Source organism: Cricetulus griseus, chromosome 3 (genome assembly GCF_003668045.3).
Source record: "Cricetulus griseus strain 17A/GY chromosome 3, alternate assembly CriGri-PICRH-1.0, whole genome shotgun sequence".
Lineage (NCBI taxonomy): Eukaryota > Metazoa > Chordata > Mammalia > Rodentia > Cricetidae > Cricetulus > Cricetulus griseus.
Window position 1 is genome coordinate 50,545,977 of NC_048596.1, and position 70,979 is coordinate 50,616,955.

The 70,979-nt window shown below is 45.7% G+C and overlaps 2 protein-coding genes and 2 pseudogenes across 9 annotated transcripts; 2 read left to right on the plus strand and 2 right to left on the minus strand.

Annotated features, from left to right (window-relative positions):
* Window positions 1-18,374: 18,374 nt before the first annotated feature.
* On the plus strand, window positions 18,375-46,310 carry Incenp (inner centromere protein). Of its 8 annotated transcripts, XM_027406748.2 has the most exons (20): window positions 18,375-18,535; window positions 22,030-22,164; window positions 22,783-22,933; window positions 23,314-23,427; window positions 24,250-24,968; window positions 30,563-30,614; window positions 31,688-31,745; window positions 31,865-31,982; window positions 32,940-32,991; window positions 33,399-33,513; window positions 33,585-33,719; window positions 34,144-34,155; window positions 38,264-38,373; window positions 38,446-38,566; window positions 38,951-39,082; window positions 39,880-40,046; window positions 41,062-41,140; window positions 41,310-41,417; window positions 42,444-42,594; window positions 43,835-46,310. In XM_027406748.2, exons 3-20 carry the CDS (start codon window positions 22,794-22,796, stop codon window positions 44,047-44,049), a joined length of 2,598 nt encoding a protein of 865 aa, XP_027262549.1. In that variant the 5' UTR covers window positions 18,375-18,535; window positions 22,030-22,164; window positions 22,783-22,793; the 3' UTR covers window positions 44,050-46,310. The 8 variants fall into 8 exon arrangements, with proteins under 8 accessions (XP_027262549.1, XP_027262548.1, XP_027262550.1 ...); XM_027406747.2 differs by lacking the exon at window positions 22,030-22,164; XM_027406749.2 differs by lacking the exon at window positions 22,030-22,164 and having other exon boundaries at window positions 33,402-33,513.
* Window positions 27,575-29,420, minus strand: LOC103160415 (annotated as a pseudogene).
* Window positions 46,311-48,796: 2,486 nt separating the features above from the next.
* Window positions 48,797-48,914, plus strand: LOC113831951 (annotated as a pseudogene).
* A 13,969-nt stretch (window positions 48,915-62,883) lies between these two features.
* LOC118238540 lies at window positions 62,884-67,909 on the minus strand. The gene is given in 7 exon segments (XM_035441985.1): window positions 62,884-63,040; window positions 63,400-63,438; window positions 63,441-66,170; window positions 66,173-66,586; window positions 66,589-67,018; window positions 67,020-67,697; window positions 67,700-67,909. Coding segments are annotated over 7 exon segments (4,635 nt in total). The 3' UTR covers window positions 62,884-62,906.
* Between the last annotated feature and the right edge of the window lie 3,070 nt (window positions 67,910-70,979).

Consider the following 70,979-nt stretch of genomic DNA (forward strand, 5'->3'; position numbering starts at 1 on the left):
TAGTGCTGAGATTACAGGTGTCTACTACCATGCACAGCTTTGTAACTTATGTTCAGAATCCTGGAGTCAGCCACTCCCTTAGGTCTGGATTCCTAAAACACATGGAAACATCAGAATCCAGTTACGGAGAAGCTCCAGTGTCCCACAGAGTGGCAGGATGACTAAAGTTAATAAGAAATAACTGCAGATATTCAAAATATTGAGAAGAGAACATTTGAATATCTCTCTCTCTCTCTATCTCTCTATCTATCTATCTCTCGTGGGGTGGTGAAGGTGGGGATTATCCTAATCTGGTCGTTACACATTGCATACAAATATGTAGATACCACATTGTAAAATTATCAGAATGGGGGAAGGGATGCTGAAGAGATGACTCAGAGGTTAAGAGTACTGGCTGCTCTTCCAGAGGTCCTGGGTTGGATTCCCAGCACCACAATTTTGTAACCTTCTTATGGCCTCTATGCACATATGTAGTGCACAGATAGACATGAAGGCAAAATACCCATGCACAGTTTTTTAAAAAAAATCAAAATGTGGAGTTGCATGTAGCAAGTGGTTTATGCCTGTAATCCTAACACTCAGGAGCAGAAGGAGCAGAAGTTTAACGCTATACAGTGAACCCTGTCTAAAAACAAAACCAAACCCCAAATTATCAAAATGTAGATACAGCATTTTTAGAAAATTTCCTGCTCTACAAAATTGTAAGGGGTTTGCCTTAGATTCCATTGAGATAATGAATTTCATGAAATTTAATGTACTCCTATTCCGATGAGGGTTTTGAATGATACTACAGGGTTACTAGCCAGCTCATTTGCATGTTAGAACCAACACAGGGCAGCAGAAGACTCCCTTGTGAACATCAAGAGCAGACGTTCAGATTCTCAAGCCTGAAGGAACCACAGAAACCTCCTCTTACTACATTGCTAAGATAATGTCCATTTCTGGGCACTTACTGAATTTTCATGTGACTTGAAGCTAGCTACTTAGTTCTCTGAACTGCTTGCTCAGTTACAAAGTGTTGGTTTCAATTCTGCAGCTGTGGAAACCTGTAGGGAACAAGTCAGTGATTATCAAATTGACCTTATTAGGGTAACCAGGGGAATCCAAGAATGAGTCTGGGAACATTCTGTCGGAGGTAACAACCAGGACACTCACTTTTCCTTATTGCTTCAGACCAATGGTTCTCAACCTAGAGGTTGTGACCCTTCGAGGTCCAACGACCTGTTCACAGGGGTCGCATAGTGACCTGTCCCGAGGGTCAGTCATTCAGGGTTCCGAAGGGGGGCTGCCTGAAAGAGTCATGGGCGAGAGAAGGAAGGAGACCAAACGCGCAAAAGAGGGGACCAGAGTCCATCTGTGCAATTGTCAAGGTCTCGATTTATTGGGGCTCAGAGTGGGCTTATATAGCCCTGCAACAAGGAAATTAGGCAAGGGGGGGGCGGAGGAGGGGATAGAAGGAAGGAACATCTGGTATTTGCTGGGACTGGGACATTCTTGCGGTATCTTCGAAACAGCAGGCAGAAAGGCCCACGCCTTTTCTCGGAACACAGTCGTTAGCAGTCCCGCTTGGCCAAACTTATCTAATTATGGGTCACATGAGGCTCACAGGGTTGTCTTTAAGCCACAAACTTTAAAGGTCATAAAAAGCTTACAAAAAGTGGGCTTTAAACACCATAGTTTAGGGCCCATGGCCCTTAACATCATAGCAGCTATCCTGCATAGCAGATATTAACATTATGATTCATAACATAATAGTAACAAAATTACAGCTATGAAATAGCAACAAAAATAACACAACATGAACTGTTTTAAAGGGTGGAAGCATTAGGAAGGCTGAGAACCACTGCTCTACTTAGGAGGCTTTATTGTAAAGCAGCTTTGTTGCAGTCGGGCAAGCCAAGTGTGGTTCTCTATCCCTCCCTGCTAAAGGGCTTCGGGTCCGAAGGCAGAGAGTTACTGCCCCCTAGTGGACGCAGAGCAAGGAGGTCGACTCTCAATTCAGAAATTAAAATTTGATTTCCCTGGAGTTGAATTTGTCTTGTGAGGATCTTCTGAAGCCATCTGCCATACATTCCAGCTCTATCATTTGGAGATGGAGACACTGACACCCTCCCTGCCCCCAGCCACACACGGCAGCGTCCATTCCACTACCTCACGCTGCACTCCATAGACAGCACTTGACATGCTCCAGCCAAACCACAGACGTCTGCACTGTCTCTTGTCAGGTCAAGAAAGTGCAGACATTCAGGAAATATCTTTTTTCCATGGTGAATATTTCAAACTAAGAGCACCAGGGTTGAGGGGCTTCATATTCAGGGAAAGACGTTTTCTGACATTTCCTTATCTGGCCAAACAGATCCTCCATATGTCCCAGGGGAGGAAACTGAAGTCTATTACTGAATTTCCGATCTAACTTAATTCCTGACAGCCTGGCTCTCTCTATTTCTTGCTGTCCCCTCTCCTTCCTTCCACCTCAGTGTGTGTGGCTGTGTCTATGTGTGCACGCCACGTGGTTGTCTATGTGTTTGCATGCCACATGTATGTGAGTGCCCTCAGAGGCCAGATCCCCTGGAGCTGCGGTGGCTGGTGTTTGTGAGCCACCTAATGTGGGTGCTGGGAACTGAATTCCATGTTCTTAACTGCTAACCCACGGTCTCTAGCTCTATCCCTCTTTAGTTTTTTGGGACAGGACCTCTCACTGATCCTACATTGTCTGGCTGGCCAGGGAGCCCAGGAGAACCCCCATCCTACCCCACCCCCAGCTTCTGTCACAGATGCACACTGATGGGAATGACATTTACATAGTTGCTGAGGTCTTCGTGAATGTACAACAAGCACTTTAGCCACTGAGCCATCTCACCAGCTCCCTATTTATTTATACTTAAGACAGAGTCTCACATACCATAGGCTGGCTTCGAACTTTCTATGTAGCCAGGGAGGACCTTAAACTCCTTCCTCCACCTCCTGAGCATTGGGATCTCAGATGTGCACCATCATGGCTGGTTCAATATGATGCTGGAGGCAGAAGCCAGGGTGTGGTGCATTCTAGACAAACATTCTATCAGCTGAGCAAACACACCCTGAAATCATACTCATATAATTCATTTACTGGGGCTGGAAAGATGGCTCAGGAGACAAGAGCGTGTACAGCTATATGCAGAGGAACTGAATTTGGTTCCTAGTACCCACGCTGGAGCTCACAACCACCTTAATTAACCCCAGAGTTAGGGGAGCCAATGCCCTCTTCTGGACTCCAGGGCATCTCCACTCAAGTGAACATACCTTTACATGTTATACAAAATTAAAATAATGAAAACAAATCTTTAAATTTTATTTATTACCTGTAGAATCGTATAGGTGTTGGGATGCACCATGTAAAACTACCGGCATTTAACTTTTGGTCTTGTGTCAAAAAAGAAGATACCAAAGGGAGATTTCACCAGAGTTAATCAGACCATTCAAGGCTACCCTGACAATAGGAGAGAGACTAAAATGAGTCTGATCTCAACCCTGAAATCTGGAAGGCAGGCAGGGTTTTAAGTGCCTGGGCGAGCTAGTGGAGAGGTTCTGGGGGTGTTAGGTGGGAGACCGGTGTGTGGGAAGCATGAATCACAGTAAGTTATTCCTGAGTCTGAAGAGCTTTTCTCCAGGGTGAGGCCATCTGGGTTTGCAAACTGGTACTTACCAAAGTTAGTGCCTGTGCTTCTCAAAGCCTGGGAGAGATTTAGTTTTTTAAATGATTTGTGTGTGTGTGTGTGTGTGTGTGTGTGTGTGTGTGTGTGTTGCACAAAACTGCTTCCACAGTGGAATATGCCATTCGGGGTAAACTAAATCTAAGAATATACTCATATTCCCTCAAAATTACTTTTTGATTTTGATTGACACATAGTAGTTGTACATATTGTGGATTGCAGGGTAGTGTTTGAACACAAATATACTACATATAGTGATCAAATCAGGGACACAGAATTCCTATAATTCAGACAATTACTTCATGCTGGTGATGTTCAAAATCCTCTATTTAGATTTTGTTTTTGGCACAGAGTTTCACTGTATAGTCAAGAGTGGTATAAACTTGCCATGTGGACCAGGCTGGCCTTGAACTTATGCCTATCTTCCTACCTCTGGTACTAAAGGCATGTGCTACCACATCAGAGTTTTTATCATGAAGGAATGCTGAATCATATCAAATTATTTTTCTGTGTCTATTGAGGAAGTCACATGAATTTGGTTCTTCACTCTGCTTGCTGTTTATGATGGTTGGAATAGGAATGCCCCCCCATAGACTCATGTGTTTGAATGCTTGGCCCATAAGGAGTAGCACTTAGGAGATGTGGCCTTGTTAGGGTAGGTGTGGCCTTGTTGGAGGAGGGCTGTGAGGTCTCATACACCCAGTGAGACACACACAGTCTCCTCCTGTTGTCTGTCTGTGGATCCAGATGTAGAACTCCCCTCCATTTCTATGTCTACTACATGTTGCCATGATTCTCATCATGAAGACAGTGGGGTAAACCTCTGAAACTGTAAGTCAGCTCCAACTAAATGTTTTTCTTTACAAGAGTTGTCATGGTCAAGGTGTCTCTTCTCAGCAACAAAACCCTAACTATGACACTACATTAATGCATGTATGTATGTTGAGCCATCTTGCATCCTTGTGCCAAATTCCAGCCATAGAGTGCAGTCTGTTTGATTTGTTGTTGGATTCAGTTTGTTAGTAGTGATTGAGGATTTTTGCATCTGTGCTCATGAGGGATATTGGTTTGTAGGTGTGTGTGTGTGTGTGTGTGTGTGTGTGTGTGTGTGTGTGTGAGTGTGTGTGTATGTGTGAGTGTGTGTGTGAGTGTGTGTGTGTGTGTGTGTGTGTGTGTGTGTGTGTGTGTGTGAGTGTGTGTGTGTGTGTGAGTGTGTGAGTGTGTGTGTGTGAGAGTGTGTGTGTGTGGTGTGTGTGTGTATGTGTGGTATGTGTGTGTGTGTGTGAGTGTGTATGTGTGTGTGTGTGAGTGTGTGAGAGTGTGTGTGTGTGTGTGAGAGGGTGTGTGTGTGTGGTGTGTGTGTGTGTGTGTGGTGTGTGTGTATGTGTGGTGTGTGTGTGAGTGTGTGTGGTGTGTGTGTGTGTGTGTGAGTGTGTGTGTGTGAGTGTGTGTGTGTGTGTGTGTATGTGTGTGTGTGTGTGTGAGTGTGTGTGTGTGTGTGTGTGAGTGTGTGTGTGTGTGTGTGTGTGTGTGTGTGTGTGTGTGTGTGTGTGAGTGTGAGTGTGTGTGTTATTGACCTATCATGCCCAGAAGATACTGTTTCACAGCAGTCTCACCACACCACAACCTCTGGCTCTTTTTTTTGAGGGGGGTGGTTTGAGACAGGGTTTCTCTGTGGCTTTGGAGTCTGTTTTGGAACTAGCTCTTGTAGACCAGGCTGCTCTTGAACTCACAGAAATCTGCCTGCCTCTGCTTCCCGAGTGCTGGGATTGAAGGCATGGGCCTCCACGGCCTGACCCAACCTCTGGCTCTTACTACCCCTCTTCCACATGTTCCTGAGCCCTATTGGTAAGGTCTGTGATACAGATGTCCTGCTTATGGCCACATATCACTCTGACACCTATCTTTTGCATTCTGGACAGTTGTGAATTTCTATATTAACTGCTGTCCACTGAAAAAATAAGCTTCTCTGATAAGGGCTGAAAGCTAAACTAATCTGTGACTATGAAAATAAATAGGGACAGTTTAACACTATGCTCATGGGGTCTTAGCTAGATTTATAGTTCTAGGTGCAGGTTCCGTCCTGTGAAGCAGCTCTCCAGCCCAATCAGAAAGCATTTGGTTACCTAGATCATCCATGGTACTATTGTACCAATGGGCCAGTCTGGTCACTACTGCAGCCTGCAGACTTGACAGCTGGGTAAGACTATTCACTTCTCCCCAGCAGTCTGCACAGCACCCCTGGAGCTATGGAAGCTGCCACCAGGGAGGAAGAAGCCTCCAGCTCAGTGCCAGCTTCATTTCTCTTTGTCCTGTGACCAAAGTATGTGATATTTTTTTAGCAGGAGGTCTTTAGAAAAAGATAGATTTAATTTTTTAATTGCATGTATATGAGGGTCTGTATGTGGAAATGTACATTGTAAGTGCAGGTGCCTATGGCATCCAGAAGGGGACGTTGGATCCCCTGAAACTGTGTTTACAAATGATTGTGAGTTGTCAACATGGTCTCTGGGAAGCAAACCTGGGTTCTTTGTAAGAGCAGTAATTGCTCTTAACCCCTGAGCCATCTCTCTGGCCCCATCAGGAGGGTCTTAGCATCAAGTTCTGGTGGGCAACTCTGATGGCTGGCTCTTATCGTCAACTTACCACAATCTAGAATCATCTGGGAACCGAGTCTCACTGTGGAATCCTCTAGATTGGGTTGGATTGTGGGATACTTGTCAGAGAATGTTTTGATGGTGTTAACTGATGTGGAAAGGAAGACTCAGTCTATAATTGGGAAGTGCTATTCTCTAGGTTTGGGTTCCAGTTTGTATAAAGGCCAGAAAATGAGCTGAGCAAATGTAAACATGAATATTCTGTCTCTCTCCCTCCTCTCCCCCTCTCTTCACTCTCCCCTCCTTTCTCCTCTCCCCTCCACCCCCTTCTTGGTTGTGGGTGTGACTAACTGCTTCCCATTCCTGCTGCTTTTGACTTTGCTATTCTGATGGACTGTACCTTGAAATTGTGTGCTAAAACAAACCTTTTCTCCAATAGGTTATTTTGCTGGGGTATTTTACCACAGCAACACAAAACTGGGACAACTAAGAGCAATGGCAGAAGCCTGTACTATTCTGAGGATCCCTGGGCCCAGGGACCAACAAAGGGAAGAAGGGTACCCACACCTGGCAGTGGGACTTTTGTTCAATAACCCACAGTTTCTAGAAGGAGTATGCCCTTCAAACTCTTGTTTTCTTCTTTAGCCTTATATTATTTTTATACATATGAGTGGGTTGTCTGCATATATGCATGTACACCATATGTGTGCCTGTTGCCTGTGGCCAGAAGAGATCTGATCCTCCAGAACTGAAGTTACAGGTGGTTGTGAGCCACCATGTGGGTGCTGGGATTCAAACTTGGGTTCTCTGCAAGAGCAGGCAGTGGTCTTAACAGCTAAGCCATCTCTCCAGCCCCGAAAAGTCTCTTTTTTTTTTTTTTTAAAAATTATATTTCTAGTAACCTTATAAAAGTTTCTTAGGACTCTTTCAAACAGACTTCATGTTAGTTATCCCTCCCCTTGCATTTGCCTCTGTCTTACCCTCTCTCTCTCTTCCCACTTTTTCTTTCTTGCCCCTCAAATTATTCTCCTTTTCCTCTTCATACTACATGTGTTTTACTATCCACCTTCCTTTAGACCTTTCTTCCCCCAAACCGCCAACTCCTTTCTAGTTTCTTAGATATAGGTAGTTTAAGTTAAATGTAATTCTCTCTTTCCTCTCCCTCCTTCTCCCTCCCTCCCTTCCTCCCTCCCCCTTCTCTCTCCCTTCCTCCCCTCTGTGTATACATGTGTCTATGTACATGCTCATGCGTCTGAGCTGGAAATTGAACTAGAGCCTCATGGGTGTTAGGAAAGCATTCTACCACTAAGCTGTATTTCCAGCCCTTCTGTGGTTGTTTTGTTTGTTTTTGAGACAGGGATGGCCTCAAACTCACTACATAGTAGAGGCTGCCTGTGAATCCCTGATCCTCCTGCCTCCACATCCTGAGAACTAGCATTCCATGTGTGCACCTCCACTCCCATTTCCCACTTCACGTGGTGCTGGAGATCTAAATGTCAGAAATGCTCCTCTAATCTCTAATGTGGGAGTAAAGGGACCTTCCCTTTCCTGCCCTTTCTACTGTTATTGTTATTATCATCTTATTATTGCAAGAGGGCATCACACGAGAGAAACTGAATATCCCCAAATCAATTGTGACTTAAAGATTTATGCATTCCTTTGATAAGAGAGAGGAAAGGGAAGGAGAGAGAGTTCAGTGGTCAGGAGCGCTTGCTGTTCTCCCAGAGGACTTGAGTTTAGTTCCCTGCACCCATGTCAGGTGGCTCACAACTACCTATAACTCCAGCTCCAGGGGATCTGATGTCATCTTTTGGCTTCTGTGAGCACCTACACACACACACACACACACACACACACACACACACACACACACTGAAAAAAGATAAAAGGGGGGAGCATATATACACACATATACGTATGTATTTGTGTATGTAACTTAGGAAGTACAAATTATGGAAATATGACCCAGCTCTCACATGAATTGCTAATAGCTAGTCTGGAAAACTCTTGTCTCTTCCTATGGCATGTTAATGAAGAGATGGGGAGGGGGGCAGAGAGCTTGTCTATGGAGGGTTTCATGATACCTGGGTTGGATTTGGAGCCTGGTTGTGTTGTGTTGTGTTGTGTTCTTTGTTTGTTTGGGGGTCTTTTGTTTTTGAGACAGGGTTCTGGAACTCACTGTGTAGACCAGGCTGGCCTGGAACTCACAGAGATCTTCCTGCCTCTGCCTTCTAAGTACTGGGATTAAACACTTGAAGGCTGTTTTTGATCAGAAGATATTTTTCAGAGAAGGCCTCTTTTATGCATCCATGGTTCCCTTAAGTTTGAAGTAATCATCAGACTAATATAGCATACTTGGGGGCTTCCCAAGTTAAAAATAGAGTTGATTTTACTGTGGTACCCTGATTCATATCTATCCTCTCTTCTCATCAGATGAAACAGAGATACAGCTTAATGGCTTGCTGTGAGGACACAGCACATAGGAAGGAGCCCAGAGCCTGGACAGAATCATCACTCTACTTTGTGAATTAGTTACTTTCGAGACCTCATATAAGAATCATACAGATATTGTCTGTTTGTGACTTAGTTATATTAGCAAAATGTCCTCAAGGTTGTCAATGTTATAGAATGATAGAATTTACTTGTCTAAATGTTGCATACTATTCCATTATTAAGAAATTTTGAACTTAGATGTATTTCATTTCAGAACACAGGCTACAACATGAAGTTGTCTAGTTCCAGGGCAACCTACACTATACAGACTCTTCAAAAATATAAATACCTTACTCCAGTGAGGGAAGCAAGTAAGCTAACGGCAGATTTCATCTTTCACTCTGTGTCTACCAGTCCAGCCAGTCCCCCAGTCTCATCCCCAGCTCTGCAGCAGATCACTACTCCTGCCCATTCTGGGGGGACTAAGCAGATCCTGGCAGAACACCCTGCCTTCCTCCCTCCTGTGGACCCCTTAGCACTCCCTCTCCTAGTCCATTCCTAAGTGTCAGCTTCCAATACCTAGAAACACAGTTTACCCAGAACCCCAGTGGCTACAACTGTCAGGATCCCAGAAGAATTTCCTACCATGTAACACACAGCCAACAGACTCTCCTAAGAACCAGACAGGTCAACAGAAACTAAGGAATAAAACATCCACTCAACAAAGACAAGACCAGATGTCAGCATCTAGAATTATTGTCTTCCCAAACCCAGATGCCTAGACACCAGCATAAAGACACAGTCAACATCACCCAGGACATTATGTCTCCACTAGAGTCCAACAACCCTACCACAGTGGGACCTAAGCATTGCAATACAACTAAAGCACAAGAAAAAGACTTTAAAATAGACTTTATAAATATGGTAGAGGAAATTAATATATACTTTAAAGAAAACTATGGGCCGGGCATTGGTGGCACACGCCTTTAGTCCCAGCACTTGGGAGGCAGAGGAAGAGGCAGAGGCAGAGGCAGGCGGATCTCTGTGAGTTTGAGACCAGCCTGGTCTACAAGAGCTAGTTCCAGGACAGTCTCCAAAGTCACAGAGAAACTCTGTCTTGAAAAACCAAAACCAAAAAAAAAAAAAAAACCAAAAAGAAACAAAAACAAAAACAAACCAACAACAAAAAAGAAAACTTTGAAAACACAAACAAATAGTGGAAGGAAATGAATAAAACAGTTCAAAACCTGAAAGTGAAAATAGAATCAATAAACAAAACTCAAACTGAGCCTAAACGCCTTTAATCCCAGCACTCAGGAGGCAGAGGCAGGAGGATCTCTGTGAGTTCAAGGCCAGCCTGGTCTACAGAGTGAGTTCCAGGACAGCCTCCAAAGCAATACAGAGAAACCCTGTTCAAAAAACAAAAACAAACAAAGAATGGCCCTCATAGGCTCATAGCTTTGAATGCCTGTTCACCTGAGAGTGGAACTATTTTAAAGGATTAGGAGGTGTGGCCTTGTTGGAGGAAGTCTGTCACTGGGGGTGGGCTTTGTGATTTCAAGGGCCCAAGTTAGACCCAGTGATTCTCTCTCTCTTCCTGCTACTTGCAGATCCAGATAAAGATCTCTCAGCTCCTCCAGCACCACATCTGCTGTCATGTTGCTACGCTCCCCACCATGATGACAAGGGACTAAACCTCTGAAACTGTAAGCATGCCCTAAAGGCACAGAAAATATTCTCAACAAGATGCCTACCAAAGTTCAGGACGCATACAGAATACCAAATAGATTGGACCAGAAAAGAAAGTCCTCTTGACACATAATAATCAAAACACTAAGTGTATAGAACAAAGAAAAATATTAACATCTGCAATGGGAAAATATCAAGTACCATATAGGCAGACCTATTGCAACTGACTTCTCAATGGAGACTCTAAAAGCCAGGAGGGCATGGAGAGATGCTCTACAGACTCTAAGAGACTAAAAATGCCAACCCAGACTTGTATACCCAGCAAAACTTCCAATCACAATAGATGGAGAAAATAAGACATTCCATGATAAAAATCAAATTGAAGCAATATCTATCTACAAATCCAGCCTAACAGAAGGCACTAGAAGGAAAACTCTAAACTAAAGAGGTTAACCACACCCAATAAAACATAAGGAATAAATAACCCCAGACCAGCAAATCAAACGAGGAAACACACACACACACACACACACACACACACACACACACACACACACGCACAACAAAATAAAAGGAATCAACATATACTGCTCATTGATAGCTCTCAGTATCAGTGGTCTCAATTCCCCAATAAAAAGACACAGATTAACAGAATGGATGCAAAAACAGCATCCACCCTTCTGCTGCATCTAAGAAATATATCTTCACTTCATGGATGATATTACATCGGGATAAATTGATAGAAAAAGATATTCTAAACAAATGGACCTAACAAACAAGCTAGTATAGCCATTTTAATATCTGATAAAATAGACTTCAAACCAAAACTAATCAGAAGAGATAGAAAAGGACACCACATACTCATCAAAGGCAAAATTCACCAAGAGGACATTGCAATTCTTAACATCTATGCACCAAACACAAGGGCACCCAAGTCTGTAAAAAGAAAAAAAAAAAAAGACTTCTACAGCTTAAATCACATAATGGCCTTCACACACTGATAGTGGGAGACTTCAAAACCCCACTCTCACTAATGGACAGATCATCCAGACAAAACTAAACAGAGAATTGCTGGGGCTAACTTATGTTTATGAACCAAATGAAACAAACAGATATTTACAGAACATTTCACCCAAACGAAAAGAATATACTGTCTTCTCAGCTTCTCATAGAACTTTCTCCAAAACTGATCACAAATTCAGACACAAAGCAAGTCTCAATAGATACAAGAAAATTGAAACAACTCCCTGTATCCTAGCTGACCATCACAGATTGAAGCCAAATATAAACAACAACAGAAAACAGAAAGCTTATCAACTCATGGAAACTCAACAACTCTCTACTGAATGAAAAATGGGTCAAGAGAGAAATTAAGAAAGACTCTCTAGAACTGAATGAAAATGAATACAGAGGATACCCAGTTTTGTGGAACACAATGAAAGCTGTTCTAAGGCAAGTTCAAAGCACTAAGTTACCTACACAAAACATTTGGAGAGATCTCATATTAGTAATTTAATAGCACACCTGAAAGCGCTAGAACAAAAAGAAGAGATCATACCCAAGAGGAGTAGGCATCAAGAAATAATCAAACTCAGGGCTGAAATCAATAAAATAGAAACAAACAAACAGACAAAAGAATCAGTGAAACAAGGAGTTGATTCTTTGAGAAAAATCCGTAAGATTGACAAACCCTTTCCCAAATTAACTAAAAGGCAGAGAGAGAGAGAGTATATAATTAACAAAATCAGAAATTAAAAAGGGGACATAACAACAGACACCAAGGAAATACAGAAAATCATAAGCACATTTAAAAACCCGTCTCAACAAACAAACAACAAACAAAAAACCAACCCGTACTCCACCAAATTGGAAAATCTAAAAGAAATGAATAATTTTCTTGATATGTACCACTTACCACAGTTATATCAAGATCAGGCAAGTATTTAAACAGACCTATAACACCTAAAACAAACAAACAAACAAAAAACTAAAAAAAAATCCCAGGACCAGAATTCTACCAGACTTTTTGTTTTGTTTTGTTTTGTTTTAGAGACAGGGTTTCTCTGTATAGCCCTGGCTGTCCTGGAACTAGCTCTGTAGACAAGTCTGGCCTAGAACTCAGACTCTATCAGACTTTCAACGAAGAGTTAATGCCAATGCTCTTCAAATTACTCCAGAAAATAGAAACAGAAAGACTACTGCCCCATTTGTTTTATGAAGCTACAGTTACTCCGATACCTACAGCACATAAAGACCCAACAAAGAAAGAAAATTACAGACAGATTTCCCTTATAAACATAGATTAAAAAATTTAATAAAATACTTGCAAACCAAACCCAAGAACACATCAAAAAGACCATTCACCATATAAAACAGAGAGACAAAAGCCACACGATCCTCTCATTAGATACAGAAAAGACCTTTGACAAAATCCAACACACTTCATGATAAAAGTTCTGAAGAGATCAGGGACACAAGGGACACACCTCAGTATAATAAAGGCAGTTTACAGCAAGCCCATAGTCAACATAGTCAACAACTACTTAAATGGAAAAAAAATAAAGCAATTTAGGATAAGGTTGTCCATTGTCTCCATACCTATTCAATATAGTACTTGAAGTCTTAACTAGAGCAATAAGACAACTTATGTTGTAAATAGATCCATAATTATTACCATGCACAAAACTCAAGTCCAAATCGGTTAAAGATGTCAGCATAAACCCAGATAAAGTGGGGAATATCCTTAAGCTCATGGCATAGGGAAAGACCTTCTGAACAGAACACGGATAGCACAGGTACTAAGATCAACAATTAATAAATGGGACCTCATGAAACTGAGAAGCTTCTGCATGGTGAAGGACACCATCATTTGGACAAAATGGCAGCCTACAGAATACGAAAAGATTTATACCAACTATACATTTCATAGAGGGCTATATCCAAAATACATAAAGAACTAAAAACAAACAAAAACCCACTGGATATCAAGAAAACAAATAACCAATTTTTTTTCAGTTTATTTTTCAAACAACCTTATTTTACATACCAATCCTAGTTGCCTCTCCCTCCTATCCTCCTACTCCCTGCCACCATCTCCCCATCCCAACCCCCCCATCCACTCCTCAGAGAGGGTGAGGCCTCCCATAGGGAATCATCAAAGTCTGTCACATCATTTAGGGCAGGACCAAGGCCCTCCCCACTGTATCTAGGCTGAGCAAGGTATCCCTCCATAGTGAATGGATTCCAAAAAGCCAGTTCATGCACTAGGCATAAATACTGGTTCCACTGCCAGAGGCCCCATAGACTGCCCAAGCCCCACAATTGACACCCACATTCAGGGGGCCTAGTTTGGTCTTATACAGGTTCCCCAGCTGTCTGAATGGAGTTCATGAGCTCCCACTTGCTCAGGTCACTGTTTCTGTGGGTTTCCCCAGCATGGTCTTGACCCCTTTGCTCATCACTCCTCCCTCTCTACAACTGGATTCCAGGAGTTTGGCCCAGTGCTTAGCTGTGAATCTTTGCTTCTGCTTCATTCAGCTACTTACCTGGCAGGGGAGACTACATGATCACATAACCAAATTTTAAAAAATAGGGTACAGCTCTGAAAAGAGAATTCTTAAAAGGGGAAACTCAAATGGCTGAAAAACACTTAAAGAAATTTCAACGTCCTTACCCATCAGGGAAATGAAAATCAAAACTACTTTGAAATTCAATTTTACACCTGTCAGAATGGCTAAGATCAATAAAAACAAGTGACAGCTCTTGCTAGAGAGGATGAGAAGCAAGGAGAAGACTCATTCATTGCTGATGGGAGTGCAAACTTGTACAGCTACTGTGGAAATCAGTGTGGTGTTTCCTAAGGAAGATGGGAATAGATCTACCTCAAGATCTAGCTATACTATTCTTGGATATAAACCCAAAGGTCACTAGTCCCCCCCCCCCCTCCGAGATAGAATTTCTCTGTGGCTTTGGTGGCTTTCCTGGAATTCGCTCTGTAGACCAGGATGGCCTTGAACTCAAAGAGATCCGCCTGCCTCTGCCTCCCCAGTGCTGGGACTAAAGGTTTGTGCCACCAACGCCTGGTCCCTAAGGTCACTTTATCCTACCAGAAAGACACATACGTGCTCAACCATGTTTACTGCTGCTCTATTCATAATAGCCACAAATTGGAAACAACCAAATATCTCTCAACAGAAGAATAAAGAAAAAGATTTGTAGCTGGGCGATAGTGGCACATGCCTTTAATCCCAGCACTTTCAAGGCAGAGACAGACAGATCTCTCTGAGTTTGAGGCCAGCCTGGTCTACGAGCGAGTGCCAGGATAGGCTCCAAAGATGCACAGAGAAACCCTGTCTTGAAAAACCAAAACCAAAAAAAAAAAAAAAAAGTATGACTAAGCTGTTAAAAAATGACATCATGAAATTTGCAGGCAAATGGATGGAACTAGAAAAAAATTCATCCTCAGTGAGGAATCCCAGACCCAGAAAGAAAATATGGTATGTATTTGCTTATATACGGACATTGGCTGTTAAGTCAAAAATAACCAAGCTACAAACCATTGAACCAGAGAGATGAGGTATTGAGTAAGGTGTCAGGTCCTAAAGAAACTCAGAACAAATGGCTAATTGTAGTGCCTATTTAATATGCCAAAGCACATGCTGTCTGCCAGGCTCCTTTAGCATAGCAAGCACCTGTTACCAGAGTCCTGGCTCCTCTCAGCACTTCTTACTCCTCTCTCCCCCCACCCCCCAAAACTCTCCAGCCACTGAGTGTTGCTTCCCTTGGCCTAGATTACTAGAAGGGATTTTTTTCTTTTAGATTTTATTTATTTATTATGTATACAACATTCTGCTTCCATGTATATCTGCACACCAGAGGAAGGCACCAGATCTCATTATGGATGGTTGTGAGCCACAATGTGGTTGCTGGGAATTGAACTCAGGATCTCTGGAAGAACAGCCAGTGCTCTTAACCTCTGAGCCATCTCTCCAGCCGGCCTAGATTACTAGAAAAACCCTGTCATTTTGGCCACATGTTCTCTTTATCCTCTTCATCCTCTATTCTTGGCTCCTGGTCCTTCCCCTTGCCTCTGTCTCTTTTCTTGCTACCCCCTCAGCCCTCCTCTCTTGGTCTGGTCTATTCTGCTGGCCATGTTCAATCCATTACTTTCTCTCTCTGCTCTGGATTATTCTCCCTCATATCTATAATAAAACTTCTCCTCAACCATACCCAGGAACAGTCATTGTTGTGGGGTATTCACCAGAGAAGACCACCAGCCCACAAATAATGACACAGAGACTTATTATTAATTATGAAAGCTTGGCCTTTAGCCTAGGCTTGTTTTCAACTAGCTCTTATAACTTAATTAACCCATATTTTTTAATCTACAATTCTGCCTCATGACTTTTTACCTCATCTCTGTGCTGCATGTCCTGTTCTCCCTGCCTAAGTATTGGCCATTCAGTTCCTTATTAAACCAATCACAGTAAAACATCTTCACAAAGTGTACAAATATCCCTCAACAACCCCTTCTCCTCCCAAAGATTAGAAGCCATATTGTTACAAGGTCCAAATAAGTTCATTCCTGTTTTCTGTAAAACTTGGGTTTGATACCATTTTTTGGAACTTGACATGTTCCACATCCTATACCTTGACCTCTGATAAGACCCTCTGGAAATCCCCCAACCTTTGAAAACCTCCTAGTCTTACAGTTCTTGAGCTATATACATTCCATGTCCTCTTGTGTTTGATGCTTGTGGTGATATATTATTTATGATTTATTTATCATAGCTTCTGGCTGCTGGGATTAAAGGTGTGTATCACCACTACCTGATCTCTATAGCTTGAAGCTGACTTTGCTTTCTGAATCCTCAGGCATGCTTTAATAAATCATAAATAATATATCACCACAGATGCTACTCTTTCAAACCCTGCTTTAAGGAAATAGCCCTGTCTGACAGAAAATAAAGCTTATTTAAATTGACTAAAAGAATCTGGGTAATGATCTTTACTCTTGTTCAGTGGGATTAACAAAACCCTTTGATCTACAGTGGTGTCCTGCCTGCAAGATATTCTGGGACAATGGTGGCACAAAGCTTGTGAGAGTCACCCAACCAATATCTGATTTGACTTATGGCCTACTCCACAAGATGGAACCCATACCTGACACTGCCTGGGTGACCAGGGACCTAGGGTTAAGTCAAATACTACTGTTCTAGTAAAGGAACATAGCAATGGTTCCTAATGGCATTATGCTCTACTCATAGAGCAGTGTCTTGCATAGCCATCATCAGAGAAACTTCCTCCTGCAGCAGATGGGAACAAATACCTTGACCCCACAACCAGACATTATGCAGAGTGAGAGACCTTGTAATACTCAGCTGTAAATGGGATGTCTCCACCAAGTCCCTCCCCTCAGGGCGCAGGGAACCCTGTGGAAGAGGAGGCAGAAAGAGTGTAAGAGCCAGAGGCAACGGAGGACACCAAGAAAACACAGCTCACTAAATCAACATGATCAGGCAGCATGCACAGGTCTTGCGCAAATCTGTGTCAGGTCCTTTGCACACAGGTCCTATGTCTTCCAGTATAGTGTCTTTATGGGATTTCTGAGTGTGTAAACAAGTGGGTCCCTAATTCTTGTGCCTGCTCTTAGGCTTTTATTAGTTTTGTCCAATATTGATGTGTTAGGTTTTGCGTTCTTATTATATCTTATTATGTCTTAATTTATTATTATCCCTTAGAAGCCTGTTTGTTTTCCTTTTAAAGATTTATTTATTATATATACAGTGTTCTGCATGTATGCATGCAGGCCAGAAGAGGGCACCGACTCTCATTACAGATAGTTGAGAGCCCCCATGTGATTGCTGGGAATTGAACTCAGGACCTTTGGAAGAGCAGCCTGCGCTCTCTCTCTCTCTCTCTCTCTCTCTCTCTCTCTCTCTCTCTCTCTCTCCTCTCTTTCTCTTCTCTCTCTCTCTCTTTCGAGACAGGGTTTCTCTGTGTAGCTTTGGAGCCTATCCTGGCACTCACTCTGTAGACCAGGCTGGCCTAGAACTCTCAGAGATCCCCCTGCCTCTGCCTCCCGAGTGCTGGGATTAAAGGCCTGCGCCACCAACGCCCAGGAGTAGAGACAGAGGAAAATGTAAATCAGGATATATTATGTGAGAAAAACATATATTTTCAATAAAAGGAAAAACAATTTTCAAAAAACAAAACCTTTCATCTGTTCATGGACAACCATAGTTTCTCCCACCTTTTGGCTACTGAGAATGATTCTGTAAAGAAGGTGGAGGTGTACGTATCTGGTAGCGACCCTCCTTATTGATGTGTGTGGCCAGAGAATTCTCCGTTGCGTGTGGCTGTCCAAACTGGAGGGTACTTAGCAAATAATTCCGGGTGACAATCTAAGGAAACACTCCGTGAGAATTGCAATGTGTTTCTTTTCACCCTTCTTTTTACTTTTCAAAACTAGGCGAGGTCGCCGGGCGGTGGTGTCACACGCCTTTAATCCCAGCACTCCAGAGGCAGGCAGATCTGTCAGTCCAAAACCTACAGAGAAACCTGTCTCGAAGCCCCCGCACCCCCGCAAAAAAAAAAAAAAAATAGCAGAGGTCACAAAGCTATCATTCCGAAAGCAGAAGAATTCTGGACTTGAGACCAGCGAAGATAGTCTGCGTCCTCCCACAACCAAGCCTGTCTTCGTAGTGCACGCAGCGCCGGGACTTGTAGTTCCGAGCTTCACACTGGTTCCAGGCCGAGCAACCACTTCCTCGTCGCTCTGAGTGCGGCGGCTTCCGGAAGTTGGGGCGTGTTAAAAGCGTCTACGTTCTTTCCCCCGCCTCTTAGCCCCACAGATTGACAGCACTAATAGCCAACAGATAACCGGAGTCGTGTGTCCTGTTACATGATTGGTTTGGAGTTTTGTAACCGCCCAGACAAACTTGGGGGGAATTGGCTGAACCACAGTTTTGAAAATCGTAGATTCGCCCGCGCTCACCGCCCCGTTGGTCCTCGGCCGCAGCGAGCCCTGAAGACCGAGTCCAGAGGGTCGGGCTTGGCCGAGAGCTTCATCTGCGGAGGCCGCGGACTGGAATCGGAGTAGTCCGGGAAGACACGGCCCCGCCGGTGAGTGAGTGCAGGCGGCCGGCGTGGCGGGGTCGTGGTGCTCGGTATCTGGTCCGGTCCGCTTCTCGGCCCGAGCCGGGCCCGGGGCTTGACCTCTCACCCTTGCCTCTTGTTGCCTGTGGGGGCCACTTTTCAATGGTGAATGGCTTGGAGGTGACCTCCTTTCCCGTGCACTTGGGCCCTGGGATCTGAGAATGGCCAGATGTCCCCTCCCCCACGCGGGGCCTAACACCTAGTGCACAGCCTGGGCTGCTGTGTGGACCCGGACCTGAGTCTCTGTACGGTAACGGCTGCTCAGCTTCCCGCACCCCAGCTGAGCAGCATTTTTGAACAGTCCCAGGTCCGGAGGCCGATCCTGCCTCTCTTATTTTGTCATTCCCGCAAGTGCAGTCTCGTCAGCAGCGCAGTTGCATCCAGCCTCCGGCTGCTCAGGGCCAGGATTGTGCCGTTCTGAGCTTGTAGGTAGTGAGTGTCCAGGAGGCCTGCAGCTTGTGGTCAAGAGCAGTTTAAATCCAGGTTCCGCCTCCCAATTTACTTTGACTTAGACTTCTTGTCACCTTATATGTGCATGGGTACCCTAGAATATGTGGCAAGAAGGAAATGAGAGGGTCCCTGGCCCGGAGTAGGACTCAGAATGAGAGAGCAACTATAGTGATGGATCTTCGTGCTTGGAAGTGTGTGGGGAGAGGTGCTTGGTTCACTTCTTGCACCCTTTGTAGAGATGGCAGTGGCGGTGCTAATCTGATGAACGGCACAGAAGTATGTATGGAAAGGAACTGACCTCTCTTCTCCCCGTGGGATTTGGGTGCTCAGTTCTTTAATGGGCTAAAGGTGAAGTTTCCCAGGAGTCTTCTTGTTACACCCCTGGCTTCTCAGGGTCACCTCTTCTAACTTTCATTCAGCGAGGGCCTGCTAGAAAGCACATTTCCCTATGGAAGAAGTGTGTTTTGGACTTGGTGAAAGAAGCTTGCACACAAGTTGGCAAGTTTGAACAGATGCTTTGTTAAATTACCCACTTGTTGCTTTCTGTAGTTCCTCTGCAAACCTTTGGTGTCCTTGAACAGTTTTCACTTTGCTGACCTTGAACTGAAGTCTTGGGCTTTGCCAGGGCCTAGTGCAGAGGGATGGGAGGACTCAGGGGTGGCAGTGGAAAGGCCGAACTGGGGATTAGCTGACTGTACAGTTAATGCATTTTCCTATATCTCCCGTGCTCCTATCTGTTTGTTTTTGCCTCAGTTAGTGCTCCCTTGGTAGTTAGCTCAGGGGCTTTGGGTATGTATTGGCCTGTCCTAACCTGTGCCTAGTGAGTCACTCACTGAGTGTCCCTGTGTGTGATGGTGGTGATAAGGGAAGCTTTAGGATTAGTTGATGGATGTATGAATTCATTCCACAAGTGCCAGACTTCTGGAGGGCTATTCACTTTCTTGTTGATAAATAAGACTAAGGGCTTGCCCTCAGGAAGCAATGTTTAGTAGGTAGAGAGTAGCAGTAAGCAAACATAAACAATCACTCATTTGCTGAGCACATAACTGGAATCTGTGTGCGAGATCTTGGCTTGGATTGGAGGGCTGGCCCTCCCTAAGGAGCTGAGAGCTAAGTGAAGAAGCCATATAAAACAGGAGACAGTTCCTAGAAGGCAGGACTTGTTTGTAGGACAAAGGGATAATGTGCCCTGCAAATCAAACCGAAGAACTTTAAAGGAAAACCCTAGAGACTACATCATATAATGGCATTAAGTTACAGAAGGATTAGGGGGATCAGTAATCTAGCTCTTCCTTCTGTAGCCTTTGTAGGTGAGAGGCTGAGGTGTACATGCGTGGCTCTTGCTTTTGAAAGTGTTAAGTCGGGTAGTCTGACTACAGTAGATGGCCAGTTCAGGCACCCTCTCCACTGTTGCTAGGAGTCTTAGCTGGGGTCATCCTGTGGATTCCTGGGAGTTTCCCTGGATCAGGTTTCTCCCTAACCCCATCAAGATGTCTTTTTCATTACTGTTCCTAATAGTTATCAGAGAGCCTTTATCCAGTAACTGATGGATGCAGATATGGAGATCCACAGCCAAGCACTGGGCCTTGTCCCTGGAGTGCTGAAGAAAGGGAGGAGAAATTGTATGAGCCAGGGAAGTCTAGGTCATGATGGAGGAACCCACAGAGACAGCTGACCTGAGCTTGCAGGAGCACATGGACTCTGGACCAACTAGGAACCTAACTAGGGAGCCTGCATGGCACTGATCTAGGCCCCCAGCATGTGTCTGACAGTTGTGTAGTTTGGTCTGTTTGCAAGGCTTCTAGCAGTGAGATCAGGACCTGTCCCTGGCACTTAGATAGCTTTTGGGAACCTGTTACCTTTGCTGGATTACCTTGTCCAGTTTTTTATGTAGGTAGGGGGAAGAGCTTGGTCCTACCTTTCCATTCTTTGTTCAAACCCATGGGGGTCTCCTTTCTGAATGGAGACTGAGGAGGAGTAGATGGGGAGGAGAGGGAAGGGGGAGTGAACAGGAGGAGAGGAGGGAGGGGAAACTGGTCATATGCAAAATAAATGAAAAAATGTTAATTAAATAAAATTAAAAAAGAAAAAAGTTATATATTATCCAAAAAAAAAGAAAGTGTAAGTCAAGTGGTGGCTCACTGTCCCTATGTAAGGTGGAGTCTGATGTATTGTAGCTATCACCCACTCTCTTGTTTATTCCTTGTGTGTTTATTGGGGCCCCACTCTGACAGTAACAGAAGATCATAAGGCAGATATCCAAGCACCAGATTTTTAAGAAAGTAAGAAAACTGGCATTGCATCATCTCTTGCCTGGTATTTATAGACAGGTTTTCCCGAAAGCAACACATTTCTCATTCACTCACCTCACTGTCCCTTATCCATTTATCAGGCAGTAACTCTAGGGAGGGCGTATGAGGTTTCTTTGGAGAGCCTGTCTGTGGACCCCTCATTCCTTAGCATGCACCACCATTCTCAGCACTGCTGTCCATTTACTTGTTTATTTGTGTGTATGTATGTGTGCATGTTGTGTGATAAAACTCTACCTGGGGACATGCAACACTCCAGGGTCAACTCACCCTAGATGGGGAACCCACGGTATACCAAAGTATGGATACCACCAAAGTCTAACTTGGTGAACCAGTGAGTTTTATTAGGGTTACTTACAGGAGCAGAAATGACTCAAAGACAGCATCATCACCAAGGCCCACACCAGCAAATTGGTGACAACTCACAAAAACTGGGAAACCTGCAGTTCATTGCATAGATTACAGCCAGCTCAACAGATTAGACAGTGTCCTTTCCAAGTGACTCAGTCTAAGCCTCATCTAGGAAGCTTGGCTGCTTTCTGCTTCTTGCAGCTCATTCTGTCTGAGAATCTTGTTGGCAGCTGGGCTCTTCTGAGAGTCTTCTTTGCAGCTCAGCTGTCCTTGTGTGAGAGGGACTCACTCTCAGCTTTTATTTTTACTCTGGCAGAGAAGGAGGGGGCTAGTGAATTTGGTCCTTTTCAGGTACTTCCTGGAGCTGTTTTGAGTTGTTGACCTTCTTGTTTAAGGAGCTTCCCTGAAGATGGAAATGGTTCAACCTGGGAGGAAACTATGAGCACAATGGTGCAGGTGTGGCTTAGCTCACTCATGTGGCATCGTGTAAGAGTCATTTCTCTCCTCCTCCCATGTAGGTCCCAGGGATTGAACTTAGGTTATCAGGTATGGTGGCCAGTGCCTTAACCTGCTGAGTTGTCCTGCTAGCCTTCCACTGTCATTTTTTAAAGAGGCAGTTAGATATGATGTCCTGATGGTCTGGGATCTGGGGCCAACACAGGATGGCCATGTCTTAGTGCCCATCCATGAGAAGTAGGAGGAGAGCTCCCAAGAAAGTAAGGCAGTTCTGTATTTGGGTAACGAGAGAGAGTATGGCAGGTGGTTGTTTCCCCTTGATCCAGGAAGGTAGTGCATGGTCATATTAAGCCCCAAAGACCATTTGTAAAGTTTATATCAGAATTAGAGTGTGGGCCTATTGAGACAGTCATGCTCCATGTTTGTGTTGTCAAAAGAATGGGATCACTGTAATGTCATTTCTTTGGGTGAGATGAGGCTACTGGGTTGGCATTTGGAATTCTGCAATGGCAAGAGGTTCTGTATTGTGAGATGCACTGGGTTAGACACAGGATATTCTGTGTGATTTTTGTGTCTGGTAGACTCTCTCTGGAAAAGGTCTTAATTCCTAGCCTTGAATCCTTATGTTTTTGTCCCTACCTTCACCAGACAGTGCCACCATGGGGACCACAGCCCCAGGGCCCATTCACCTGTTGGATCTATGTGACCAGAAACTCTTGGACTTTGTCTGCAACATAGACAATAAGGACTTGATGTGGCTCAAGGAGATTGAGGAGGAGGCTGAGCGCATGTTCATCAGGTAAAAGCAGGGGCATGCTGGGGTGGGTGTCCTGATGGGTAAGACAAATAGTCTGTCAGGGTTCCTTCCTGAGTGCCTTGTGTGCTGGGGCCAACCTAGTCAGTGGGCAGGGGAAGAGGCGATTGAGCCCTTCTCCTGGTTCACTGCAGTTAGCAGTGTCTCTGAGTGTGTGGCCTGAACTTGCTTCCCTGCCATATGACCAGGAGGAAGCTCTGAGTGTCCAGCTGGTGACTTCACTTAGCTTTGGAGTGCTTTCCTGGTGATGGTCTCTCTAGTTTGATTTGTCATTGCCAAGAATGGGGTGGAATGTAGTCTAGTGAGAGAAGGGGCAGCTCAGCAGTTCCTAGAAAGCCTCACGTTCACTCTTTTGTACTTAACAGAGAATTCAGCAATGAGCCAGAGCTGATGCCCAAAACTCCTTCTCAGAAGAACCGTCGGAAGAAAAGACGGGTGTCTAACATTCAAGATGAAAACAGAGATCCCATGAGGAAAAGGTAGGAAAGACTGGGGAGGCTGCACTAGAGGAGGTCTCTGGACAGTAGACCTCTGGGAGAGTTTGCTCCTGAATGTGCTGATAGGAGCACAGTGGTAGCTGGTACCCGACGCTGACACATTTTTGCCATAGGCAAAATTGAAGCGCGAACCCAGTTCAGAGTACAGGTGTGAATTTCTGTGCTTGGGGCAGAGGTGGAGATGGAGTTTGATTTGAGGTTTGAAGGAGGGGAGAGGCATCAGTGGTGTGGCCCAAGTTGTTGGTTTCCAACTCCTCTGTTGGGTTATAGTTCCCTGCAGGAATGGTGGTGACTACAGTACTCAGGTAAAGATGCTGGTCATTCCAATCAGACAGCCCTGTTATGTATGTCAACCACAGTTTCAAGCAGCTGTATGTCCTTGGAATGAATTTCTGTCTCTCTTGTTTGCTCATTTTCCAAAGTGGAGTAATGGTGCCTGCCTCCTAGGGCCATCATCTCAGTCTTGTAGATTGAGAGCAAGAGTGAAGTTTGTAGAAGGTGCTTAGCACAGTGTGATCACAGTTGAGAAGTTGGTGTGAATTTACTCTTCCCAGCAGTTCTGTGAGTAATGGAACTCACTGTTATCCATTCATGGTTGGGAAGGCTGAGGCTCAGGGACAACTGGGGTGTCATGGCGAGAGGTGGTAGAGTCTACATTGGAACCTCCAGATTTTGCTTTCAGGTCTTTTGCTCATACTTCATTGAAGCTGGTGGCTACTAGGGAGATTGATATACTCTAATTTTATTTTTGGGGTACCCCTGCCCTGCTGGGCTGTCTCAGCCTCTGTTTTGCTGCCACAACAGGTTATCCCGGAGGAAGTCTCGGAGCAGCCAGCTAGGCACCCGGTGCCTCCGCAGCAAGAACAAGGTGGAGAAGCCGGCTACTATTGCTGGGGAGAATGGCTCCCCTGTGTTGCGGAGAGTAACTCGGGCTGCAGCGGCAGCAGTGGCAACCTCTGTGGCATCAGCTGCTTCCTCTCCCACTGCTGGGTCTCCCGCAGTGATCAAGAAAGCTGTGGTGGAGGTCAGTGCCAGAGAGCAACTGAGTGCAGAACTGTACCTCATTCAGAGCAAAGGTAGCCTTTCTCCATCTTCAGTCCCAGCTCCAGCCACTCCTCCAGCTTCCCAAGACATCCTGACATCGGAGGAGGAATCAACACCCAAGAAGGCAGAGGCTGGGAAGCTGGAATCTGTTGCAGTGAGCTCCTTCAAGGCTACACCCCAAAGCCCCAAGAACAGAGGAGTTGGGGCAGGACGTTCCGTTTCCAAGCTCAAGATTGCTCGGGCCTCCCGGGGCCTGCAGGACTCTCCAGACTTGCCATGGCAGGAAAGGGTGCTTTCTCCTATCCTGCCAAATAACATCTTGCCCACCACAGCCAAGAGCCCTCTTGGGGATGTTCAGTCAGTGCCACTAGCCAAAAAATACTGTTTGGTGGCTGGGCAAGAAAATGCTAGTCGTAGGTCAAGCAGAAGGCTTGCCAAGAAGGCTGAAAAGGAGCCAGAGGCCTCCGCCCGAATCATCTGTGAGTGTGGGGCAGGTGTGGGGTGTTTTCTGAGAGCTTTCCATTGAGCCTTCAGTGATATGTTTCTGTATATCCATGTGAATTCTGCATGGAGCCATTAGCTAGCTGTGCCTGGCTGTTGAAAATATGTCTAGTCTGATGGAGAAGCTGATTTTATGCCTCTTGAGTGAGGCAGATTCTTTACTACTGAGAAGTAGCCCCCAACCCTTATTTTTTTTGTTTGTTGTTTTGAGATAGGCTCTTGCTATGTAGCTCAGGTTGGCTTTGGACTTAAAGTCCTCCTGCCTCTGTGTGTCAAATGTGGTCCTGCCACACCTCCCCTTAGAATTATAAGGGTGTACTACCAAGGATCTGAATTTTAAGGTTTTGTTTGTTTGTTTTTCTTTTTAATAGTATGTATGTGCACATGCACACACTGGCCATGGTGTGTGTGTGTGTGTGTGTGTGTGTAAGTCAGAGGACCACTTGTAGGAGTCAGTTCTCCTTTCACTGTGTTGGTCCCGATGATTGAACTCAGATTGACAGGCTTGGCAACAGGCTCCTTTACTTCTAAGTCATCTCACTGGTCCTGGGATTTAATTTTCATTGCACTTTCTTCAATTTAGATTTAAATGGCCACATGTAGCTAGTGGCTGCCATTGATGGGTGACAGATCTAGTTCAGCATTGTTTATAGATGAGAAAATAGGCCTAGAATGTGTTAGCCCCAGTATTGCCATGGTCCTTTTTCCCCCAGTCAGTATATCCCTCATTGCTGTTTTAGAGTGACAGACTTAAATTCACTGTCACTGTGTGGAACTCCTGATGGTGAAACTGCTGTGGAGATGTGCCATGTAGACCATGCAGGCTGGTACCTGGTAGCTGCCTTCATTATGGTCAAATCTAAGCCCAGGGGACCAATGCCCTGGGAGAATAGATCCTGTGAGCCGTAGAGGAGAGTAGGAAGCCCCGAGAGTCAGGGTTGGCTGTCTGAGTGGGTGGATACTTGAGGGAAGATTTTGAAGGCTGGCTGTGCTCTGGCCAGGTGGAGAAAATATAGCACTGCCTATCCTGGCCAAGGAAACATCTTGCACAAAGACATGGAGATACCAAGTAATAAGTGATGGGCTGCCTGGAGCTTCTTGCCACTAAAGCAGATGTAGTCCAGTGATAGCTGGAGGTTCTTAGGAATCCTATAAAAATAGAGAAGAGGTTAGCTCAGGTTCCTTCAAGACCCAGGTCAAAGGACAGGTCAAGTTTCATAGTAAATGGGAAGTAAGTTCACCTGGCTTTTGTGAGATTTATGTAAGACATTATGTCTGTGTCAAAGTACTTTTGGCTCCTCAGGGTTTAGACCTTTTAGAAGAGGAAACAGAGGTTGACAAGCTGTAGAGTCCAGAAATTGAGACTTAAGCCCACTTGTATTCCATCCAGGAAGGCAGGTGCTGAGGGGCTGGGGTTTGTCAGACAGGTGAAGATACCACACTCTAGAAGGTTCTCTTTGGCCTGGCTCTAGGCTCTGTAGCCTGGAGAGACAGTCTGGACCATATGCAGCAGGAGGTTTGACACACTGTCCATTTTGGATTGTCAGGAGGCTTGGGGTGGGGTGGGTATCACAGGTCCTTCTTAGATTTCTTCAGCCCTGAAATTGGTCCAGGGGAGGGTCCACAGGGCTAGATGAGCCTGGAGCTATGAGAAGGGTAGGAGGAATTGGGGAGAATCTCATACACCCCCTCCTTTTTTTTTTTTTTTTTTTTTTTTTTTGAGGCAGGGTTTCTCTGTAGCTCTGGTGGTCCTGGAACTCGCTCTGTAGATGAGGCTGTCTTTGAACTCAGAGGTCCTTCTCCTAAGTGCTGGGATTAAAGGTGTGTGCCACCATGCCCAGCTTTCTCTTAATTAAGGCCCCTGTTTTGTTTTCTTTTCCTCCATCTCCCTGTTCAAATCATGTTTACCCTGCTATTCGTTTCTCTACACCCCCCACCCCACCCCACCAGCCCCTTTTTGCCTTCCTAGTTCCTGCAGTTACTCCAGGTTACCTCACTCAGTACAATCTTTTCTGGTTCAATCTGTGTATCTGCAGATTTCATGATTTCGGTTTTTCTAGTGGAATAGTGTATATCAACCCACTTTTTTTTTTTTTGCAGATTTTTTTATTTGAATTAGAAACAAAATTGTTTTACATAACAATCCCAGTTCCCTCTCCTTCCCCTCCTCCCCTAGTCCTCCCCATCTCCAAACTAAAACCCTACCTATCACATATGCTTTCTGCTCCCCCTGGATGGTGAGGTCTTCCATAGGGTGTCATCAGAGTCTATCCTATCCTTTGGGAGTACCTAGGCCCACCCCTGTGTGTCTTGGCTCAGGGAGTATTCCTCTATGTGGAATGGGCTCCCAAAGTTCACATCTATGCTAGGGATAAGTACTGAACTACTACAGGAGGTCCCATAGATTTCCGAGGTTTCCTCACTGAAACCCATGTTCCTGGGGTCTGAATCAGTCCCATGCTGGTATCCCCGCTATCAGTCTGGGAACCAAGAGCTCTCTGATGTTCAGGTCAGCTGTTTCTGTGGGTTTCACCAGCCTGGTCTGGACCCCTTTGCTCTTTTCATCCTTCTCTGCAACTGGATTCTAGTTCAATTCAGTGATTAGTTGTAACCCACCACTTTTATAGACATTGTGGAGGGGCAGTTGCAAAGGCTTGTCAGTTGGACTAGTTGGTGGTAGGATACAATTTAAAGCTTCCAGCTGTGTGTTCCCAAAGACACTGCCATCTTTATGGGGACTTTTTAATTCCTTGAATGAAGGCATATTATCACCCGGCCCCAGCATGTTGTTAGCATTCCAACCAGAAAGATATAAATGCTACCTTGTCAGGGTTGTAACCAACTTTCTTAATGATGTACTGACTTCCTTAATATCCTCATAGTTCTTCTTGCTGTAGGGTGACTTGTTGGAATCCATTTTGTTGGTACCAGCAATCAGCTGTTTCACACCCAGAATGTAAGTCAAAAGGGCATCTTCACAGGTCTGCCCATTCTTGGGGATACCAGCTTGAGATTTAGCAGCACTGGCAGCAACAATCAGGACCGCACAGCCATCCTGAGATATGTCTGCACTGATGTTTTTGATCAGATCTCTGTGTCCTGGGTCTTTAATGATAGTCACATGTTTACTGGTAAAATTTCCACAGGGAGATGTCAGTAGTGATACCATGCTCCCACTTCTAGTTTCTCCAAGACCCAGGCGTACTTGAAAGAGCTGCTTCCTATCTCAGTAGCCTCCTTTTCAAACTTGTCAGTGGTTTGTCTGTCAGTTCCACCACATTCGTAGGTGGCCAGTGGCGGTGGACTTGTCTGAATCTACACATGCAGTGGTGACTGACACTGTTGGTTCGAGTCTTTTCCTTTCCTGTTTTTGCTTCAAATTAGTGACGGTTTTCCTAACAGTGGACCAGCATTGTCTGTTGCTCTTCTCCTTAAGCCTTCCCTGCCCATGGATGGGCTTCTGGGCTATGTGTGAGCAAGCCTGTCTAATCCTAAGCCTAGCAATCCTATTCCTTCTTGAGATAGAGGAAGTGACTCCAGAATGTGGAGTCACTCAGCCCCCAGGTGACCTTGGGTATACCTTCTCTTTTAAGCTCAGTTGCCTGTCAGAAATGGTAATAACATTTGCCTTGAGTGGAGTTGGAGAACTCATCTTAGTGCTTGGGTATGGTATATGTTCAGTAATTCATTTAGACAAGTTAACCTGGGGCTGTGTTACTGAAACTTGAGGGGTGAGAAAAGGCAAGGCAAAGGCTTCCTGATGCTTTTCTGATGCCAGGTTCTGAGGTGGGGCTGGGTGGGCAATTCAGATAGCATGTCCTTTGGGTTTTCCTTAAGGTAGCTTTGACACACCTGCAGCAGGGGAGTAGGAAGGAGAAGGGGACTGGCGGTAAAGGATGGTTCAGGGGCCTCAGGATTCTAGTGGTGGAGCACAGAGGACTGAAGCCTTTTGTCCTCCTGATCTGGTGTGCACTCCCCAGGAGGAAGCTTTTTGTCATTAGTGGGCAGGCAGGGACAAGGGTCACTGCTTCGCAGTTTCTAGAAAGTCCAGCTGTGTAGGTAGTCAGCTTTATCCTTCAGGCCTCATGGCCATTTTTTTAATTGGAGGGTAGCTCCTCCTCAGTCTTCAGTCTTTAGGCCAGGCCACTTTCTTGACACTAGACCAGTTCTGGCATGCAGGGGCTGCCTAACATTCCAGGAAGTCTTTGTGCTATGGAATAGTTAGGTGTTCACTTGGGTGTCTTCTGGCTTTTTTTTTACCTCATCCCTCCTCCAATCAAGGAGCTTGGAGTTACCAGAGAGAGAGAGAGGCAAGGGCAGAGGAGGGGAACATATCTTCTGGCCATGGACCCCCCTCAAGGTAGCACCTATAGCTAGCTGCCAGTCTTACTTTGTTGCTGCTCCCTCCTGGCCCCTAGCCTGGATCCCATAGCCCAGAAAGGAGAAACTCCTGCTTCTTGTCACTGCTCAGTTCTCTCTGAGCTCTGCCAATTGTTGCTCCAGCTTGTTACCTTCTTCTCTTCCTTGTTTTTCTTTGGCCCAGGGCAGCCCTGGTTCCTTGTCTGCTTAGTTCTGGCCTTCTTCCCTGACCCAGGAAGGAGATGGACTTTTTCTAGGCCCCCAAGCCCCTTCTTTCACTTTGTGGTTTTGGTTAAGTGTCTTCCCATCTCACTCTGTAGTCCAGCGAGGCTTAGAATTTACTATAAAGCTCAGGCTGACTTTGAACTTGTGACAATCCCTCTGTCCCAGCATCCTGAGCGCTGGGATTAAAGGTGTGAACCGTCGTACGTATAATTAATACTTTTCCAAGGACTTCCCTCATTGAAACTGGGCATTGTTTTACTGGGTGTGATAGGATGATAGGGTTTGGTGCTGAATGAAGCCTTGATGGGTACTAAGCTTCAGCATTTTCTCCTTGGCTCTGTTGCTGTTTGGGCTAATGTTAATATAGTAAGAAGGAAAAGTCACACTTTACAGTGGTGAAACTAGTTAAGACCTTTGCATATCCAAAAGGGTCTCAAGTATTTCCAGCAGTTGGAGAACACACTTTGAAAAACAGCATCTTCCTCTTCCTCCTCCTCCCCTTTGGCTTCATTTCAGGTCTCCCTATCTAGGCTTCAGCATCCTTGACTTGATGGCTGCTCGTACCCTAGTTTACTGTATAAGATCACCTGATGCTGGTAGGAAGACCGGGCAGTGGCCTTAGTTTTCCTTATCATTGCTTTGAGCCTCTAGCACCCGACTTAGAACCCAATACATAGCAGGTACTTGGAATATTTGTTGTGTGAGTAAGCTGCTTATGTTGGGGCCCAGTGTTACTCAGACATCCATCTTTCCAAGCTACTGCTAGCCTAGTGAAGAGGTGGAGGTGTGCCTGCTAGACAAGTGGCATAAAGCTAACAGCTGCATTGGGCGTGTGAAGATGAATGAGGGTGAGATCAGGGCACAGAGAGGCCTGTGTGTGTCTATGAAAGGAGTAGTGATTATGCCCTTGTCAAAACTTCCTGGATCTCTTGGTCTGGTTGCTGACTGGTTTCCAATAGCATCCCCCCCTCCCCCAATTTCTCTTCAGGTCACAGTTACCTGGAGAGACTCCTGAATGTCGAAGTGCCTCAGAAAGTTGGGTAAGTTCCATGCCAGTGTCTCCCACAGGGGTGGTCAGGGCACATGGGGGTGGAGGTTGGACTCTCCACAGCACTCCTGATAGCCATGCTCCCTTAGCCTGGTTCCTGTGTAACCAGGCAGCAAGCAACATGACTGTCAGGTCTCTAGACAACATTCCATCTGTATCACTTGTCAGCTCTAGCTCATGAGTTCCATGGCTGTAAATGAGGCATAACAACCATTTAAAGTGGGGTGATTTGGGATTCAGGGGTGCTTCCTGTCTGGATTAGACCTAGCATTACTTAGGGCCAGGACACTGACTTCTCAGAGGTCTTACTCTGCTATCCTAAACTAGCCCTTCCTTACTTTGGGGCAGAGGTTCAGTGCTTGGGATGAGGAAGTGGGGTCTGGGAAAACCTTTGGCTTAGCTGCTTCCCCAACCCCCCAGTAGTGAGCAGGTTTCAAAAGAGATGGGATTTTTCTGGACCCCATAGATTAAGACTGACCTGGGTAAAGTACTTGTGTGCCACTGTATTACTGGAACAATGACTAAGATATTCAGCTTACAAAGGAAAATGGTTTATCTTAGCTCACAGTTGTAGAGCCTTCCATTAGTGACCAGTCTGCTCTGCCGCTTTGGAGGAATGGTACATCATGACAAGAGTGTGGTAGAACAAAACTATTCTACCTCATGGCTGGAACTTGATAGGAGAAGGGGGGCTGTGGTTCCATACTCACCTTCTTGGGCATACCCCTAATAAGCCAAAGTTCTCCAGCTAGGTCCACCTGTTGAAGTTTCCACTGCATCCTACTAGCTGTATTCTGGGAACAAAGCCTTGAATACATAAGTCTTTGGGGACACTGAAGCTCCAGACCAGATCAGGTTCCCATCCCAAATGAGATCCTTGACAGGATGATACCAAAAAAATTCAGAAACTGACATCACTCTCTACTCAGGAAGCCACTAGTAATGGCTGCTGTCTTCCTATCCAGCCTAGACTGTTGGTTTGTGGTCCAGGTCTGGTCACCTAACATTGACCCTAACTTGAGGAAATTAACTAAAAGTTCTCATAGTGCTGTGCTTTGCTTTCAGTCTGGAGCAGGAGCCCATTGAGGAGGCTGAATCTGAGGAGGCAGCAGAGGAGACAGAGGTAAGACCACAGGCCAGAAATGGGTAGGACTCGAGCCCTCCAGGTCTGAAGCTATGTGCTGCAGCTATCCTGAGCTCAGGATCCATGTGGGCTTCTTCAAGCCTTGGTTTTTCCTGTAGGTCTCCAAGAACAGTGGCTGTACCTCAAAGCGCCACAGTGCCACCAAGATTGTGATTAGTACGCCTACCTTGAAGCCTGTGGCCAGTGGCCAGGCAGCATCCATTGAAGAGCAGCAAGGTGAGTTGGCCTGGCCCTGTCTCTTGGGATACAGAGCCCCATTTTCTGGTCTGTAGGCCAAAGATAAATTAAGCCTGAAGAGGTTATGACCTTCTGGCTAAAGCTGCTGCTGACTATCCCATGAGTAACTATAGATGGCTGGTTAGGAAGCATAGAGGGAAGGGCGTGAATGAGGCAAAGGTTTGAAGGTGCCCACTCCAAGGGATTCATGAAGAAATACAGGCTGGGCTCTGAATGCCTACCTAGCTTCTTGCTCCCGCTTCTAGTTGAAAAAGGGCCGGGTTACTGTGGGCTTTCGCAGTTGGTCAGGAGCCCTGCCTGGCTTCCCAGGCTACTAGTAGGCTCTTGGAGTCTGGCTCCTGTTTCTCTGTGGAGGTGGATTTCTCTAGTGTAAAGAAATGGCAGCTGTAAGGTTTGAGCAAAGCATCCTGTTTATGAAGGGGCCAAGGATAGTTGTGCCAGCCTGAAAGCTCCCAGGACTGCTACAAGACCCTTTGGAGTTAAAGGGCACTTCCTCTTGGTGTGAAATAGAATGTCCTATGCCCTGTATGATGTCCCCATGAAAGGAACCTTTTTCTCCTGTCATGGAGGTACCAACTGCAGGCTAAGAGAGGTGTGTTTGATTGTGGTAGAGTTTACAGCTTGTTATAAGGTTTCTGCACATAGCTTTTTGTGATAGAGGGAGTGGCATGTAGATTGGTGATATTGTCCTGTCATTTGTGTCACTGTTGACAAGGGTTTGGGCTGGAGGACCTGACTTGGGGGCCAGTATACTGGGCTCAAGGCTAGTTACTGCTTAGATTGGTGTTTCTGCCATTGGCCACCCTAGGGTTACCATGCTCCCTGGGTTACCTTGCTCCTGCTGTAACTGTTGCTGCTGTACCCCTTCCCTAAAAGTTGCATGTATACTCCACTGGCATCATCCATACAACCTCTCTGAAATTGCTCTCTTCACAGAAGCCAAGCCTGACCAAACAGATGGACACAGAAAAGCACCTCAGAGTGTCAGGTGTGCACCTGGGAAGGGGTGTGCAGGCAGCTCTGTTCTGAGGGTTCCAGAGGGGTTTGAACCAAGCTGGGGTCCTTTTGTAGGGAGGGTAGGTATGTGGCCAGGCATTCTGCTTCTTGGTTGGTGTCATGACTCGATCCTCTGACTAAACAAAGGAAGCAGCATGGTGCTGTAGATGCTGGTTTGGGAATGGGTAATCATGTCCCTCCTCATCCTTCTGGCTCTGTGACCTTTGACTGGCCAGTGACATTTTTCTGGGCAGCAAAGGGCTGGTCTGCAGTCTCTTCCAGTCTGGAGTTCTGTGGCTTGAGGCCAGACTTGTTTGCAAAGGGTGATTTTTATAGGATGTAATAGGGCTATGAGGTGGGTTCTTGGGTCCTCTTCATGATGTGTCCTGTCCTGGGCAGAAGGAAACGCAGCTACAAGCAGGCAATGAGTGAACCGGATGAGGAGCAGCCAGAGGATGAGGAGCTTCAACCCCCCCAGAACAAGACCCCTTCCCCACCCTGTCCAGCCAACAAGGTAAGCAGGTTCTTGTCCTTGCTTGGTGTGTGCCCTGCCTGCTCTTTGCTGACCCTGGCCCTGGTCTGCAGGTGGTACGACCCCTCCGGACTTTCTTGCACACAGTGCAGAAGAACCAGATGCTCATGACCCCTACTTTGGCTTCCCGTAGCAGTGTCATGAAGTCCTTCATTAAACGTAACACTCCCCTCCGTGTGGACCCTAAGGTAAGGGAGCCTGTCCCCTGGCTGTGCTTCGCTGGAGCTGGGACAGTGTGGTTGAAGACTCTTAGTTTGCTGGAAGTAGTGTGGGCCAGTTAAAACCTCTGTAGCCAGGGATTGCTTCAATACTGTGGTGCTGTGCTGACCTTATGGACCCAGGACTGTGACTCAGAAACTTGGTGAGCTCTAGGCTGGAAAGTGGGAGGATTGACTTAGCAGACCTAACACTGGCCATCATGTCACAGACCAGTGGTGGGAGGAGCAGGTGAAGACACCTTTGTTGTTGGGAGGGAGGACTGGGTGAGGTGAGGTAGCAGTGTGTTTGGTGAAAAGCCCTGAGCACACTCACTGCCACAGATAGGTGCATAGCCTGCCCTGTAGGACACCCCTTGGCATTAACTCTTGGTGTTTTTCTGTTTCCTCTCCACAGTGCAGCTTTGTTGTAAGTAAAGCCTTTTCCTGTCCCTTAACAGAGCTGCACTAGTTCTTGGCTAGATCCATGTCACTGTGTAGCTGACAGCCCCCGTGGAAGCACTAACCGCAAGCGGGAGTGTTAGGAAGGCAGATGTGCATGTGGGGGCACTGGAGTGAGTCACCAGGATAGCTGGTGAGAGCCAACTGTTCCGGGACTCTGCATCCTCCCACTGTAGAGATAGCCCTCTGCCCTTACCCTGCTACAGGGAGGACACCAGTGGGGGGTGACCTGCAGTGTTTATCCAGGCCACGGCTAAAAGTGCTTCCCACAGCCATCTACTTCCTCATCCCCAGCCTGAGGGTCTGAGGGTCTGAGAAAAGAACAGACATGTCTCTGGTGTCCAGAGCCAGAGGTTTATTGGGTCGTAGTCCTGATGGGGAATGTGATGGGGTAGGACTGGTAGCTATAAACTGGGGCTGGGTCCCGCTGTGTGGGTTACAATGTAGCTATTGTCATTGGCATCTGGAAACAAGACCAAAGATGCTGTTCTTTTCCCAGACACCTCAGAGCTGGGCTGAGCTGGTCTGGGTCACTTGCTGTGATCAAGAGCTTTGGAGAACTAGGACATGGGGGCACCCCACAGTCCTGTTCCCTGTGCCTGGCAGTGCTGTGTAGACGTTATGTCTTAGCTTCTTAGCATCTGTTTAAAGAATGCAAGGTACACATGCATACAGATAGAGTGTGATTTCCTTTAAAATTATTTTATTCTTGTGTGTGTGTGGGTATGTGTGTACATGTGTGTGCGATCACTTGCTATGGGACATTTATGGAAGGAAGTTAGAGGGCAGGTTTTTTTGTTTTTTGTTTTAAGTCTGTTCTTTCATCATGTAGGTTCTGGGGATGAAAGCAAGGTTGTCAATCTTGGTGGCAGGCGCTTTTGCCCTTCTCAGAGGTCTGGGATTTAAAATTAAAAGTGCAGGGTAGAAACACTACAAGGGAAGAGGAGACTGAGTGGGTCTAGGAGAAAGGGGAGCTGGTTGCTTTGGCAGATGGTTTTCTATTCTGATAAACTTCTGATTGACAGTTAAAAATTTGACCTATACAGGTATGGGTTATACATCCAATAATAATTTTAACAATATGTATGTACATGCAATGCGATGTTAATCAGGTGCCCCCCCCCCCAAGTTCATACTGAGGACACAGGTTGCTTTATTATGTATGCAATCTAAAGCTGCTTTGGCTCACTTCTATTCTATGATGGGTTCTGGGGTGCATTTGACCATAAACTACAGAAGGAATTGCCAGGGAGGAGGAGAATACTGCTTTTTCTGGAAAGGGATGTGTGTAGCTGCAGCCAGAACAGTTGCTCAGGGCTTTGTTGGAAAAGGGGTGCTTGTTGCTCAGGTCATGTAAGATGTCCTGGGTGGCTGAGCTCTCTGTACACCTGCCTGCTTCTCACCTTCATGCAGCCCCTGTTGATAGAGCTCCTGAAGACAGTTGGGAAGACATCTGGAGGGCTTCTGTCTTTAGCTGATGCCTTGGCATGTGGGATGGTCTCAGCAGCTGGCCAGATGGGTGCTGAGCTTGTTTGTCCTGAGGAGAGGCTTCTCCCCTCTGCTTGTTCGAGGTGACAGCATGCCTTCCAGTCTGTTAGCCAACTGTGTGGCTTGGTGGAGTTATTTTGTGCCTGGCAGTGAAGAAGGCTTGACTTGTTCCTTCTTCAAATGGCCATTCATTTCCTCCCTTCTCTGTATTGACTGGGGCCTTACAGGTATCCCGGGCATAGCCAGGAGGCACTGGAAGTTGTCCTTTCCTGCTTTGGGGAGCCCAAGTGCCTGTACAGGGCATCTGGTGGGTATAGCTCAGATACCAGAGACTGGGAAGGTTGAAATGTTCTGGGCCTTGGACACCTGGGTTTTCTCAGCTACAAAATGGAAAAAGCAGTGAGTAGCTTCAGGAGGTCTGGTGACTTGGAGAGTGCGTGTGCATGATTGAGTGCAGGGCTGGATGTAAAGTAGTTTTGGGGACACATGGCAGGGAGAGGTCTCAGGTGAAGCCTCCAGGCAGAAGGGGCTACTCCAGCTTATAGTTTCCTCCCATTTTGCTTGGGCCTTGCAGGTGGTTCTGGGAACATAGATGACCAAAGCTCATTTGAAATCGGGGCCACAAGAGGAATGAATTCTGAAATATGAAAGACTCTGAAAGCACTGGTCAAATAATCAATAGAATAAATGCTCTGGCTGGTGCTGGGAAATTTAACATTCAAGTTTAAGAATGAAAGGCTGGAGTCTGATTGGCTCTAGGAGGAGAAGTGAGAGTGGTGGTGGTGAACATTGGGTACCACCCAGCCTTTGCTTCTGAAATGTTTTATTTTCCAAGGACAGCACGTATGTACAGTAGGGTGGGAGAGAAAGTTGGAGTGTGACCCTTCTGGTGTGTGTGTGTGTGTGTGTGTGTGTGTGTGTGTGTGTGTAAGACATGGCCTCAAGTAGCCCAGGTTGGCTTTCTGCCTCTAATCTTCCTGCTTTTACCTCCCAAATCCTGGGATTCTAGGTGTGTTTCACTATGTCTGGTTCCCATTTTCCTTCTTGAGTCTGGGTAGTTGGAGAACCAGGGACCTAGTAAAGGTCACCCATTTCTTCCATGTGGATTCCTCAAAGACAGGTGCTTTTCAGGACCTTCTTTTCAGCTTGGCTTCTATAGGTCCTGATGTCCCTCTCTCTTTCCATTTCTCTCTTAAATGTTTTTTGTTTAAAAAAATTCAGTGTGGTGAAATTTTGGGGAAGGTGTTTCTATGAATTTTAGCATGATTTTTGTAGTCATTACCATAATTGGGATATAGACCATGGCCAAGTTCATTACCCACAGAAAGCTCTTAGCTACTCCTTGACGTCCACAGCATCCTCATCCTCTAATCTCAGCCGCCACACACCTGTGGAGTCACTGCGAATATTTTTTGGAGGATGTCCTGTGAATTGTGTTGAGTCATATGCTACCTTTGGTGGTTAGCTACTGCCTTCCAGATAAGATTTTATTTTTTGGGGGGGGGGGTTGGAGACAGGGTTTCTCTGTATTGTTTTGGAGATTGTCCTGGAACTCTGTAGACCAGGCTGAGATCGCTTGCCTCTGCCTCCCCAGTGCTGGGATTAAAGGTGTGCGCCACCAATGCCTGGCCAGATAAGATTTTTGAACCTATCTAAATTGGTGCATTTGAAGCAAGTTTCTTATAAAAACCACCTAATTGGCTTTAAAAATTTTTTTTTTTGGCAGTGTCTTCTATTGCACACACATATTTCACATGAAAGGGTGTTTTATCTGCATGTATGTCTGTGTACCATGCGCCACTTGAATGCTTTGTTGCCCAGGAAAGCCAGGAAGGGCATCAGATCCCCTGGAACTGGAGTTACAGATGGTTGTGAAACACCTTGTGTGTGCTGGAAAGCACTAGTCTAGTCCTTGGCCAGGGAAAGTTTGGAGCCCCTCTGCACCCTTGCTCTTGTGTATAGATATGATTGTGCCCCCATGGACTTTCTGGATCTGCCTGGGGGGTGATGCCAGCACTGATCTGCTGTACAGCTAACTATCTCTTAACATTGTTTTAAAAATTATTAACACAAGCATGTATGTCACAAGAAATTTGGAAGCTAAAAGGAAAGACATTCCATCCTTGATGGAGCTCACTAGCCTGTATAACTGTTAACATTTGATGGTACTTTATTTTTTTAAGAGTGGTGCATGAGCATATCCTAGCATGTGTTGAAAGTCATAGTACATAACCGTTCCTCCATCCTGCCCTCGCAAATAGAGCATTAGCGGACACTTTGTAAGTTGCCTTCCTTTCTCTTTGCATTCCTAGTCTTTCACCTTTTCTTCAAGCTGTTTATATAATTATAATTAACACACCTCTGATTTGAGGCAGCTTTTTGTGTTGCTTATGGCTGGGCTTTGGGGAGGCATTCAGGTCCACCTGGAAGGAGAAACTGAATGCCTGTGCTTGCCTAAGATGTGCTGGGGCATCTCTTCCTGAGAGGCATCTGCTGCCACGTCTGGTTGAGAACTGGTGCACACTGCCAGGCAGCCTTTGGGGTTGGTGGGTGTCCTCATTCACATCCCTCCCCCCTGCCCTCTGCAGGAGAAGGAGCGCCAGCGCCTGGAGAACCTGCGGCGGAAGGAGGAGGCTGAGCAGCTGCGCAGACAGAAAGTGGAGGAGGACAAGCGGCGGCGTCTGGAGGAGGTGAAGCTGTAAGTGTCCCAACTACCAGTTCAGCTTGCCCCAGCCTAGTCAGGCTCTCCTTAACTATGCTGTGCCCACAGGAAGCGTGAAGAGCGCCTCCGCAAAGTGATGCAGGCCCGTGAGCGGGTGGAGCAGATGAAGGAGGAAAAGAAGAAGCAGATTGAGCAGAAGTTTGCTCAGATTGAGGAGAAGACAGAGAAGGTGATTCTGGGCTGATGGGCAGCGAGACTGTAGGTGGGTGGTGCCTGCTGGGGTCCATGTACTTTAGGCTTGGCAGCCTGAAGTATGGGACTAGACACCTCTACAAGTCATTGATTGGGTGCTCTATATACCTCTGCTTTCTGTCACATGGGCTTTGGAGTCTCTTCTGTGGCAAGTTAAATGCTGGAAGTTTGCCCTAAATCTTCCCAGCAGCCCTTTGTGAGTGGGCAGTCTTGGGCACTTTTTGTGCCTTTTCCCTGGGCTCTGAGCAGCAAGCAGGGTTTGTAGTGGAATGGGGGAGGGGGGTACCTACCACAGAGCTCTGGGTCTCACTCTGCATGCTGAGTGAGGGGCTGCTCCAGAGAGCACATGTGGATTCTGCAGGCTAAGGAGGAGCGGCTGGCAGAGAAGGCCAAGAGGAAGGCAGCTGCCAAGAGGATGGAGGAAGTAGAGGCACGCAGGAAGCAGGAGGAGGAGGCGCGCAGGCTCAAGTTGCTCCAACAGGTGCGATTACAGGTGGGGACAGGGAAGAAGTGGGGTAAGCCAGGCCCTGAATGCCTCCATGCCGTGAGGACTAGCTGGACACACCCATTCTGTAGAGTAGATGTATTAGATCTTCTTGATGACTTGGAGGTTGGGTGGTGGTGGTGACTTTTTCTAGACTCTGACTTTTGAGGATTAAATGTGTACATCTGGTGTCTGGCTTCACCTCACAGCTGCTATTTCTTAGCAGGTTACTCAAGTAGCAGCAGTCTTGTTGATATGGTTGTAGTTGAAAGCAAAGTTCACTAATGTATATGAAGCATGCCATGCCTGGTATATGCTGAATGTCCTGCAGGTGACTGCACTTACCCTCCATCCTTGAGTCTTATGCTTGGAAGAGTAGGGCCCTGCCTCTCCCTGGGAACTGGCAGTCTTGCTCTAACGGGGAACAAATGTTCTAGTACTAACCAGTATGGCCTACTTTTGCTGTGATAGACATGTCTTAAATATTAATGTGTGGTAACTCAACAGCTCCAGGAGGTGCAGGTGTTGCTCTTGTCCTGTTTTACAGATGGGAAACTGACCATTGGGTCAGATGGCTTGCCCATTGTACACAGCTTAAATCCAGGCTCCACTCTTACTCGTTAGTTCTTGTGCAGCAGCTGCCAGATGTCTTTTCAGTCTGGCCATGGCTTACAAAACTTCTCTTGCCAAGGAACGTGGTGACTGAGTTCTAGCTGATGTCATGGTGGCGTCCAGTGCCTTAGGAGCCTGGGCTGTGGGCAGGAGCAGCCCTCAGCCCCTGGCTAGTCAGTGCATTGCCAACTCAGGAGGAAGAGGCGCGGCGCCATCAGGAGACGCTGCAGCGGAAGAAGGAGGAGGAACTGGAGCGGCACAGGGCAGCTGAGGCCAGGCGGCTGGCAGAACAGCGTGAGCAGGAGCGGCAGCTGGCTGAGCAAGAGCGGCGGAAGGAGCAGGAGCGTCTTCAGGCCCAGAGGTGAGGCCACCCACTGGCCATTCACTACTGTCCCGTGTGGAGAATGAGAGGCAGCACGGCCATTGCTTGGCAGCTCTCATCTTCGCCTGAAGATTGGTAGGCTTTCCCTTGGCTTCAAAACCAGATGCCTACAGCCGGTGGACCACCAAGTAGGGTATATGTTAGCTGTGGGTGACTCCAGGGGTAACAACTAGGGGTCACTCCATGTTTGGTTCTGCTCCCACCAGAATGTGCTAACCCCTTTTGTCTTTCTCAGTGGATACAGTAGGGTGGGGCGAACCCTCGGACAGACTGATACTTCTCCATAAGGCTGCCACAGGCATCATGAGCAGGAGGGAAGCTTGTGGTGCAGTATAGGACACTGGGCATCTTTAGCCCTGGCCCCTGTGCTTCCTTTGGTGAGAGGTGATGGGTGTTGTGGTTGGTAGCTCTCAACTACATGCTCTGCAGGTTTTCTTATCTAATCCTTACTTGAAGCTCTTATGGCATAGAAACAACTATAAGCTTTACAGAAGAAAATGGGAGACTAAATGAATTGTTAGAGGTCAAGCTCCTGAGTGTGGAGGTGACACCATAACCCATCCCCAATCCCTCCCCTCTGTGGGTGGAGCTGAGAGCTGTTTTTTTTTTTTTTTTTTTTTTTCTGATAGCAAAGAACATTGAACATTTTTAAAATGTATTTATCAGTTATTTGGACATATAGAAGAATGTTTTTTTTTTTTTTTTTTTTTTTTTGGTGGTTATGACCAGGCTGGGGGAAAGGTGTGAAAAAGACAAGGCTGAGGCTCAGAGACCTTACTTGCAGGGAAGAGTGCAAAGGGCTGTATGTTGAGACTCCAAAGTCGGGCTCAGAATCTTGCTTTTGGAGAGTCTAGCTGTTGGCTCTACTCTGGCGTCCAGTTCTACTGTCCCATTCTCTAAAGGCATGTCCACCAAGCCTAACCTCCCTTTCTGGGATGGGAATGGGGCTAGGGTTCCACTATTGCCCTCACAGATTCTTGTGGTCCTTCCTCAGGGAGATGCAGGAGAGAGAGAAAGCTCTGCGGCTACAGAAGGAACAACTTCAGAGGGAACTGGAGGAGAAGAAAAAGAAGGTAGGTGCTGGGAATATGGGCTCCCTATAGGGTCTATTCTAAGCTGTGAGGTGAGAGGATTGGGAAGCCTGGGCTAGAGACCCTTTAGACAGGCCTGCCTTGCCACATGCGGTAACAGTGGCAAGAGGAGAGGGGAGACACACATACCTTGTTGTTGGCTGGGTCCCAGGAAGAGCAGCAGCGCTTGGCTGAGCAGCGACTGCAGGAAGAGCAGGCGAAGAAAGCCAAGGAGGCAGCAGCAGCCAGCAAGGTCTTGAACGTGACTGTGGATGTGCAGGTGAGGCCTGTGCCCCCGGTGGGAGAGACCCTGCCCCATTCTCTGTTTACTTATAAGCTCAGGCTGTGGTAGGGCCTGAACCAAGAGGACAGACAAGTCACCAGTCTCCCCCCCCCCCCTTTTTTCGTGACATGGTCTGACTCTGTAACCCAGACTGGCTTCAAATTTGTAATTCTTTTACAAATTTTTACAAATGTTAATCCTTAATTTCCTAGTTGTAGGGACTACAGGCATGTAGGCCTATACCTAACTTCTCTTTTTGCTATTTTTCATAATGCATAGTTTTTTAATATTATAAAACTAGAATGTTACTTAGAAATTACACAACTTTTTTTTGAGAAAGGGTCTTGCTATGTAGCTTTGGCTGGCCTGGAACTCTGAGATCTGCTTGTCTCTGCCTTCTGAGTGCACTACTATACTTACTCTAGACATCTGCCTTAACACATGTAGATTTCTTTCATTTGATGGTTATGTCTCAGTTAATCACATTGGGATTTAACAAGCTCCTGTTGATGAATGAGTAAATTGTTTAGAAAATACATTATCTCAAAAAAAAAAAAAAAAAGGCAAGGCGGTGGTGGCGCACACCTTTAATCTCAGCACGCAGCACTCAGGAGGCAGAGGCAGGCGGATCTCTATGTGATCACGGCCAGCCTGGTCTACAGAGTGAGCTCAGAACAGCCAGGGCTGTTACATAAAGAAACCCTGTCTCAAAAAAGAAAGAAAGAGCGAAAATATATTATCCCTGCCACCAAGTGAAGATGTTGAAGTTATTTGAAGGAACGGAGGTCTGGTTGAAGTCATGGTGTGTCTTGAAGCATCTCTGAGGGAGAGACATGCTAAAGTGGAAGAAAGTCAGCGTGACACAAAGTGTTTTTTTATATTGCCTGACTTGTTTAAATGAAAAAGTGACCCAAAAGCTTTTCTTTTTTCTTCTGCTTGAGAAGTGGGTGGAGGTGACCAGAGTGTCAGTGCCCTCCAGGAATGCAGGGGAGGGGCGTAATGGCCGTGTTGATTCCCTTCCAGTCTCCTGTTTGTACCTCATATCAAATGACTCCACAAGGACCCAGATCCCACCCCAAGATCAGCACAGATAACTATGGGATGGACCTAAACAGTGATGACTCCACAGATGATGAGGCTCATCCCAGGAAACCCATTCCTTCCTGGGCCAGAGGTAAGCAGAGTCCAGAGCTCCTGAGGATTGGGCCGCTTTCTTTCCTCACCTTTGTGGGCTGTAGAAGTGGTGGCTTAGCTGCTGCAGGCGTATAGGCTGATGTGCTAGTGCCTAGAGCCTTTTAGCCTTGGCCTGAGAGGACTGTGTTGGGCTTTGAGCATGCTCCTAGAGGTAGGAGGATGAATAGGATGAAGGGTGATGAGTTTCTTTATTATTGTTGAATGTAGCTATGTGACATGGACTCGAGGCCCCTCCTCAGAGTCTGGCCCAGGAGGGCTCTTGAGACTTGTACCCGAGCAAGCACCTGTGGGTGAGCATACAACTGAGGGCATAGCAGGGTTTGGTTGGAATGCTAAGCACTAGGAATGGTCATGAGGAGAGGGGCATTGGTACTAGAGCAGGATTTGCCCTGAGTCTGAAGGTTTCAGATTTATGTAGTGGTGTGATGCTCTCTCTGGCCTGCTAGGGTGTTTTTTAGGATTGGTGAACTTGAGATTAGCACAGGGTGCTGACCTCAAAAGAAAGGTCCTCCAATCCCACAGTGGTCAGCACTGGACAGTCTGAAAAGTTACTTTCATGACTCTGACCTTGTTTGAATCCCATGCAAGTAACTAGACTCTTGCTTTTCTAAGCCACTCAAACAGGGGCCAGTGTGGCCAGCAAAGTCTCCTGATGGTACTTGATGTTGGATTACTTAGTTTCTGTATCTGTGAAGACGATATGATATTAAGACCCAGCTGAGATGATTATTGAGAGAGAAGTAATTCAGGAACAGTACCTTGCGTGGAGCAAGCCCTGAGTGTGTGTTCCCTCCTCAGCCTGGTTGGCAGGGCTGTGATTCCCTGTAATAGCTCTGCTATTACAGCCTTAGGATCTGTGAGATTGGTGGGGATAGCCAGGCAAGAAGGCTTAAGATCTGGAGACAGGCTTGATTTTACACTTATTCTGCCATTCACCTGCCATGTGCTTTGGACAAGGCTCCTCCTAAAAAAATGGGGAGAATAAATTATTGCCTGTGCCTACTCCTGGGGTGCTTTGTTTGGGTTTGGCTGCTAAGAAGATAGAAGTAAGAGCATGATTAGTGTTGGGAGGGGATGGGCAGAAGAAGGAGGCCTCCAGAGGAACAGATAAGAATAGGGCAGGGCGTGCTGGTATGGAGAGGGTGGCTGGACTCTGTAGGGAGGATCAGGGAAGCTCCCAGAGAGCACCAGGCAGTGATCCAGGCCTCTGTTTTCCTCAGGTACCCAGCTCAGCCAGGCCATCATCCACCAGTACTACCAACCCCCGAACCTTGCAGAGCTCTTCGGAACCATTCTCCCACTGGACTTGGAGGACATCTTTAAGAAGAGCAAACCCCGCTACCACAAGCGCACTAGCTCTGCTGCTTGGAACTCACCGCCTCTAAAAGCCAGTAGGGTCCCCAGCAGCCTGGCCTATAGCCTGAAGAAGCCCTGAGGCAGGTCCTCAGTCCTCCTGGCAGGACTGGGCCTATGTGTGTCTGTCTGTCTGTCTGTCTGTCTGTCTGTCTGTCTGTCTGCCTGCCTGCCTGTCTGCCTGTTTCTGTGTTGGGCTGGTGCTCTTCTGTCTGATATGCCATTGCTCAGGTGGATATCAATATCCTCTGCTTGTCAGGTGCTGCCAGCCCTGTTTGGAGGATGGGCTTGGTGGGTGGCTATCGAAAGAACTAGGGTCACATTGATTGGTCTGTAGGTAGTACTCTGTAAATAAATTGTTACAGTTCAGTTGACTTTTAGTTTCTAGTGTTTGTGAGGTAGTTTAATAAAGTATATACCTTGAAGCCTGCTGTGGCTGTTGTGAAGACTAGGCGCTTTAATGGAATGTTGGTCTGTAGCAGTATGTCTTGGGCCTTCACTTGCAGTGTGCCTCAAGATCACTTGGGGCCAGATGGTATTCCACCCAGAGTTTCTGATGCCAGACAGTCCTGTTTGTAAGTGGAGCCTATTCCTTGGAAAGACCTGGCCTGTGACAGAGCTTTGCTATTTACTCTTAGTCCTTGAGCCTGACCACTCCTCAGGCTCTGCCATGCTTGCTGTGTGGGGAGTGGAAGGACCTGAGAAAGTCCTTGTGCTGGGATCTGATCAGGGAAAGAATGCCCTTCAACATGACCTTGGGACCCGGGCAGCCAGGGGGAGATTTTACCACAAAACCACCAGGCACTAAGTAAGTGCTTAGCTTAGTGCAGGGTGGCTCTGGTCCTGATAGCACCTGATGCTCTTTCCCTTAGAATTGGGGTGACCCACGAGGCAGACAGGGCACATCAAACCACCATTGCCTTGAACACACCTAAAGTAAGGCCCATGTACTTTGCCATATCCTCCAGGTCTTCTACTCTAAGGACAGTTAAATTATGTGGCCTGAGAAACTGACAAGCTTACTATGGGAACCTGTTCAGAAGACCTTGCCAATTCTTTAGGTCAAAATAAAGACTAAATACAAATGAATAGTGCTTTAAACACTGAGGAAACAGTGAGCACAATAGTCCAAGTCTAGAAGATTCTTCCCACGCAGAGTTCATTTTTCATTTACGGTTCATTCAAATGTGGTGAACGAAGTGCCATTTATTCTGTTGAGTAAAGGGGAAGGCAGGTCTGTCCAAAACCACAAGATCAAACTCACTGGTCAGCACATTTATTCAGTGCTTAGAAAATCAACAGGATGACAATTAGGCGGAGTCTTCGCCAACAGTTGGTGTTGTGTGTATTTTAGCAACCCTAATGGCTGTATGGAGATACTTCATGGTTTTAATTTGCATTTTCCTAATGGCTGTTGGTGAATATCAATTCAGTTTCTTGTTTACCACCTTGATATCTTTTATTGGCAACAAGTCTATTCAAGTCCTTTGTTCATTTTGAAGTGGAGTTTTTACTGGGGCGTTTATGATGCTTACATTGTAGGAATGCAGTCTTTGTCAGATGTGCTGTTCCTAGTCTAAACTGCAGCCTGTCTTTTCAGTTCTAACACTTTCACAGAGCACTATTTCTGATTTGGTGAGGTCTGTTTGTTTCTTTATGGGTTGTGCGTTTTTGAGGTCCTGTCTAAGAAATCCAAAGATTTCCTCCTGTGTTTCCTAAAATATTTCATGATTGACACAGTGCATGAGGATTTATGATCATCTCCAGTTAACCGTTTAAACTATGGGCTGTCTGCCTTTTGTTTGTATTTGAGAGCATGCAGATGGATGTCTAATTGTAGTACCGTTCATTGAAGAGACTCATTTTCCACTGAGTTTCCTTTGCATCTCTGTTGGGGAAGCACATTGGCATGGGCCCATGTGCAGACTGCTCCGACTCCATGAGGACCAGAACTTGTAGGAAGTCTTAATCCAGTGCCTTAATTCTTCCAGCTTTGTATTTCCTTTTCTGAATTTATTTTGACTCATATTACTTTTACCTTTTCATGTAAATTTTAGAATCAGCTTATATGTATAAAACTCACTTTTGACTAGAATTTCATTGACTACATAGATAGTTGGAGGGGAGCTTGGCACACTTAAAATACTTTTTCAGTCTGTGAACAGCTTGTCTTTTCATCCTTGGTTTCTGTCATCGGCATTTTGTGGTCTCAGCATACATCCTGTACATTTTCTGTTGAATATTTATTTTTGTGGTGTTGCTGTAAATGGTATTGTTTTTCTGATTTTGGTTTATACTTGTTCATTGTTGGTATATAGAAATACAGTTGGCTTTTGCATGATGGTCCTGTATTTTGTGATATAACTAAAGCAATACTCAGGGAAATTTATGGCACTATTGCCTCATGTTAGGGGTGAAAAAAGGGTCTACATGGCCTCAGTTGCCACTTTAAGAAGTTAGAAAAGCGGCTGGAGAGCTGGCTTAGCAGTTATGAGTGCTGACTACTCCTTCAGAGGTCCTGGGTTTGATTTCTACACCCACATGGTGGCTCACAACCTTAACTCCAGTTCCAGGGATTTGATTTCCTCTTCTGGCCTCCATGGACACTGTACACAATGTGGACAGCATAGATAAACATGCAGGCAGAATACCCATACACATAAAATAAACTAGAAAAAGATTAATTCAAAGTAATAAACAAATGGCACACGCAGAGCAGAAATCAATTATACTAGAAAGAAAAAAATTAAAGCAAAGGCATGTGATTTGAGAGGTTCAAGAAAAATCCATAAACCTCTATTGAGACTCTGAAGGTGAAGGCACAGGTTACTTTGTCAGAGAAAGATGGCATCAGGACACTTTTAATAGTTTTAAAATAGTGATAAACATCAGGTATGGTGGTATGTCCGTGTAACCACAGCACTCATGAAGCTGAGGCAGAAGAAGGGGCTTCAGTTTGAGGACAGTCTGGGCTGCATAATGGCATTTTTGTTATAAAACACCTAAAGCAGAACAACGAGATTGAACAATTTATAGATACTGTTGATGAAATGACGAATTTCTTGGTAATACAGATGGTCTCAGTTCACATCAAACACCTAAGTAACCTATGAAAGAAACCCTCACCCCCTTTTTAAAAATTTAGAAACAATCATTTTACATATCAGCCTCCCCCTCTCTTTCTTCCATTCTCCCATGCCCACTACCAACCCACCTCCCACCTGCTCCCCAGAGAGGGCGAGGACTTCCATGGGAATCATCAAAGTCTATCACATCATTTGTATCTGGGCTGAGATAGTATCCCTCCATGAAGAATGGGCTCCCAAAGTCCATTTGTGCACTAGGGATAAATATTGGTTCCACTGTTAGAGATACTATAGACTGCCCAGGCCTCCTAAATGGTACCACATTCAGAGGGTTTGGTTCAGTCCAATGCATGTTCCCCAGCTTTATGAATGGGGTCAGTGTACTCTCACTAGGTCAGGTCAGCTGGTTCTATAGGATTCTCCAGCATGGTTTTGACTCCTTTGCTCATCCCTCCTCCCTGGATTCCAGGAGTATGACTCAATGCTTAACTATGGGTGCCTGTTGAAAGAAACTGACGTTTTCCCAGGCGTTGGTGGTGCACGCCTTTAATCCCAGCACTCGGGAGGCAGAGGCAGGTGGATCTCTGTGAGTTCGAGACCAGCCTGGTCTACAAGAGCTAGTTCCAGGACAGCCTCCAAAGCCACAGAGAAACCCTGTCTCGAAAAACAAAAACAAAAAACAAAAAACAAAAAAAAAAAGAAACTGACGTTTTAGCTCATCTTTCATAAGAAAAACAAGGTGTGGGTAGCCTGAGTGGCATTACATTCATTTGTGTGTGTTTGTTTGTGAGACAGGGTTTCTCTGTTTAGTTTTGGAACCTGTTCTGGAACTCACTCTGTAGACCAAGCTGGCCTCGAACTCAAAGAGATCCTCCTGTCTCTGCCTCCCAAGTGCTGGGATTAAAGGCATGCGCCACTATCGCCTGGCTCATTACATATTTATAGAGGAAAATAAAACCTACTGCCTTACACCTATGAGGGCAATAATGTCCTGATTCCAAGGGGGAAAAAAGTTCCATGAACTCCCAGTGAACATACAGTGCATTTTGTTTTTGTTTTGTTCCCGTTGTGGAGGTTGGGGGTGGGCACAACAGCATTTCACTATGTAACTCAGGCTGTTACGTGAACTCAATATCCTTTTTGCTTTCAGCCTCCTGAGTCTTGATATGATTGTGTATATCCATGCCTGGCAACACAAGATTTGAAAAGTTTTAACAGATACTTATGGCAAGTTCTCTTACATGGGCAGGTAACATTCAAAAATCAGTGTAATTGACCATGGAAGTAAGTAGCACAGGAAGTCAGTGCTACTTACCACCCCCAAAGTCATGACCAACAATATAGAAATTCAAAACTCAGTAATTGCATGCTAATAATTCATGATAAAACCTAAATAAAATTTGGATTCAAGGGTAGTTTGTTTACATATATAAAACACTTTTAAAACAACAAAAACAAGACCAGCCTGGTCTATAAGAGCTAGTTCCAGGACAGCCTCCAAAGTCATAGAGAAACCCTGTCTCGAAAAAAACCAAATCAAAACAAAACAAAACAAACAAACAAACAAAAAAACCCAAACTAACAAAATGCCAGGCTGGAGAGATGGCTCAGAGGTTAAGAGCACTGACTGCTCTTCCAGAGGTCCTGAGTTCAATTCCCAGCATCCACATGGTGGCTCACGACCATCTGTAATGAGATCTGGTGTCCTCTTATGGCATGTTTACATGCCAGAACACTGTATACATAAATAACATACCACCCTGAACGCGCCCGATCTCGTCTGACCTCAGAAGCTAAGCAGGGTTGGGCCTGGTTAGTACTTGGATGGGAGACTGCCTGGGAATACCGGGTGCTGTAGGCTTTTTGCCTGGCCGCCGGGCATTGGTGTCACACGCCTTTAGTTCCAGCACTCGGGAGGCAGAGGCTGGCGGATCTCTGTGAGTTCGAGGCCAGCCTGGTCTCCAGAGCGAGTGCCAGGATAGGCTCAAAAGCTACACAGAGAAACCCTGTCTCGAAAAACCAAAAAACAAAACCAAATACATCTTAAACACCAAAAACCTAGCAAATAACATTCCATATAGTGAATTCATGTGTTCTTCCTAGCTTCAATTCAGGATGCCATTTTTTTCTAAATATCTAATGGGTTTATAGTTAGTGCCGTAGGACAAAAAGAGAAAAATGTAAGAATTAAAATTCATCAGGGGTTAGGGTGTACCTCAGGGATAGAGAGTGTACTTAGCATGTATAGGGCTCTGGTTCAGTCCCCAGTACTGAAAGCTGGAGATGATGTAGGGAATTCAAAACATCTAAAAAGTTTCCTCTTCCTGCCCAAGCCTCCCCAAGTACTGGCATCATAGGTACTTGTCACCAGGGTTTGACAGATTTTTTTTGTTTTCTTGGTGTTGCTAGGGATTCAAACCCAGGGTGAATGTTAGGCAAACATGCTGTCACCAAGGTACATATGGAGCCTTTGTCTTTCTTTCTTTCTTTCTTTCTTTCTTTCTTTCTTTCTTTCTTTCTTTCTTTCTTTCTTTCTTTCTTTTTAAAGATTTATTTATTATGTATACAGTGTTCTGCCTGCATATATTCCTGCACAACAGAAGATGGCACCAGATCACATAACGGATGGTTGTGAGCCACCATTTGGTTGCTGGGAATTGAGCTCAGGACCTCTGGAAGAGCAACCAGTGCTCTTAACCTCTGAGCCATCTCTCCAGCCTGGAGCCTTTGTATGTCTATGTTGACATACAGAACTTGAAGTAGAAATATAAATTACAATAGTGTCTGGAAAATCTTAGGAATACACGTGACAAAAAGCTCTTGAAACTCAAACAATAAAAACTAAACACATTTTTGAGAGAAATTAATAAAGACAAATTGGGGGGGGCAGGGTAGATATGGTACTCATGGATGGAATACTTATGAAAATGTCAGGTCTCCACCCCCAAATGGCTTGTCAAGTCCAATACTTTCTTTTTTAATGGTAGGGACAGGGTAGAAGTTTTATGAAAAACTGGTTCAAAAATTTTAACTGCAGGAGACATAGAAAATAAAACAGTACATTTGTTGAGACACTACTGAAGTCAGAAGAGTGATTTTGGCATAAAAACAGACACATGTCTGAAATTGTGTGCCTTCCAGAAGCAAACCTGCGCTTTCTGGTTGCTTGGGTTTTGACAAAGGTATTGTGGACTGATGTCTTTGGGGCTGTGATCAGAACTAGCCAAACAACCCCGAGTCTGACCCTGAGTGGGGAGTGTGGATGAGGGAAAGCTAGCTATGCAACAGTGTTAAAGATGAGACAGAGACCTCTGGTTATGTCAGGAGGGCTATCAGTTTGATGCATGGGATCTAGGCAGTGAAAGAGACTGACTTCCTGTAAGTTGTCATTTGACCTCCACTTGTGTACTGTGGCATGTGTACACTTCCTTCTCCCATTACATACATAAGTGCACCACTACCACCAGAGATTTCTTTTATTGACACAAAAATTTTAAATCATAAAAAGCATCAATAGATACCAAAATTCACAGCTTTTATCTTCAACAAATGGTGCTGGCATAACTGGATGTCGACATGTAGAAGACTGCAGATAGATCCATATCTATCACCATGCGCAAAACTCAAGTCCAAATGGATCAAAGACCTCAACATAAAACCAACAACACTGAACCTCAAATAAGAGATAGCGGGAAGAAGCCTTGAACACATTGGCACAGGAGACCACTTCCTAAATATAACACCGGTAGCACAGACACTGAGAGCAACAATGAATAAATGGGACCTTCTGAAACTGAGAAGCTTCTGTAAAGCAAAGGACATGATCAATACGACAAAACATATAGAATGGGAAAAGATCTCTATCAACCCTACATCTGATAGAGGACTGATCTAAAAAATCTAGAAAGAACTCAAGAAACTAGACATCAAAAGACTAAGTAATCCAATAAAATTGGGGTACAGATCTAAAAAGAGTACTGTTACGATAACTTCCGGCCAGCCTGGTCCCAGTGCCTCACCAACCCCAAATAACACACAGAGACTCTATTAGTTACATTGCTGTTGGCTTCTTATTGGCTAGCTCTGTCTTAAGTATTAATCTATAACTACTAATATATGTATTTCTACAAGGTCATATCTTACTGAGAATGCCATACTCATGCGTCCTCTTCCTCCCAGGATCACATGGCAACTCCCTACTACATTTCCCAGAATCCTCCTCTCCTAGTCCTGCCTATCTTGCTTCCCTATTGGCCAACAGTATTGTATTCATCAACCAATAAGAGACATATTTACAGAATGACTTCCCCCATCATATCCTCTTTTCTGTCTAAATAAAAGGTTTTTTAACTTTACCATAGTCAAATTAATATAACAAATTATATATAACAGTTGTCAAGTAAGAACTATAGTTACAATATTTAATCCATTGACATTTAGCAAGATTTAAAGAAAATATTCTATCATCTATCTTTGTGAGTCTAAAGTCTTATATGCAACTTATTTTTTATCATCATAACTATAACTGTCTTCAACTCCATCGAAGACCACGGAAGGATAATATACACTCTAGAATTGACAGAGACAATTTGCTGCCTGGTCAGTCACCCAAAGTTCTTCTATAATGTTAGAGCATCCATCTTCAGCCCATAGGGCATAATGTGTCTGGCAGACTTCTCAGCAAAGCAGGAAATTTGAAACTGTCCAATCTGTATTGGCAGTTTATCATTCATTTTTCTGTGTGTCCTGCAGAATGTCTGGCAGACTTTTCCACGAAGCAGGAACCCTTCAGGACTGTTTTGTTTTGCAAGTTCAGCAGTTACTTTCCTGTAGGTCCTGCATGTCCAGTTTATCAAACAGTCCAGCAAGAGCAGTTTCTTGCCCAAATGGCTAATCTTGCCATGTTGAAGGCAAACTCCATATTGAGTTTCTTCGGTGCCCATCCTCCTTTCTGATGTAATTAGTGTGCCAGGAACAGTTTTGTCTCACTGTCATGAAAAACCCTAAACCATTTTAAATGCCATATTCTGAAGGTCTTTGAAAGGTTTGAAGAATGTCCATTTGAAATATTTCTTTATATCTAGAAAATGTAACATAAGTTTTACTATTTATGGTGACTATCATCTTACTTAGTTATACATTATATATTTTTTTCTGCACTATGTGGGCTACATTAGGAATGCTTGATTCAAAGGGAAAGACATTCTAGTGACTCAGCATCTTACTTGGTAACATGCAACACTGATGAGAGCTCCAGATGCCTTCTCCCCTTCAGTGTTTTTTTTTTTTTTCACCATTTTTTATTTAAATTAGAAACAAGATTGTTTTACATGTCAATCCCTGTTCCCTCTCCCTCCCCTTCTCCCCTGCCCCCCACTAACACCCTACCTCTCTCATACCATTTCTGTTCCTCAGGGAGAGTGAGGCCCTCCATGGGGAGGGGTTCTTCAGAGTCTGTCATATACTTTGGGATAGGGCCTAGACCCTCCCCCATGTTTAGTACTGATCTACTACAAGGGGGCCCATATATTTCCGAGGCCTCCTCACTGACACCCACATTCATGGGGTCTGGGTCAGTTCCATGCTGGTTTCCCAGCTATCAGTCTGAGGACCAAGAGCCAGCCCCCCCCCCCCCCCCGCTTGTTCAGGTCAGCTGTTTCTGTGAGTTTCACCAGCCTGGTTTTGACTCCTTTGCTTATCCCTCCTCCTCTTCTGAACTGGATTCCAGTTCAGTTCAGTGTTTAGCTGTGGGTATCTGCTTCTACTTCAATTGACAGCTGGATGAAGGCTGTAGGATGGCATATAAGTTAGCCGTCAATCTCATTATCAGGGGAGGGCATTTAAGGTAGCCTCTCCACTGTTGCTTAGATTGTTAGTTGGTCTCATCCTTGTAGATCTCTGGACATTTCCCTAGTGCCTGATTTCTCTTTAAACCTATAATGTCTCCCTCTCTTATGGTATCTCTTATTTTGCTCTCCTCTATTCTTCCCCCTACACAACCTTCCTGCTCCCTTATGTCTTCCTCACCCCTCCTCTTCTCCCCTTCTCATTCTCCTAGCTCCCTCTCCCCCCACCCCCCATGCTCCCATCTCTGGGGGACCATGTATGTCTCTCTTAGAGTCCTCCTTGTTTCCTGGCTTATCTGGCGGTGTGGATTGTAGGCTGGTAATCCTTTGCTCTATGTGTAAAATCCCTATATGAGTGAGTGCATACCATGTTTGTCTTTTTGTGACTGTGTTACCTTGCTCATTATGGTTTCTTCTAGTTCCATCCATTTGCCTGTGAATTTCAAGATTCCATTGTTTTTTTCCGCTGAGTACTACTCCATTGTGTAAATGTACCACATTTTCTCTATCCATTCTTCTGGTGAGGGGCATCTAGGTTGCTTCCAGGTTCTGGCTATTACAAACAATGCTGCCAGGAACATAGTTGAACAGATGTCCTTGTTGTATGAATGTGTTTCTTTTGGGCAGATGCCTAAGAGTGGAATTGCTGGATCTTGTGGTAGACTGATTCCCATTTTCCTGAGGAATTGCCATACTGATTTTCAAAGTGGCTGTAGGAGTTTGCACTCTCACCAGCAGTGGAGGAGTGTTCCCCCTTTTCCACATCCTCTCCAGCATAAACTGTCATTGCAAATCAAAACAACTCTGAGATGCCATCTTACTCCTGTCAGAATGGCTAAAATTAGAAACACCAATGATAACTTATACATTACATTTTTTTGCAGATTTTTTTAATTTGAATTAGAAACAATATTGTTTTACATGTCAATCCCAGTTCCCTCTCCCCCCCCACCTTCCCTACCACTCCCCCTCCAACTAAAACCCTACCTATCACATATCCTTTTTGCTCCCCAGGGAGGGTGAGGCCTTCCATAGGGGGTCATCAGAGTCTATCATATCCTTTGGGATAGGGCCTAGGTCTACCCCCATGTGTCTTGGCTCAGGGAGTATCCCTCTATGTGGGATGGGCTCCCAAAGTCCACTCCTATGCTAGGAATAAGTACTGATGTACTACAGGAGGTCCCATAGATTTCCAAGGTCTCCTCACTGACACCCACGTTCATGGGGTATCAGTCTGGGGGACCAAGAGCTCCCCATTGTTCAGGTCAGCTGTTTCTGTGGGTTTCAACGGAGCTGCATAAACATAATAGCTAAACAAGACGAGAAATATACATATAACACAATTGACCTTAAAGTTTTATAAACAAATGAAAATCATTAACAATACAAAGTATTCATTTCTGTATCATATTCCCTTTTTTTCCCCATAAAAAGAGATTGACTGTGATCATTACCATTTCTAACCAATCCCATTTAAATGAAAACACATTTATAAACAATATTTGGGAATGTGGGCTTTGTTTTCTCCTGCTGTTCAGGGGCAATGTCATGGAGATCCTAAGAAACCCAGAAATCCTGGGTGTAGTGGTCTGAAAGGCTGCCTTGTCCCAGCTGTTTGGAATGTTGGATCACCTGGGCCATTGCTTCAAGGGGTCTTGCTTCATCAAACCGTATTAGTCTGGAAGGAATCCACAGCTTTTCATTTTCTGTGGAAACACAAATAAAAATATCTTTTCCAAAGTAACATGTCCTTAAATTTTGAAGTCAAGACACCTTTAAAGTATATAAGCTGAATTAACCCAGCAGCATTTATAATTAAATACCCGTTAGCAGCTTTTGCTTTCTTCAGCAACCAAAAAATTCAAAGATAACACAATAACATACAGTATCCAGACTCTCTGTGTATTTTCCATCTTTACGTGGCTTTTTAATTTATTTATTATTAATACTCTATTTCTTTTACTTTTTGCTGTTGTGAGACAGTGTTTCTGTGTACTTTGGCTGCCCTTGAACTCACTCAGTACACCAGGCTGGTCTTGAACTCACAGAGATCTGCTTGCTTCTGTCTCTTGAGTGCTGGGATTAAAGGCATGTGCCACCACACCATGTACTCTATTTCTTTCTTGTTTTTTTTTTTTTAATCACTTTATCCTGTTTCCTTTTCTCTCCCAAGCCTACGAATATTTTAAACACACTGTAAACCTTTAGAGGTTTTTCTTCATCTGAATCTGTCTTTACTGTAAATCTTTACCTTTTTCTGACAACATGTCTTTTATCTGCTAAACAACATTGCTGTCTTCCCAACATGGCGGGGGTAAGTTTACCACCAGCACTGGGAGCTGTGCTCATGGCCTTGACTCTTAAACCTTTATGAATAAGAGCTAAATCTGTCTTGCAGTGTGCTGGTCATTGCTGCCTCCAGCTTCTCTTACACACCATTCAGTTGTTAGCAGGGCTTCTTAAAAGAGTCTTGCAGTTTTTTGCTGCTTATGTCGAGTCAGGAATACTCCTGTAAAGGAGCCTCGTCTTGCTTGTCTCTAGGAAAACAGAAACTGACCGAGAAAATCCTGCTACCAAGAAGCCATGCTTGTCTTTATTGTTTTGTTTTTAAAATCCCCTTTTAAGCTTTTGTTATTCTACATGGAAATTCCTGCCCCACATTGGGGGTGCCGTTATATAACATGAGTTTACTTTGGTCTGGCTAGATCCCACTGCCCTTCTCTGCCCCAAAGAAACATGCAAACATTATATTAGTTATAAATACTGTTGGTCTTTGGCTAAGGTTTCTTATTTCCTAGCTCAGCACTAATTATCTAGTAATCCATGTATTTCCATGTGGCCTTATCTTACTGGAGAAAAGATCCGGGCCTCTTAAACTCCTTTGGGGTCTACATTGCATCTGCTCAGCATCTCCGCAGAGAAGAGAGAGAAGAGAGCGATTTCCTGCTTGTCCCTGCTTATTTTCTGATTCTGCCTGCTACATCACTTCCTGCCTGGATCACATGGAGACCTCTTTACTACATTTCCCAGAATCCTCCTCTCCTAGTTCCACCTATCTTGCTTCCCTATTGGCCAACAAACAATAAGAGGGACACATTTATAGAATGACTTCCCCTATCAGAGTACTCTCAACAGAAGAATCTCAAATGGCTGAAAGACACTTAAGGAATTGCTCAACATCCTTAGTCGTTAGAGAAATGCAAATGAAAACAACTCTGAGATACCATATTACACCTGTCAGAATGACTAAAATCAAAAACTCAAATGACAGCTTGTACTGGAGAGGATGTTGAATAAAGGGAACACTCCTCCCCTGCTGGTGGGAGTGCAAACTTGTATAGCCACTTTGGAAATCAGTATGCCAGTTTCTCAGAAAACTGGAAATCGATTTACCTCAAGACTCAGCAATATTACTTTTAGGCATATACCCAAAGGATGTACATTCACACCACAAGAACACTTACCCGACTATGTTCCTAGCAGCATTATTTGTAATAGCCAGAACCTAGAATCAACCTAGATGCCCTGAACTGAAGAATGGATAAGGAAAATGTGGTACATTTACACAATGGAGTACTACTCCGCAGCAAAATGAATGACATCTTGAAATTCGGAGGCAAATGGATGGAACTAGAAAAAGACATCCCAAGTGAGGTAACCCAGACCCAGAAAGACAAATAAAATATGTACTCACTCATAAGTGGATATTAGTCATAAAGCAATGGACAACCAGCCTACAGGTCACGACCCCAGAGAACCTAGAGGACCCTAAGACAGACATACATAGATCTGTCTAGGAAGGGGCGATAGACAAGATCTCCTGAGTAAATTGGGAGGGGGAGGGGAGGGAAATGGGGGAAAATGTATAGCTTAATTTAAAAAAATGGCAAAAAAAAAGGACAGGAAGAAAATGCACAGTTTTTGCTTTTTAAAGTCAGTGCCGTTTTTCTATTTTAATTCATCCTGGTAAGAGATGAGGTAAACATTCAGCACACACACACACACACACACACACACACACACACACACACACACACACACACACACAGAGTTGTGTTGCCCAGAAGAACCCTAATGTGTTATCCTTATGCTATTCAAACATACTATTACCAACACCAAGTACACCAGCAGCCCCTTTCTCTAATAGTATCATAATTTCAGTGTATAGATATAAGAGAATTACCCATTGTATATATGAAATCATAAGACATTTGCTTGTAACTCAGGTAGTAAGCCAGGTCAGGGCCCTTTCATTCAAGTGTTTGCATCCATCCATCCATTATATAGGTGCCTGGACTCTAAGGCACAGGAATGGTTGCATAGCAATGAAGACAAAACCAAGGCTGGATAGTCTCCAACAGAAGCCATTGCATTTGGAATTCTGGGCGGGAAAGATGGCTCACTGGGTAAAGACTCCAGGCTGCTAAGCCTGATGACCCAAGCTCAATCTCTGGGACCCACATGGTGGAAAGAGAGAACCAACCCCCAAAAGTTGTCCTCTGATGTCCACATGCACACAGGGGTATGAGTGTGTACAAATGTGTACCAAATAAAATGTAATTCATGAAATTTAGAACTTTTAAGTTGTGATCTAGGTCATATATTATAGAAGATGGTGTTTCAAATGTTTGCAGATATTTCATTCTGTTTTATTGGGACAAGTAGGTTGTAATATAAAGACAAAGATAACACAAGACAAGTGGGGGGGGGCTAAGATCATGAGAAACTCAAACACAGACACACACACATAGAACCCATAAAAACTGAAAATTGGAAACCATGATATTCCAGCAAAAGACCAATAAGGGTTTTTTTTTCAATCCCAAGGAAAGCAATATGAGAAAAAAATATATATCCAAAAATACCTTTGAGTTCCTTTTGTATTCGCCATCTACTGCTGGACACTGCGCTGCCCATAAGTTGTACCCAGTGAGACTGTTGAAGAAACAAATTTTTCCTTTGTGAGTGGCTGTTAATTAGAAAGTTTCTTGGTTGGGGATTGGAACTCATGTTTACTTCCCTATCTCAGTGCTTGGACTCCCATACAGTTTGATCTGTGTAGGCCCAATGCATACTGCCACAGTCTCTGTGAGTTTATATATGTGCCAGTCCTGTTGTGACTGAAAGACACTGTTTCTTTGGTGTCTTCTGTCCCTTCTGGCTCGTAGAAATCTTTGCTCCACCTCTTTTTCTATAAAAGCCCCCTGAACCTTGAATGGAGGAATTTGATGAAGAAATCCCATATAGAACCAAGTGTTCTGAAGTCTTTCACTCTGCACATTGTCCAGCTGTGGGTCTTCTCATTAGTTCCCATCTACTGCAGGAAGAAGCTTCTCTGATGATAACTGCTGGAGCCTGGTCTATGGGTGAAGAGGTCACAGGAGGAAGGGTTGCTAAGAAACCTGACTATGGAATGTTTGCTGTCAGCTATTCTTGTTAGCCCAGGTTCTGCTTGTTTTTGGAAGCGGGGAGGTAGATGCCTGTCTGCTAATTGCTGGTGGTAAGGTTGTAAATATCACCCAGCCCAGGAGATAACTGACAGACACTGTGCTCTGTAACCCTATGCCCTGTCTTATCTCACTCAAATGTATCTGGCTTAAAATATATAGTTACTGCTTTACCCTGTACTTTGTATGATCTTAAATAACCATGGAGACTCTGAAATTTGTGGCCTTCAACCTTATGGTATGCTCCCCCCCTTTTTTTTCGATGCAAAAGCAATGAGTCTTTTATTGCAGTTGTTTAACGAGCTAACCCCATGTTAGTTTGGGCCTTTCATCCACCCACCACGACGGATGGCTGGGGAAAGACCCCGAGAAACCACGGGGCAGAGATCTTAGAGGACAGCATAAGGGGAGTGTCTAGGGGTATGCACAGGCTCAGGATTGGTGTGCCACCAGGCTTGGAGGACTTGCCCTGGGCTGATTGGTCAACTGGTTGTTATGGCTCGTAGGCCCACCCAGGGCAGTTGCTATGTTCTGTACGTCTCTGCTGTGCACTTGTCCGTAAAGTACACGCAGAGCCATAAAGCATAGCCCTGCTAGCTAACTTCTGTTTAGTTCCTTGCCACAAGGCAGGCATAGGACCTTAGTGACCAAGGCAAGGTCAGGCAAGCACATGTTAGGCTGTTATGGCTGCCAAAACGGGGAGCTGGTCCCGTCATTCCCTGCTTCTCGAAGTACCCATGAGAGGACTCAATCTTGAGTCCTGCCTGTTAGGGCCTCAAAGGGGTGTTAACAGGCCCTGCCATTAGATGGCCGATTTTTTCTGAGGTAGTGACATTGGCATCCCCTATGTAAGGGAGTTTCTTTTTGATTTAGCATTTCAACCAGAGAAAATGGACGATGTATTCTTTCCCATGCTACTTCCTGCTGACTTTGGGACACAGTTAGGGACCCAAGAAGGCTGAAATGCTAGTCAAAAGCAAAAAGGGAATTCAGGTAATGGGGAGGCAGCTGGTTGGCAGACTCTGTTGAAGAGACAGAGAGTGTCCACATCAGCTGGACTGGTTCACATCCACAGCAAGTCCAGGGCTTGCAGTCCCTCAGGGGCAGGCTGTAGTCAGCAACCGATACTCAGATGTGTCTGCCAGAAGCAGAAACCTGTTTAAGACATGTTTAAACTGGGAACAGAAGTTAAAACTTATTTACTGAAACCCACAGTGCAGAAAAAGTAGATATCTGGATATCTGTTTAAACAGCAGAAACATATTTATAACTTTGAGTCCTAGCAAAAACTACAGATTTGGGCTAGAAGCATGTACATTTCTCTTCTGTCCAGAGAGCCAGGTATGGGTTGGACAGAGGTGCCTTTGGCCTGATGAAAATCCCTTTAAGTTTATATTTAGATGACAACCAGAATAAACCTAAAAACCTTGAGCTTGTGACTGGACAGTAGGTAGTTACTACTATATTAGCTACCAAGCTGACTATAGTCTTGTGGATCTGACTGCCTGATGCTGCCAAGCTGACAACCATTAATATTTTAGAGATCTGAGAACGGTAAATTTTATACAGTTTCCAAATCTATTAAAGAGTGACAGGGGCCAGTCCCTATACAGTTACCCACCACACCCAAGTTTCTTTATTAGCATTGGAGGCAGAAGTCTCAAAGATCAGCAATCTTCGCCAGGCCTATAAGGTGAGAGTTTTCTTTCTCTCTCTGGAAGAGGGACATGGAAAAGACTGACCTTGTTTTGTCTAGGCAAAGAGGATGCAACCAATTTTCCAGTATCCAGCAGTTTTGTCCACATTCTGGGCCAGGTCCTGGCAGGCAGCAAGTGCTGCATCTGAGCATCTCGATCACTGGCCCTTAACAAGGGATTGGGGCGTCCCCTCAATCCCCTCCTCTAAATTCTTTTAGGCCTAATTACAGATTTTGATAGCGAACCCAACATAGGACCTTTACATTTACACCGTCAACAAAAACAGCAGACATGAAACACAAAACTGACACAGAACATACAGCTCAGGATCTGCCAAGCCAGCACTGAAAAGCAGGCAGGCAGACTGTGAATTGCAACAGATCAGATTTAAAAAAAAAAAAAAAAAAAAAACCTGCTTAACTGGTCAGTCACACAGCCTGTGTCCAATCTTCCAGGCTTCACAGAAACCATACAAAAACAAAGACAGAAAAAAGAAAGTTACCTTGTGTAACTCAACAAAAGGGGGTGTTGTGGTGGATTTTGGGGATCCTGAATGAGCCCCCAAATGTTGTGCCCAAATTCTGAACCTCCAAATCACCAACGGGCCTGTTTTGATGCAAAAGCAATGAGTATTTTATTGCAGTTGTTTAACGATCTAATCCCATTAGCTTGGGCCTTTCATTCACCCACCATGGTGGATGGCTGGGGAAAGACAATGGTATGCCCCTTTTAAAGTTTCTCATTTTGGCTGGTTGGCATCTCATTTCCCTGCCATGGAGTGAGATCCAAGCTGGCCAGCTTGAACAGTAAAAAGAAACCTTTTGCTTTTGCATCAGAAGTGTCAACTCCTTGGGTTAGTCTCTGGGATTCTGAAAACCTGGCACAACAAGAGTTCTACTGCTGTGAAGAGCACCATGAATGTAGATGGATTTTTCTTTGGGCTGCCAGCTCTCTCTGTCTCTCTCTCTCACACACAAAATGACACGGAGACTTATTAATTATGAAAGCTTGGCTTTAGCTTAGGCTTGTCCCGTTATCTCTTATAGCTTAAATTAACCCATATTTTTAAATCTACATACTTTTATGTAGCTTGGTTACGTTTATTCTGTATTACCCATCCTGCTTCCTCAACGTCTGGCTGGCAACTGTCTTTCTTCTCAGATCTCTCTCTGGCCAGAAGTTCTGCCTATACCTCCTGCCTATACCTATTGACCGTTCAGCTCTTTATTAAACCAATCACAGTGACACATCTTCACACAGTGTAAAGGACTATTCCACAACACATGACCACAGCAACACTTATAAAGGAAAACATTTCATTGAAGTGGCAGCTTACAGTTCCAGAGGTTCAGCCCACAATCACGGAGGAGAGCATGGCTGCATGCAGACAGACACGGTGCTGGCTGCATCTTGACCAGAAGGCAACAGGAAGTGGCCTGTTAAACTGAGAGAAGCTTCAGCAAGAGACCTCAAAGCCTACCTACCCTGGCCAGCAGGACAGCAATGAGAAACTGAACCTCAAAAGACCTGGAATGAATAGGGAGGGACAAGAGACAACGAGAACGACAGCAAGACAGGATTTCTGATCAAGCTGCAAAAATTTTATTTTTCTCACAGACCTTACAGCGGGGAAAGCTTGGTGGGGCAGGGATTCCTCAGGGAGAGGTCTTTGCCTGGTATGTGTGAGTCCTTGAAGGTAGACAGGATAACAGGGAGGGCCAGCAGAGAGGTACAAATAAAGCCTCGAGTTCTGTAGAGCCCATAATTTCTATTGCCTTTTAGATGTCAGCTAATGGCTGCTAGATATCCTGGCCTAGGTGGAGAATGGCTCCTATTCTAAATAACAATAGCCCTGGGCCAGGGTGAGTCTACAGCCTCCCTGAAGGCCACGAGATGTGCTGGTGTTGAGTGCCTGAGGGCTTGAATATGTGCTGAAAAGGAGTATCTCTCGGATTAAGGGAAATATTTGCCATCAGCTCTTTATACATGACAACAGATGTCTTCTGCCATTGCTCCCACCTTTGGATGGTTACTTAAGATGATCTATCAATAAACTGTGGCCTTCAGTATTAACCTCCTGATAGCCCTCCTGATATGACCAGATGTCTCTGTCTCATCTTTAATGTCACTGAAGAGTTAACCTTCCCTCATCCACTCTCCTCCACTCAGGGTCGAACCCGAGGCTGTTTGGCTGGTTTTGATCACAGCCCCAAAGACATCAGTTCCTGATAAATGGCCCCTGCAATGTGGGGCTAATACAGACCTGACCTGATACATATTTTTATGCATTTATTTTGTATGTATATATGTGGGCACACCTGTGTGGTGACACACTAGTGGAGGTCAGACGACAACTTGTAGGAGGGAGGATCAAACTCCAATTGTCAAGCAGCTGAGGCACCTCCTTACCTTGGTAAGGATTAGTTATCCTTATCCAGAAATAGACTTTTTCATGCCAAACCACCCAGGACTCCTAATATACAATGTGCTAGATGGTGTGTCTTGAGCTGCCTTCTTTCCCAGGCTACTGCTGTAATCTTAATCCACAAGGATGGCCATCTGTAGAAGTCCAGCATTTTCTTAGGAGCTATTTTTCTTACAGTGTAGGTGAAAGACCCCCGAAGGGAGACCCTCGCTCAAATCTCGGGAATAGAGCGCACCCAGTGAGGCACCGAGTTGCGGCGAAGGCGCAACTTAAGAGGATTATCACTGGCGGCCACTGTCCAATTATTTTTGCGGTTGTTTTCATTTTTGACTGGGTGCCCTTTTTATGTGGGAAGCGTGGATCCAGGCAGCAATCCCGTCTACCTTTACTGCCGTGGGCGTGGTCAGCAGCACTAGGTAGGGTCCTTTCCACCGAGGCTCAAGTGTGCCAGCACGATGTCGTCTGACCAAGACTGAGTCTCCGACCTGGAATCGGTGGGGCACCTCGGTGGTCCCTGGAGTGTAGGCTTCTTTGATCTGATCCCAGATCTGTGTTTTGACAACTTCTAAGGCCTTTAAGTGGGTAAACAGAGCAGAGGAGGAGGGAGAGTGAGTGCAAGGATCCAATATCCCACCTGACTCAGTCGAGGGGGGCGGTCCCCCATGTAGGATTTCGTAAGGGTTAAGGCCGAAAGTCCAGGTGTGTTTCGGACCCTAAGGAGCGCAAAGGGGAGGAGGGTCACCCAGTCTTTGCTGCCGGTCTCAATAGCCAATTTAGTAAGGGTCTCTTTTAGGGTTCTATTCATTCTTTCTACCTGTCCTGAGCTCTGGGGTCTGTAAGCGCAATATAATTTCCAATTAGTCCCCAGTTGGGTGGCCAACTCCTGACTTACCTGGGCAACAAAAGCCGGCCCCTTGTCTGAACCAATTACCTTGGGGATCCCAAACCTGGGCAGGATTTCTTCCAGTATCTTCTTGGTTACCATTTGAGCAGTTTCGGACTTCGTGGGAAAGGCTTCCACCCATCCTGAAAAAGTGTCTATAAAAACTAGAAGGTACTTATTACCATATTTTCCTGGCTTAATTTCAGTGAAGTCTACCTCCCAATAAATTCCCGGCCGATCTCCCCTCATTCTTTTTCCGGGTTCTTTGAACGGTCGGGCAGCATTGGTCAAGGTGCAGGCTTGACATGACTCTGTTACTTCTTTTATTATTGTATTTAATCCTAGAACATAATATTTAGAACCTTTGATTAATTGCTTAAGTTTTTCGTTTCCAAGATGAGTCAGCTGGTGTATTCGTCTCACATAGTCTTGTCCTTCTTTAGAGGGTAGAATGATTCTTCCATCTTTGGTTTTTGCCAGTTCACCGAAACTGAACATCCGAGCTTTTCTTGCACGGGTCATATCTTTGATTAAATCATAATCTTTATAGGGATAGACGAAGCTGGGATGGATGACGCTGGCTTGTGGGGGTTCTGGCGGGGTTCCAGTTTCTTCCGCCAGCACTACCGCTCCCTGGGCAGCTTGCTTTGCTGTTAGATCAGCCATCTGGTTCCCCTTTGTGACTGGGTCAGCCCCCTTCTGGTGTCCCAGGCAGTGGACGATGGCTAATTTTTGTGGAAGATGTATGGCTTCTAGGAGGGCCAGGATTTCTTCTTTGTTTTTAACGTCTCTTCCTGCTGAGGTGAGTAAGCCCCTCTGTCTGTAAATGGCTCCATGAATGTGAGCCGTGGCGAAGGCATAGCGGCTGTCGGTGTAAATGTTGATAGCCTTACCTTCTGCCAGACGCAGAGCTTGAGTCAATGCCAGGAGCTCAGCTTTTTGAGCCGAGGTTCCTTCTGGGAGACTGCTAGCCCAAATTACCTGCTTTCCATCCACCACCGCCGCTCCCGCCCTTCTTTTACCTTCTACCACAAAGCTGCTGCCGTCTGTATACCAGTTTGTCACACCCGGCCAAGGTTGGTCGGTCAGGTCCTTCCTGGTCCCGGTCTCTTCAGCCAGGACGTCAGTGCACCGGTGCACTGGGGTAGAGTCCTTCGCTTCGGGGAGCAGGGTGGCTGGGTTAAGAATAGCAGGAGGAGCGAAGGTTATCCGATCATTTAACAACAAGCTCTGGTAATGTGTCATCTGGGCGTTTGTCATCCAGCCGTCAGGCGGCTGCCGCACAATTCTTTCTAAAGCATGTGGTGCGATTACAGTCATATGCTGACCCAGGGTAAGCTTATCAGCGTCTTTTACAAGTAAGGCTACTGCAGCAATGGCTTTCAAGCAAGAGGGCCACCCGCTGGCAATGGGGTCTAGCTTTTTAGATAGGTAGGCCACCGGCCGCTTCCAGGGCCCCAGGGCCTGAGTCAGAACTCCACGGGCTACTCCAGCCCGTTCGTCAACATATAGAGTGAAAGGCTTAGTCAGGTCTGGCAGGGTCAACTCGGGAGCTGTGAGCAGGGCAGTCTTTATTTTATCGAAGGCCCTTTGGTGCTCCTCCGTCCAGGTGAATGGGACTTTTTCTTTAGTGAGTGGGTACAGAGGGGCTGCCAGGGTGGCGAACCCCGGTATCCAGAGTCTACAGAAACCCGCAGTTCCCAAAAACTCACGTACTTGTCTCGGAGTGGTGGGGGTCGGGATCTGCATCACAGTCTTCTTCCGTGCTTCAGTGAGCCACCGCTTTCCTTCTCGGAGAGTGTATCCTAGGTAGGTCACTTCCGAGCGGCATAACTGGGCTTTCTTGGCGGACACCCGGTACCCCAACTCACCCAATTCCTTTAGGAGCTTTCTGGTCCCGTCGAGGCACAGTTCCTGGGTCGAGGCTGCGAGCAGTAAATCGTCTACATACTGCAAGAGAGAAATCTGGGGGTTCCGTGCCCTGAAGGGTGCAAGGTCACGGTGGAGTGCTTCATCGAAAAGAGTCGGTGAATTTTTGAACCCCTGTGGCAACCTAGTCCAGGTCAGTTGACCCGTATGTCCTCCTTCGGGATCTCGCCATTCGAAAGCGAATAGGGGTTGGCTATTCGGATGTAACCTGAGACACAAAAAGGCATCTTTCAAATCCAGAACAGTGTACCAGGATCGTTCAGGCGGTAAGGAACTCAGCAAGTTGTAAGGGTTGGACACGGTTGGGTGAATGTCCTGTACTCGTTTATTGACTTCTCTCAAGTCCTGGACAGGTCGATAATCATTGGTTCCAGGCTTACGTACCGGCAGGAGGGGGGTATTCCAAGGGGACCGGCAGGGAATCAGTATACCTTGTTGTAACAGTCTCTGGATATGTGGTCGAATGCCTTCTTTAGCCCCTTGAGTCATGGGGTACTGTCTGACTGATACGGGGGTGGCAGCCGCTTTTAGTTCCACTATAACCGGTGGTATTTGCTTAGCCAGCCCCATTCCAGTCCGCTCTGCCCAAACCTCTGGAAAAGCTGTCAGCCATTCTTTAGGGGGCAAAACCCCAGTTTTGGGTTCATGGAGGCGATATTCTTCTTCTAGACTTAGAACTAAGCATGTTGTAGGGGCTTCCCCCCAGGTGACTTCTGGTCCCTTCGGGGTGAACTGGACCTGAGCCTTTAATTTGGTCAACAAGTCCCTTCCCAGAAGGGGCGCAGGGCACTCAGGAATCACAAGGAAAGAGTGAGTTACTTGGCTTTTTCCAATTTCTAAACTTCTTTCGGTTGTCCAAGGGTAAAGTTTGCTCCCAGTCGCCCCCATGACCAGGGTTTTTTTTCCGATCCTAACGGCCCTAAAGGTTTAGTCAAAACTGAGTGTTCCGCCCCCCTATATACTAAGAAATTAATGGGGTTTCCCCCCACAGAGAGAGTTACCCTAGGCTCGGGGAGGGGGACCGAGCCCCGACTCCCCTAATCTTCCTCGAGGGCCAACATCTTGGGGCCCTTTTGTTTCTTTCGGGGGCAATCTCTGGCCCAGTGTCCGTTTTCTTTACAGTATGCACATTGGTCTTTTTCAAGTTGCAGTCTCTGTCCTCCCGGGGGTCTTCTTGCCCTGTTGCCCAGGTAACCTGACTGTCCTCTTTCTGACCGTTCTCCGCCTACTACTGCGGCCAAAATCTTAGTTAAATTCCTCTCCTGGCGGCGATCCTGCCGATTCTCCCTCTCTTCTGCCTCCTTTTTTTTTTTTCTTGTTTTTCTTCCTCGGTCTCTCTCTTGTGATACACTTTCTCTGCCTCTTTTACTAAATCCTGCAATGTATAATCCTGGAGCCCCTCTAATCTTTGCAACTTTTTCTTGATATCCGAGGCCAACTGTCCTATAAAAGCCATGGCTACAGCCGCCTGCTGTCCCTCCGAGGAGGGATCAAATGGAGTATGTCTCCTATATGCCTCCATCAGTTGTTCTAAGAAGACAGAGGGTGGCTCTACTGGACCCTGTAAGATTTCTCTTACCTTTGCCAAATTGGTGGGTCGCCGCGCGGCCCCCTTGAGACCTGCCACTAGAGCCCAGCGGTAGACCGTGAGACGCCCCCTACCTTCCGCAGAGTTGTAATCCCAGTCAGGGCGGACCAAGGGAAAAGAGGCATCTATGAGATTAGGGAGATTGGTGGGGGGTCCCATCTGGTCCTGGAACATTCTTTCTGGCCTCTAGAAGGATCCTGTCTCTTTCTTCAGTCGTAAAGAGGACCTGCAAGAGCTGTTGACAGTCATCCCAAGTGGGCTGATGAGAATACATCAGGGACTCGAGGAGTCCCATCAAGCCTGAGGGGTTCTCTGAAAAGGAGGGGTGGTTAGTTTTCCAGTTGTACATATCCGCTGACGAAAACGGCCAATACTGCAGGGGGACTAATTCCCCTGGAGCTGGGGCGGGGTCCATAAGCTCGTAATGGTAGCTCAACGGTGGAATCAGGTCCCACGCCAGATCCCTCTGGGCTGCGGCCCGGCGGCTTTGAGTCCCGGCCTCGGGCCCTATTTCGGAGGCCGGCTGGGAGTCCGTTGGGACCTGTGGGGCTGCATGAGAAACGGGTTGAGGATATGGGGGAGGAGGGTGGTCAAGGAGGGAGACATCATCAATTTCAGGATAGATCTGCGGAGGAGCTGTTGGAGCGGGCGCCGGCGAATCTGAAGGAGGCACTTTCCGTGCCTCCACGGCAACTGTCGCAGTCCCTATTCCCGATGTTCAAGGCTTCATCCAGGGTGGCGGGTTTTGGACTAGGTCCTGCCACACGATATTGTATGGAACCTGATCAGGGTGTCCCCTTGTGGCCTGAAAAATAATTCGCTTGACAGCGTATTATTTTTAATAATATTTTTAATAAATCTAACAGATAGATTAAAAGTTCCCCCTGAAGGCCATCCTACACCGAAACTTGGCCATTCGGAAGAACAAAAAGTCCACCAAGGTCCTTTTCTGACCTCGACAGAAAGATTATGAGCCCGAGTCTTAACGTCCGTCCAGTGGTCCAGGGTCAGTGTTAGTGGGGTCGTCACAGTCTGTCCCATGTCTACCTCTATTACATACACGATAAAAACAATCACCACGACAGAAAGACAAGGAAGCAAAGCGAGCTGTCGACCTCGAGTCGACCAGTAATTCTGAAAGGAATCAGGCGGCCGGGAAATGGCCCTATGACATAGATCGTCAAGGAGAAAACTTATCTCCCGACCTTCTCCGTGGAGGTCCACCAGGCGTCCCTGGTCCTCCTCCTGTCCTCCCGGGACGTCTCCCAGGGCGAACAAACGGTGGACACCTGGACACGTCTATCCCCGTCCACTCCGCTCCTCCCCCTGGAGAGTGGCCTCTAAAGAGCATTTGCGAAAACGTAACTGTGATCGCACCAGATTTTTGAACAGGCCACAAACAAAGAGTCACAACAGAACAAAAATTCTTACCTCCAAGTGGGTCTAGGACCCCTGGGTGGTTGTGCAAATCCCGGACGAGCCCCCAAATGAAAGACCTCCCGAAGGGAGACCCTCGCTCAAATCTCGGGAATAGCGCACACCCAGTGAGGCACCGAGACCGGACTTGCTGCAATCACACGAGGAAGTTTATTGAAAAAGGAATTGAATGAGATCTCAAGCCAGCATGCTGGGGTCGAGGCTCAGAGGAGTTCGACCCTGACCCAAACTTGTGACAAGCTTATAAAGGCAAAAACCATAAAGGAGGGGAGGGGGACTAGGGAGGAAATAGAGGAAGCCCAAAGTTACACATTCACTCATAAAGGCAAAAACCACAAAGGAGGAGGGGAGGACCAGGGAGGAAATAGGGGAAGCCCAAAGTTACACATTTACTCATCAGTTAAACTATGTGGACACACCTGGGGTGTTTGAACTTTTCACAGAGGTCGTTGAGACATCCTGTGGTTATTCCAGGAGCGTTTTTTTTTTTTTTTTTTTTTTTTTTTTTTTTTTTATGAGAGTTCCAGGAGCGGCCACCTGCAGGGAGGGAGCCCCCAAGGTGACAAGCCCATGTTCTTATAGACAGGTAGTAATTTTTACTCTTCATAGGTACAGGGGAACCTAGGCCACGTGTAGCTACTCCAGTGAGACCTTCATCTCCATGCAGAATGGAAGCCTGTATTCCCCAGTCTGGCTCTGTTGTTCCAATGTGGTCTGAGGTCATTCTGCTGAGTTCCCAGAATGGAATGCTTCTTTTTCTGATTAGCCCTACATACGAGGCTGAAGATTGACTATTACTCCTTCTCACAGGCAGTTTTGAGTTTCTGGTCATAGGTGCTGCAAATTGAACTGAGGTTCTCGGGAAGGACAGGATGTGCAATGAGCAATGTCTTCAGCCCCTTCAATGGCACTTCTTTCTTTGAGCACAAAGCTATGTCTAATGTGCAATTCCTACACTAGAATATCTGGGTCTACTTGCCTCCAAAGTTTTGCTTCAAGTCATAAAACAAAACAAAACAAAACAATTCTTCACCATTCAAACTATTGCAAAAGCATCAAACCATCACTAGAAAGTTTAATCCACATATGTGCACAGTCATCTGCAGAAATCACGCTGTGAGATTTTAGTATAGACACTCTGGACTAAAGCTCAGATCTGTACTGTAGTGGGAAATGAACTCATAAGCTTTTCATATTGCCTATCCTTGTAAATATACAATGCATAATTCTGATTCCCAGATGATCTACCTAAATGATAAGAAGGAAAGTAGGGGAGAAGTAACAACTTTTGGGTTATTAAAATATTAATTTTATAATAATAATTTTATTGCTGGCTAATTATTAATGGCCTGTCTTGCTTTGTGACTTGCTAAAGACATTGGGATCCATTTTATTGAAGCTGTTGGTCATTACTGCAGTTACAAAAAATTTGGTCTTTGTCTTTTCAGTAGATTGGGTAAATAAAAAACCTCCTTTGAGGATTTCTATTTCAGTATAGGGAGCTCTCAGAGAAATCCCAAACCACCTCCTGCAATGCTAACAAGGACTGCAGGGTCACAAATGTGGACGTTATGAGAAACAGGGACATGTAGGCCTGGCATCAGAAGTAGAAATTAGGACTGCATTGGAGAGGCTAGTGTGAACTATTGAACCAAAATGGCTATCACTGAGGCAAAGGGATTGCACGTTTAGTCATATTTCAGATGATATAAATAGGATCTGACAGAGGAAGCCAGTTAGCGGGTGATACTTGAGTCTAGCTTTGCTTCCATCTGCAGCTCCTGGTTTGAAGAGATTAATTTTGAACAGATGAGCTATCATGTTAAGTGTCCGTTGGGGACTGAGTGCCCTTGAATTTGAATGGTGCGGTTCCACCTTTTTTTCATGTGTGCTCTTGTTCACTGAGCTGAAATCTTCATGCAGGAAGGTGAGCACAGTGGCAACACAGTATAGAAATTGTGTTCATTTTGGTTTACTGTTGGTACTGAAACTTACCTACCTTTAGCCAGGTGGTGGTGGCACATGCTTTAATTGCAGCAATCGAGTCAGGCAGATTTTCATGACTTCGAGGCCAGCCAGGTCTACAGAGTAAGTTCTGGGATAGCCACTGCTACACAGAGAAACCCTGTCTTGAAAAACCTTAAAAATAGAGAAAAGAGGCTGCAGAGGCTATGGGGCAGGTCCCACCACAATGAGCAAGTATGTGGTGGGGAAATGGGAGTGAAAGAAGCAGAGTGGTTCGAGCACTATGAAAAGGGGAGGAACAGGAGACACCAAGACCACGAGGAGCAGCCGGATGTGAGAGGCCCGTACTGTCCCCTGAAGCCTTGCTGATATCTGGAACCATGCTGCCACTGAGGGCCATGTCTGGGTTCATGACCTTTCTGCAGCAGGAGTCTGTGTCGGTGTCCGCGGTCATTTCACCACCAAAGACCCATGTGACCCTGCTTGGTCTGGGCTGCCATCTGAGGACATGTTGATGTCAGTACAGAACTGAGCTGGACCAGGCCCTCACTGACCACAGAAATGGTCACAGAAGGGATGACTCCACCCCTTGTTGGCCTTGGCACTCCAGAGAGCTGGTTTTGCCACTTCCCTGGGCAGCAAGGGAGAGTTGGCCTTGGTAATGTGGGTACAAGAGAGCTGGTTGCACACCTCCCTGGCTGAGGCACTT

Excerpts from the sequence above, each read along its gene's own strand:
- Incenp (XM_027406748.2), top strand. The coding sequence starts at position 22,794 with ATGGGGACCACAGCCCCAGGGCCCATTCACCTGTTGGATCTATGTGAC. Across the intron at positions 24,969-30,562 it reads GGCCTCCGCCCGAATCATCT|GTCACAGTTACCTGGAGAGA; the intron begins GTGAGTGTGGGG and ends ATTTCTCTTCAG. Across the intron at positions 40,047-41,061 it reads GAGCGTCTTCAGGCCCAGAG|GGAGATGCAGGAGAGAGAGA; the intron begins GTGAGGCCACCC and ends GTCCTTCCTCAG.